At 33.0% G+C, this 72089-nt stretch overlaps 5 protein-coding genes and 2 long non-coding RNA genes across 9 annotated transcripts; 1 reads left to right on the forward strand and 6 right to left on the reverse strand.

Moving 5' to 3' along the window:
- Positions 1 to 18380: 18380 nt before the first annotated feature.
- Positions 18381 to 22301, reverse strand: LOC108838481 (U3 small nucleolar RNA-associated protein 14). 2 transcript variants are annotated; one of them, XM_056998943.1, is made up of 11 exons: positions 21970 to 22301; positions 21504 to 21633; positions 20941 to 21422; positions 20636 to 20854; positions 20238 to 20552; positions 19846 to 20151; positions 19686 to 19763; positions 19509 to 19589; positions 19026 to 19406; positions 18803 to 18934; positions 18381 to 18725 (listed from the first exon to the last, which is right to left on the reverse strand). In XM_056998943.1, exons 1-11 carry the CDS (start codon positions 22255 to 22257, stop codon positions 18573 to 18575), a joined length of 2565 nt encoding a protein of 854 aa, XP_056854923.1. In that variant the 5' UTR covers positions 22258 to 22301; the 3' UTR covers positions 18381 to 18572. The 2 variants fall into 2 exon arrangements, with proteins under 2 accessions (XP_056854923.1, XP_056854918.1); XM_056998938.1 differs by having other exon boundaries at positions 19686 to 19766.
- An 843-nt stretch (positions 22302 to 23144) lies between these two features.
- Positions 23145 to 26618, reverse strand: LOC108820008 (poly [ADP-ribose] polymerase 2). The gene is given in 17 exon segments (XM_056993181.1): positions 23145 to 23251; positions 23327 to 23432; positions 23539 to 23612; positions 23696 to 23838; positions 23921 to 23996; positions 24092 to 24202; positions 24291 to 24371; positions 24470 to 24532; positions 24611 to 24660; positions 24741 to 24787; positions 24904 to 24977; positions 25085 to 25140; positions 25306 to 25432; positions 25584 to 25819; positions 25903 to 25984; positions 26063 to 26401; positions 26467 to 26618. Coding segments are annotated over 17 exon segments (1839 nt in total). The 5' UTR covers positions 26551 to 26618; the 3' UTR covers positions 23145 to 23161.
- Positions 26619 to 34989: 8371 nt separating this feature from the next.
- On the forward strand, positions 34990 to 35851 carry LOC108820786 (protein SENESCENCE-ASSOCIATED GENE 21, mitochondrial). The gene is made up of 2 exons (XM_018593792.2): positions 34990 to 35283; positions 35397 to 35851. Exons 1-2 carry the CDS (start codon positions 35210 to 35212, stop codon positions 35602 to 35604), a joined length of 282 nt encoding a protein of 93 aa, XP_018449294.1. The 5' UTR covers positions 34990 to 35209; the 3' UTR covers positions 35605 to 35851.
- Positions 35852 to 37449: 1598 nt separating this feature from the next.
- LOC130504335 (uncharacterized) lies at positions 37450 to 38625 on the reverse strand. Its single transcript, XR_008941230.1, has 2 exons — positions 38329 to 38625; positions 37450 to 37986 (listed from the first exon to the last, which is right to left on the reverse strand). It is a non-coding gene; the product is annotated as an uncharacterized LOC130504335 (long non-coding RNA).
- Positions 38626 to 56649: 18024 nt separating this feature from the next.
- Positions 56650 to 58615, reverse strand: LOC130498588 (uncharacterized). Of its 2 annotated transcripts, none has more exons than XR_008937479.1 (5): positions 58343 to 58615; positions 57873 to 57932; positions 57741 to 57776; positions 57519 to 57647; positions 56650 to 57201 (listed from the first exon to the last, which is right to left on the reverse strand). It is a non-coding gene; the product is annotated as an uncharacterized LOC130498588 (long non-coding RNA). The 2 variants fall into 2 exon arrangements; XR_008937475.1 differs by having other exon boundaries at positions 57519 to 57655.
- Positions 58616 to 60222: 1607 nt separating this feature from the next.
- LOC130498351 (uncharacterized) lies at positions 60223 to 61256 on the reverse strand. The gene is made up of 2 exons (XM_056991655.1): positions 60651 to 61256; positions 60223 to 60373 (listed from the first exon to the last, which is right to left on the reverse strand). The coding sequence occupies exon 1, from the start codon at positions 61149 to 61151 to the stop codon at positions 60654 to 60656; it is 498 nt and encodes a 165-aa protein (XP_056847635.1). The 5' UTR covers positions 61152 to 61256; the 3' UTR covers positions 60223 to 60373; positions 60651 to 60653.
- Positions 61257 to 61635: 379 nt separating this feature from the next.
- Positions 61636 to 64301, reverse strand: LOC108838083 (exocyst complex component SEC15B). Its single transcript, XM_018611064.2, has one exon. It carries the CDS (start codon positions 64217 to 64219, stop codon positions 61829 to 61831), a length of 2391 nt encoding a protein of 796 aa, XP_018466566.2. The 5' UTR covers positions 64220 to 64301; the 3' UTR covers positions 61636 to 61828.
- Positions 64302 to 72089: the final 7788 nt, after the last annotated feature.

Below are 72089 nucleotides of genomic sequence, written 5' to 3' on the forward strand. Positions count from 1 at the left end.
AACAGCTGGTCATCAAAATTTCGTAATGGAGTCCGAAAAAAGATCCTCCTCAACTCGTTCTTGACAGCTATACCAAGACCGACTATTGTGGACCGTATACGCCAGCATAATCAACGTAGAGAGTATTATTTTTACAAAAAAATTCAACTAAACTTAAATATTTATCTTAAAAATGAAAGTTACACAACTAAGATAAGTATATGCATAAAATAACAAATACTAATGTAAAACATAAAATTTACAAAACAAGTATCCTATAAAAAATATATGCAAAATATAAGCAAAATATGACAAAAATAATTAAATAATTAAAAATTATCAAAGTTTTCTTTTGAAGTCCTCTTAAGATTGTGGGGTTCATATCTTTCTTTTACGAAAATGTATCCAACAATGTTTATTAGGTCTGGGCATTCGGATATCCGTTCGACCTTAGATCAAATATTTTGGATTTCAGGTATTTCGGTACAATAATTTAGAATTCGTTCGAGTATTTTTTTACATATCGGTTTGGATTCGCGTATTTTAGTTGAGATTTGATTATTTAGGATCAGGCTTGGACAATAATGCAAAAGATGACAAAGAAAAGGGTAAGAGTGACACCATTTAAATGATAATTCATGTGATGATTCAATACTGAAAAATATGATAAAGAAAATGTTAGAGTGCAACATATAGGTGAATCTATTGGATCTTGTCAAAAGTTTCTTCTTTGGGAATAGCTTTCTTTTTCCTTACTTCTTCTATTTTTCATTATTTGAATGCTAGATTCTGTATTAGAATCTAGGTTATGCTTTTCCTAACTATCATTTTCTCTCTTTATTCCAATTAAATAGAATAATCTTAAAAGTTAAGTATTCTGTCTGCATCTGAAAATTGAGACTGAAACAGATCCAAAATACAGGTTTGATTAGGGTTTGAGTATATGCTAAATTGTTGACTTATGGATCTGAGTTCGTGTCTTATCTAAGATTCAAATTATCCAAAGTTTTATATATATTAGGTGTTTTGGATATTTTAGATATGTTTTTGTTATTACAAATATTTTTAAATTTTTCATTTTGGGTTCTCGGATATAATTTTGAGTATTAGATAAAATTTGAATTTTTAAAGTTGTATTTTATTTTTTCGTACTTTTGAAGAATTTACAGGTATTCAAATATTTTTTAAAAAAATATTAGGTTTTTAGTATTTTTGAAAGTTGGGTATTTTCAGATGTTTGGGTAATTCCGGATACTTCAAATTGAATTCTATATATCTGAACTGAACTGAACCTGATACATAACCAAGATTTACCAATTATTTACAGTTTTCAGGTTTTGTGTGTTTGAACCGACCTGGATTTGGTTGGAATCTATTCTGAATCGGAAAAAGTTCAAATTATCTATATGGGTCATAATATATGAAACTACAAAAGTTGGACCAGATAGAACTAAAAGAACAGAACCAAAAGATCCTTTTAAATTGAAATTTATTGAAAAATTCTCAAAAAATAAATAAAAAATGAAATTCAGAATGCCAGGCATAATAATTACTTTACTTACACGAAAATGTTCAACTATCAATGTTACAAGATTTTCTGCTAAAGAAATTTTAATACAGTATTTCTTAAATGAAGTCTAAGCTGATTTTCGTTTCCTTAGCTATCTACGATAATTAACTAGTATGCAGATTTTGGAATTAATCCAAGAATCACCAGAAAGGTCGTTCACTCGTTTGAATCTCTGCAAGAACCTCTTTCCAAATATGGAAAAAAGTATCAAACAATCATTTATCTTGATCATTTCTCTCAAAGTAAAGATAAGCCACAGCACATCTTGGATCATTTTGCTATGCATGTGAGCACCAAGAAATTGGGGATATAAGGCATGGTGCATCTTGGATCATTCACGTTGTGCACATGTATAATCTTTCTTCTAGACATTGGTTGGGTATTGGTCTTTATAGATGTTAATGTTACTTTCATTTTCTACTACAGTAATTTAAGTGCCAAACAAAAATTAAAAGAATTTAAATCGTTGTGAAAATGTTCATTTTGTTTAGCCACCTACGATAATTGGATGCCTCCGGAAGCAAATTTGGAATTTAAGCAAGAACTAGAAATGTCACACGCATGTGAAATTTTCCAGAAGAATTGCCCGCATGATGAATTTGATTGTGTTTGTGAAATTATATATGTAATTATCACATTAATTTCTCTAATACATATTATGTATCTTCTTTGGTCTCTTCTTATTTTTCTCGTTATCATTTTGGTTTTTAAATTAAATTTTGCTGATGTTTTCCTTATTTTTTTTTCTCTTTTGTATATTTCTCTTCCAAAGTGTATTTTGCATCTTCACTTGAAATTTCTTCATCATTTAATAAAAATTTGTTTCTTTGATAGTTCCTCTCTGTTAATTGTCCCCATTTGGTGAACCAACTCAGACATAACTCTTGATTAATTATTGCTTAGCTTTAAGTCTATTTGCAATGTTGGTGAGTCTTGAAATAAAAGTATAAAATTTGAGATAGATACTATTCCGAACTAGTACGATTGCAAGGCAGGAACAATCCTTTATAATTAAGCACTAGAAAACTAAGTCATTTCGGTGCTTAATTATACCTTTATAGCATTTGCTTAGAATCGAGATGATGTACTGCTATTGTCATATGGTTCTTTTATGTAATTTTTAGATCTCCATCAGGTCACTGCGAATAACTTAGTTTTATTGTTTCTCTTTTTTGCAGATGGAAAACGAAGAAGAGATCTTGTTCGATTTGGAAGCTTTCGAACGGATGAAAAGGGTCTGGGTCCTATGACCAACCCAGTCCCCAAGAAGAAGGAGATGTTGTGGACTCAAGCTGAGGATTTTGTGGACGCTAGGCGTCGTGAGTATCACGACGGTTCTAGCGAAAACGCTTCCTAGACACCAGAAACCACCGCAGCACTAGGACCAGTACGTCAATGCCTTGAAAAGGCGTTGATGTTTTCAACGCGCAGAGATGTGAGTTTCCTATTTTTTGTTTTTTAAAAAAAAATTGTGTGTTTTATGATGGAATAAAGGCCGATTGGTTAGATTGTATTTGTAAAAAATTTACTGTAAAATTTAAACTGTAGAATTTTTTGATGTAGTTGTATCTAATGTAGCCGTAGAAATTAAATAAGAGAAATGATAAAAAATAAATATATTCCTACAGAAATATTTTAAAAAGGAAATAGTTTCCTACATCCATATTTTTTGCTTTAGAAAATAAGGTTTCTACAATCATTTTCTTATTTTATTGACTTTAGCTTTAAAAACTATTTAAAATACTATTGGTAACTTAAGTGGTTGTAAATAGAAATCAAAGTTAAAGTCACTACTTACAACCCAACCAATCACCCATATAGCTTAGAAGGTTGTAGAAAGAGGTGAAAAGAAGTGACATGTAAGTTTCAAGAATGTTATACAAAATGGTTAATGAGAAGTTACTGCTATCAAAACATGGGGGAAAGGTTCATCAAAGCCTCAGAATGCAAAGCATGTTCGGTTCAAGTTGTAGCTAGCAAAGTGATTGAGATTCTGGCGCGAAATGAGATAGAAACAATATTTTTCTCCTGCCGTGTAAGATGTGAGGCCGAGGCCATCTAGCCGGACCGGATACACCTTACAATTTTAGAGCCCAACACCAAATACGCAACCGAAGCCCATGATGGAAGAATTTAAATGAACGGGGCACTTTGCATAATAAGACATGTGACGATTCCAGAAGACTCGATTTTGTGACTTAAATCTGAGGTGACATCATATCATATGAGGGAAGAAATATATAAATATGGTAATGGTGGCAAAAGAGCCTGTTTTCGACGAATGATTGACAAATGTCCATACGTCATATTGAAAATACTTTAAATCAAATTGCAATGGTATCGATTAAAATGACACTAGTCTCTAAGAGCATTACTAACCAAGGGAGTTTAGAGGAGTGCTTAACCCCTTCGTCCCACAAAAAAATATAAAATCCCCTTCCAATAGCTCTAAAATAAGCAGCGCTTTAGGTTTTATATCCAAATCACTGCTGAATATATCTAGCAGTGATGCTTACATTGATTTTATATCCAAATCCCTTGTCTGGTTTAGTCTTCTTATCTTGATCTGAAAAGTTTAGTTTGCAACTTCATTTACAAGAATCAACATTCTTCATGTCTTGGTTTATTCTTTGAATGATACGTAATCTGAGCCAAGTAAAGAAGAACCATACTGCTTGGCTTTCTTTGTGTTGTTCCTGAGATTGACAAAAGTTCAATCGGTATATCTCTTATCATTAGAAGAGAATTACCAATCAGAATTGCCTCTTAATTTTCAAATTTATTTCACTTGCATGCCATTGAAAACTAAATAAAACTACATATTTGAATGTTTATCTTTTCCGGTTTCAATTATGAAATTTTCTTAAATAATTTGAACTAAATAATATTAAATCAAACAAAAATTACATCATTGTTACCATATTAAATTAAAGCTACCTGTGACTACTCCGATTGTTATCGTATGTCCAAATCAAAAGAATTATCATCCCCAGTCCTATCAATTCACAAAAAGTTTACACATTAAAATTTCTCGTGAATGTTATATGTGAAGTACTCTACATCTTTATTTCTATATAAGCCATGAAGATTAACGTGTAAAAATGAATGGAGATAAGTAATATTATTAACATATAACCGAGTATATACATATATATATATATATATTTCTTTATGTATAATTCAAACCACCTGTAGAAATCAATTTTTGCTAGGCTGTATCAACATACCAAGTCACAAAACTTTGAATCCAAACAGAATATCTTTATTAGTCTATCTAAACCTAAAATCAGTGTAGAATAATATTAAAAGAACAAAAAAGAAACTATTAAAACGATTATATTTCCTTAGGTATAAAATTCAAACAACCTATATAATTTGATTTTTGGTATAACGTATTGTTAAAAGCTAAAATATAGAAATTACTAAAAGGTATGTATTGAATCCAAAGATTCCACAGAATAACTTTTTTCCATCTATTAATTTTGGTATAACGTATTGTTAAAAGCTAAAATATAGAAATTACTAAAACGTATGTATTGAATCCAAAGATTCCACAGAATAACTTTTTTCCATCTATCTATACTATTAAAGTAGAATCCCTACTAGGATTCTGCCCTTAATTTTTAGAACTATTTACATGCTATGCCATTTCCTTATTTAAATTTTTAAAAAAAATAATTTCGACCAAAAATTAAACACACGTATTGTACCATTTAGAAATTTAGATATTTACCATATATACTATATTCTCTCATGTATTTAAGGAATATTCCAAAAGCAAAAAAAGTCAAACACTCTAATTATATCTCCTATTCAATCAGAATACAAATTATTCGTTGCTTAATATTTTCTTTTTGGTGAAATCGTTGATTAATATATATATTACTTGAAGTACTCATAGCTTATTAAATATATAATTAGTTGAAAAAATATTTAAGGGATCGACATCCTAATTCATGTTTTTTCCTACAATAATTAATAATATTATTTAAATCATTGATCATCTTTTTTTTAAAAGGTGATTATATTCCAATGAGTATATAAATTGTACACATAGTAATCATCAAATACATACCTATTTAAATCGACAAAAAAAATCATGTTAATAATAAGTCATACATCATTGATGATTATTCTTTAGTGAGTCATAAATGAGATGAATCTAATTTTATAAATATTATCTTTCAGATTAAAAATTATAATATTGTAACAATATATCGTTCTAAAACATTTGTTCACAAAAAGAAACAAAAAATCGAACTTCTTTTTCAAACCTTTAAAAAAAATTGTTATAAGCATCAAAAATAGTAACAAAATATTGAATTTAAACTAAATGATGATAATTTAAACTAAATGATGATAAATCTAGGTAGATGATAACATGCGCATATTAATATATAAAATACTTACAAAAAAAAACTATTGTTACCATCAATTGAAAAGTGGTAAACAAACATAGGTCATCTCATTTAATTGAATAATCTAAATTGAATTACAATAATTAAAAATTAATTATCCAAGCTCAAACATAGTTAAAATAATTTATTACACAATTAAAAAGACAAATATTCAATGGCCTCAAATTCTACACATGTTATCAGACGACATTCGAGACAAAGCATTTCTATTTCTTGCTCGCTATATTTTTCAAGTTGCAGTCTATGCTATTTGGCATGAGAGAAATACCATATGTCTGGGAGACTACCCAATGCTTTGGTCAGGTATGCGCAGTTTGTTGGATAAACAAATCAGAAACAAAATCTCTGCCATAAGATGTATTAAGGGAAACCAACATGAAAAATACATGGGAGTGTGGCTTGGATCCAGTCAGTGATACAGCAACATATTAATCTTTCAATCTTTGTTTCACTGGTCTCAAATGTAATCTAGAATTATTTATTTAGCATACACATGTATATATTATAAAAACATTTTTTCGATGAATAAATTTAACATTTATTCAAATAAAGAACCAAAATAATAGTTAATTTATAAGTATAAGGAAGTATAAAGTATAAACTTATATTAATATATATAGGTTATTTATAATAAATAAATTAGATTTCAAATTGAAAAATCCCGCGCTTTGAAAGCGCGGATCAAAATCTAGTTAATTTTATTAAAGGGACTAAACCCCACTATATATTACAACCATCTAACCAAAGTGGACAACCTAAAGAAAATAAATTGGTTATGAGTCCAACCCACAAACACAAACCGCCCCACTAGCGTTACACCGATCGCCACACAGGCCTTGAGATCCCCGCAGCACCGAGACACGCATTATCCACACTACAAGAAAATTGCGTTTTAATAGTAGGCCAGGATAGCGTTTTTTCGCTTTCTGCTATAGTTGACATATCCGTTAATTTTAGATAGCGTTTGTATTTTTAAAAACGCTATGTTATAGCGACATAATTGGAAACGCTATAGTAGCGTACATTTAATAGCAAACATAATTAATACGCTATATTTACCTTTTTGAATCCCTAAACACTAAACAAGTTTTAAACCTTAAATTTTTAAACACAAACTTTAAACTCTAACATTTTCATATTATAACTTCAAATCTTAAACATAAACTCAAAATTAGTTCTCTTTTATCTTAGTACATAACTTTCAAAACACAAACCCTTAAATCTCCAACCAAATTCTATACCCTAAATCTTAACTTCTAACTTTAAAGTTATAAACACTAAAATATAATTTTAAAATTTTAGTTATATAAATTTAATCATAATTACAAGAACATAAGCATTAACTGAGATTTAGAAACATGAAACATAATCATTTAAGTATAATTTATAAGTTTTAGATTGTGAAATTATAAATACATGTTTTTTATTGGTCAAAGTAAAAATACATGTATAATAACCAAAAACAACAAGAGTTTCTCGTTAAAAAGGAAACAACGAAGAGGTCTTCTTTTGTGTGTAATGAAGAGTTCTCATTGGCCAGAATTTTAAGCACAAGGATCAATTTTTTATCCGTTGGATGAGATTAAATCTAATGGTTCAGATTTGTTCCTCTTCTTTTTCAGACTTACGGATCTTTCGTCTTCTCTTCCTAAAAAATCGACCATCTCTCAATCTATCTCCTCCTTACCTTACGACAATCTCTGCGTCTATTCAATCCATTTTTTTTTTTGGTTTTAAGAAATTGATAAAGCTCATGTGTTGTTTTCTCATCAGTTTATTTTCTAATTTTGTTCGTGTGCTTGTTTCTTCTGTAGATAAAGGAAGCCGACGAAGTCAACAACGTCGACGGAGCCTGTCTTCTCTTCACGACACTAGATCTGAAGAAGAAGGTGGAACCGAGCAAGAAGAAGAAGAAGAGACGCGGAGAAGGAGAGAAGACAAAGAAGAGAGGGCTTGGGAGAGACGCCGGGTCTGAAGAAGCTGTTGTGTGAGATGGCAGAGGAAGCTCGTGGTGGAGGTGGAGGTGGATCCGGGAAAGAAGAAGAGAGACAGAGACGCTGAGGGTTTGGTCTACATAGAGAATGGAGGACAAGGAGGAGGACGACGAATTAAGGAGGAGGACGACGAATTAAGGAGGAGACGACGACGGGATGGACAGGGCAACGAGATGGTGGTCATGGTGAGCAGAGTAGTGGTCATGGGCTTGCGGCGATGAGGAAACGGAGAAGCTGGTGGTCACGAGTAGAGTGGTGGTCATGGTGAGCAGAGTAGTGGTCATGGGCTTGCGGCGAGGAGGCGACAGAGAAGCCGGTGGTCGTGTCGAACAGAGAAGGTGGGGAGGCGGCCAAGAATAGATTAGGTTTAGTAAGATTAGGTTTAGTTTGTAAAACACCTGGTTTAGTGACCTGGTTTAGTATAAACCGATTCTTATTTTTTATCCAATGTAATTTATAATATTTAATAAAAAATCATTATACTTTTATCTTTTATTTTAAATACTTAAACGCCAAAATAAATAGTTTTAAAATAATAATTTTAAATTAAATAAATTTAAATAAATAATTTTAATATAAATTAATTTAATATAAATTATAACAAAAAGAAAACGTCATTAAAAAATATTTAATTGCATTAGAAAAAACGCTATTGTATTGAACAATAAGATAGCATTACGAAAAACCGCTATTTAATGTGCCTGACCTACTATCACGGGCGATGATACAGCGTTCCTTAAACCGCTGTTAAATTGTTAAATAGCGTTTTTCATCCGCTAATAAAACTCATTTTTCTTGTAGTGTCAGTCACATCAACATGACCCAATCACCAAGACACCACCGGAGAAGACGAAACCGCCACTGGTTTTCGCCGCAACACACCGGAATGGTAGCCACCTCCACCAAATTTCCCGCCTGGACTCTTTCCAAGGAGAGCTTCATCGGGTCTATCCCGAGATCTCATCCCGAGCCACCAGAAACACCATTAACTACTCAAAACTACCGAACCGAGATCCCATCCGAAAATCAGGCCCTCTAGCGAGGACAAGGAGAGTCACACACCTATTGGAGCCGATTTAACATACAAAACCCGACCGCCCAAAACCGAAAGAGAAGGTAAAGGACGCTGGAGTCAAACCCGGACAACCGCCAAAAGCCCTTTCTTCGGAAGCTGGAGAAACGTCGGAATCATCGTCATCAGGAACACAAGACCCGACTGACATGGCGGCTAAGGAGCCCGCCGACGTCGGTCGGATTATCTAAACGCTGTCTGAATTCTAGAGAGAAGATGGAGCATTTCTCTCTCCGTCGTTTATCTAGCTATTTACCATGAATATACTCTACTTGATCCACAGAATAACTTTGTTAGTATATCCAAACTTATAATAAATGTAGAGTATTATTAAAAGAGAAAATATAGAAACTATTAAAACGTACACACACTATTTAAATATTAGATGGCGCTAAATGTTTCCGAATCGAATTTTTCCCATTCCCTTTTGAAACAGTTTATAATTAATAAACTAGGTAGTAATCCGTGCTATGCGCGAAATGAAATAGTTTATTAAATTATTTATTGTATATTTTATTAAAGGATTTATAAATTTTTTCTAGGCATGAACATTCATATATCCGTTCGGATTTAGTTATTCTATTCAAAGTTCAGATTTTTAAATTGTATTTGGATATTTAAATTTTTTTGTTTGGTTTTGGTTTGAATCATTGCGGGTTCAATTCGTATTTGAGTTTGAATATCTATTTAATTATGTAACTAAAAAAAATCTAAATATACTTAATATTAAAAGAAAATAATATAAAACATAAAAATTTGAATAATGTAAGACTAAATAGTTAAATTTACATAAATATTATGGCCCTAAATATTAGTTCAATTTAAATATTTGGATGGAGAACAAATAAATATTTTCAGTATTTTGACATTTTTTGTTAGTTTAAGATATTTTCATATTTTTGAATATCTAATAGATATAATTTTTTTTTAAAATTAACATATTTATATATATAATTTTGATTTAGATATTTTTTCCAAAATATTTTAGTTTGGATCAGATTAGATCTCGTTATCTGAATATTAAATTTTTAGATCTATTTGAGTACTTAATCAGTTTTAGTTTGTGTTTAGTATTGCTTTCAAATTTAGTTCAGTTCGGTTCTTTGGATCCAAATGTCTTACCCAAACTTAATTTCTTCTACTAATATAAAGCAAAATAAAATAAATGTAAAATGAATATTTAACATACATAATTATTGGACTATATTTTAAAAATACCAATAAAAATGGTTGAGTATCGTGTCATTGTTTTTGGGCATGTTGCAAAATTAACATAGTCTAAAACCAATAACCTGTATTTTCTTATGGACGTTCTTGGTAAATATAATAAAAAATGATACAATCGAGTGAAAAGTGTTAGAGCTGCGTGGAAAATAATGTGATTGCTTCACTTATCACCTAAATTATGTTATTCAATTGGTTTCACGAATTTTCTTTTCTTTTAAAACTTTTCTGATTTCTGATTTTTTCTTGCTATCTGATTATGTTTCTAATTTTTGGTCTGAAATGAAAACTCGGTAAAGACAATATTTTGCGTAAGTAAGATTCGACTTTTTGTGTGGTATTTTTCATCTCAATTTTCTTATTTTATAATAAATCACAATTATTTACTGTTTTTGTATACAAAAGCCTCAACCATGGCTAAGTTCGGCAAGATACGAAATTTCCAATTTCTAAAAGCATTTTTCTTCCAGTATTTTAGTTGATGTGAATCTTAATTTTTTTTTTCAAAATAATATTATTTAGTAGTTGTAAGAAGAGAATTTCAGTTCACTAATATAAAGATTTAAAATGTAATAACTAAAAATGAGCCGATTAATTTTTAAATAATTATAAGACCGACACGTCAGTATACTCAAACTGACATCGATGTGAGACTGTCGAATATATATATATATATATATAGAGGATAAGAGATGTAACTAAATAATAAAGAATTAAATAATAGTGTTTTTAATATATATATATATATATATATATATATATATATATATATATATATATAGAGAGGATAAGAGATATATGAATAAATATATCATTCAAAATATAGCCATGATTTTCGCTATCTATATTTAACTAAATAATAAAGAATATATATATTTTGTTTCCAAATAAGTTATTAATTGCTACACTTGCGGAATATTCAACAACTAAGTGTTTTGGGCATATTCGATTTATTAATATTATTAATATATATATTATGATTTAAAGATCATAATAATTTTTTTATTCTTAATAATTTTAGTTTTTTTCGATTTTATTGGGGTCTACGTCTCCTTAACATATAAGAAAATTATAAAAGTATGAGACCATAAGAGCATAGTTATATATCAAATATTCCACAAAATAAAGTAAAATAAGAATGTGAACTTTTGGTCTCTCTTAATTTACTTTGTACTTTTGAATCAGAAACATGTATTAAATTACCAAAAACACACTAAAACACACAAAATCTAAGTAAGAACAAAATAAATGAAAAGTAAATAAAAACTAAAATTTGATGATAATTTAGAATTTGTTTAAAAAAAATTGAGATAATGACAATATTTCATTGGTTTACTTGATCAATATATATATTGACTTATCTTAATATTTCATAAGTTTAATTTAAATAAAAGAAACAATAGATAATGATAGTTTTATTATTAAAGTTAATTTATGGTTAATTATATAATAATAAATTTAATTATTAATTAAAAATATATCTACCTTAGCCGTTTTAGAAACTAAACTATTTAACACATGTTCCTAACATGATTACATAGGCAACTGTCTAAACTTAATATCAAAGCATATTTTTTACAGATTAAACAATAATAAAACATACACATGAAATGACTACCGAAATAATTCAGAATACCTAATTAATAATTCCAAACTCCATTTAACAAAACTGATTTGCTCTTAATATTTCAAACTCAAAGAAAGAAGAAAAACATAGAACTCCAACAAAAAAAAACAAATATCAAATGTACATAAATATATATAGCAAAACCTATGATCGAGACAACATGGAATGAATAAGAAAAATGAAAATATAGAGTTTAAAACATCTTATATCATATGAAAATAAGAATTGGTCCTAACTTGTTTAAAATAATTATAATTGTAATTCCAATTAGAAATTTTGAAATAGTTATGTTATTTAAATTAATAAACTAATGATTTAAGCTAAAAACTAATAAGAATTTTATGAAAGTTAAAATAATTATAACCATAATTCCAATTAGAAGTTTCAAATATTTATATAATTTTATATTAATAAATTAATTAGAATCGGAATATTTTAATAAATTGATGATTTTAAAAAATTAATAAGAATATAACAAATAATTAAAATTAGCTAAAATCATGGAAACGATGACACATCATCAAAATCACTTCATAAATAATAGTATAATAATAGTAGATAAATGAAAGATTTTGTTACCATTAATTATTTTGAACAAAATTCAAGTTTAATTTCAATATTAAAAAATATTATGGATATTTCTAAAATATATGTTTAACATTTAATGTTAATTATTTTGAACAATAAATCTATATATGCTAAAATTTAAATATATTAAAATTACTTGTAGACAATATCAAATGTTTGTAACTGGATATTCTTTTTAATATAATAAATCTCGCCTAAGATTATATATTTTCAAAATTTTCAAAAATATAGGTTTAACCATTTCGTCTACTATTTATTCTCAACAGTAAAACCTAATACTAAAATATAAAATTTCTAACGTATTTAATTCACGCCAGGAGCGGATGTAAGGAGAGAGTAGTGGAGTCAGCTGAGCCCACCTCATTTTGAGAAATATATGTATTTTTTTAGATAAATAATATGTTGACTCCATGAAAGTATTCTTTTTGACCCCACAAAATTTCAAATACACTAAAACTAAATGATAAAGTTTAATTATCTAATTTTGACTCTGGTAAGAAATTTTTTTGGCTCCGACACTGATTTTTGCCATACGACTCATATCTGATTAAAATATTTAAATTATTATTACATTTGGAAAACAATTGCATACTCATAGAAATATTACTCAAACATATCAATAGGTCAATATTTATTGAAGGTTTAATATGCTGCATAGGTCACTATTTCTTACGGCACATAAATTGTTTACCGCAATCAAACATATCAATAGGTCAATATTTGTTGAATATTATTGTGTTCGTAAAAGTTTTAAAATATGATAAATATTTAAAATATTATCTGATAAACATTTAAATAATATTCATTTATATAAAAATGAAAACAAGTATCGTTTTAAAATTATTAAGAAAGTGCTTGTCGTTTTTATTACTTCGAACTCATCATCATCTACGGCTCAAGCTGAAAACGACACTACTACTTCAGTTGCTCAAGAAAGTGAAGTGGAACACGACAACAAGCCTAATCATTAATCAAGCTGACCCAGACTCATCCAACTCACTCCAACGGCTCTCCCACGTAAAGACAAAGGCAAAGAGATTCAGTCTGAAAACAGAGGAAAGCGTGTTGCAGTCTCTATAGTACGGTGAAGGAGTGTGGTCCCAAAATGTACAACTCCTTCTCAGCCCTTGATTCTCTACCAGCAACTGGATGATGCCAAGTGGAGATACAACTAGGGTTTTAGTCTCTTCTAGTCTATCTATTTAAGCAATGTAATCAATCGCTCAATGTTCAACTTCAAGAGAAGCAGTAATACTACATCTCCAACCTCCACCTTTCAGTTTTTCAGAATGGCAGGTCAGGTTCCGAGGGTTGTTCGTTGTTCGTGGAGTCCCAGTTCAACTCACGTGATTTACCATTGTGTTTGTCACTCTGAGATCGATGCTAGGGTTTTCCGGAGCGGGCAGAGCTACTTTCACATCAACGGCTCTTCCGTCAAGCCAGTGGTAGGAACTACTCTCGAGGGTGACAACTTCCACACCTCTGTCACACACTGCAACTTCGCCGTCAACATCACTTGCGATAGGTCTTCTGGACGTGTTTCTATTGCTCCTACCGAGATTCGTTCTTTGTTGTAAGGGTTTATTTTTTATTTATTTTGGGTGTTGTTTGACTTGGTAGAACTTCTAGCTTGAGCTTCGAGAATAAGAACTTAACAGCTTTCTATTGCTTGATCTTTTCTTTTTGTTTGTTTGTTTGTGATGGAAACATTTGCTGAAATGTTTTAAAATAAAATGATATTGTACTTGCAAAAGATATTAAAATATAAAAATTCTACAGAGGAAATAGTCATAAGACGATCATTGGTATGGTCAAGATTTGGTCCAGGTGGTACTCGATCTTAACTAATTGGGGTTTGCATGATTACTGCTCCTCGAAAATAACCAAGGCTTTGAGCTAGATGCGTACGTATTGTGTAAAGTGCAAAACTTTGGAAAATCTTTTGGAAACACATATGCTCCTTCTTGGAAGAAGAATAAGATGATAATGATGATGGTGAAGAGTTGTGATCTCTCACCAACAAGGTCAGATCAAGAACTTGGAAGCTGAGAAGTCATTGAAGAGAGAATCATTTCCAAAGAGCGTCCTTAACGCTGAATCTTCATTGACTCTTTTCCAATACAAAAGACGCCAAATAGACTATAATGGAAACTCCAACGACAGCTCAAGTCAAACTACTCATGACCATTCTTCTTCAGCTTTAACAATCATTGACAGTGCCAACAAGAATTTTCTAGTAAAGGATACAGGACAAGAAGCAGAACAAGTTGCTACGATGGTACCTGAAAGCTACAAGTTGCTACAATGGTACCTGAAATCTACAAATTGCTACAATGGTGCCTGAAAGCTCTTTCATCAACGATCTAGAGAAAGGGAAGGAGAAGATTAGTAAGGAGATAGAGAGACGTTCAAGGGTGAAACTTGAAAAGATCTTGATAAGCTTGTTTGAGAGGCCGATTGATAAGTTGCTTGAGGGGCAGGATAGAAAGGCAAGCCACTAGACGTTAGCTACAAGTAATTGCTGATAAATTTACTAATAAAGCTTTTGGACGACGACAATTTTATAATTTTCTTAGCAAGTTGAACGTTAGTATTAAAATTAAATGTTTGCATATTTTATCTATAGGATAAGTTTCTCCAATAGCTTCGGGATCATCAGGCTAAAATTTTCCTTGTACTATAAAGTATTGTATCTCATCTGATGATACAATCGAGGTGTTCAATCAATCTTGGATCTTGGCACAATTGCTAATACAAAGCTTCACGCTTCATAGCCGAAACTGCAATTGTATACTGCAGTGTATAAATCGTAAAAAATTCTAAGCATATATAATAAAACAAGTTGATTCAATGAGATAAACACAACAAACACATTAACGATTTAACATTTTGATAACGATAAACGTATGTTATCGTTATGATCGATTGGCCGTTCCGAGAAACACCAGTTTACTAATGCATTCATTGTAGAGGTGGTTAATATCAGAATGCTTGTGTGTCTTACATTACAAACTGTAGAAATGTACTATCTGCAGTTTTATACTTTGTTTTGATATTGTGCTTATGTTTTGATATTTCTTACATTACCAATTTAATCATGTTTCATCTTGTTCAATTTTATACTTTGTTTCGATATTGTGCTTATATTTTGTTTTTAAAATGGCTGGTTTAACCGTCCATGTTTTCGGTTTATTTAATTTTAATCTATGTTTTATTATTTATGTTTAGTTGTGATATTTCTATAACCATAAGTTATCATAGCATGGTGCAAAAAAACAAGTATATCATTAATCTAATTTGTTTAGGTGTATAACCTGTAAGATTATATAATACTAGATTTTGACCCGCGTTTTCAAAGCACGGAATTATTTCTTGTTAACATATTTATTAACTTGTTTGTTGGTTCACTAATATGTTTAGATATAGATGTTCGGTTTTTGATTTGGTTCCAATTTGTATTATTCTTTTTTTTGTTTTCATGTTGATTCTGGTTTGATTTTCGTTTTTCAGTTCAAAAAGATATAAGAGCCATTCAGTTATTTATGAATTTGAATTTGGTTTTGGTCTAGTTAATTTGGTTTTCGGTTTGGTTCGGATTATAATATTAGGAACCCGTTAAAATTTTGAGTTCAGTTCGGTTCTCGTCAGGTTCTTTTTTTGAATAATTTCGAATAATTGGATTGAAATTAAGATAAATTTAGATATTTTGGATAAAAATATTTGAATAATTATGTTCTAACGGAAAATTAAGATAATTTAAAATATTTTGGATAAAAAACTAGTAGGGTAATCTGTTTTTGGGTAGTTTGGTTTACAGGTGGCAGTTTTAGAATATTTTTAAATTTTAAATTAAATATAATTTGTAAGAATATAAACTGTATTTAAGATATTCAGATATCTATTGGGTTTCTAGTTTGGTTCCAATTTGATTTTAGTTTTTCTGTTCTTGAGATATAAAAACTGTTAACATATTTGTAAGTATTAAATCGCCGTTGGTTTTTTCTTTTGGTTTTGTCTTTTGATTTGAAAAAAACAATATTACTAAAAACATAATAATAAATTAAATTTATATTAAATTTTTGTAAATATTATATCAAATAAGTCTACAATTATAGTGATTATATTCATAAAAGTCTGTCTCGATTACTTATGCAATTAGGATTATACATTGAGAATATTTGATAACATATAATGTGAGGTGGACATTAAACACAATAATTTAACATGTTACAAAACTATAAATTTGATATGTCTGACTTTAACATTTTCTTGCGACCCGTAATTTTCCTATATCTCAGTTGGTTATTCGGACGTTGGTTTAATTCCATTTTTTATTTAAAACTAAAGATAAACGCATTCATGTACTTACTTCTCTAAATAAAATGGATGTTAAAAAACTGTTGTTTTAATTGTATTGATTTGTTATTATTTTCCTAAAAATATTTGAGTGTTGCCTATCTTACTTCGAAATCTGTTTAGTTATGTTTATAGATATTAGTACAAACTCTTAACTAAATATTTTTAAAGTTTTATAAAATAAATCGTTAATGATAATTGAAAGAGTAAATATAGTTAATTTTATTCTTATTTTCCTAAAGATAATAATCATTATTGTTTATGTTTTCTGTTTAGGGGTTTAGATTCATCTATTAAGAATTAGATATCAGTAAATCGTAATCAGGAAAACTTAAGTATGAAAGTTGGGAATAACGTCTGAAAACTATTCATTATGTTGCATAATTTTCTTGATGATTAGCTATGAGATATTCAATAACAAACAAAAGTATATGTGTATGTTTAGTGTAACAAACATTAATTCCACTGAAAACATACACACTTTGATGACATAAAAACGTGTATGTGAAATGTATCTTGGTAAACTTATTTATAAAGTATATATATACATGTTTATGTAACGTACGTGGCCTTTAAGTTTCGAAAAAGAAACAGTTAAAAAAGATTTAAAGAGAGATATTAGGAGTAAACATAGATTAATAAATGCTGCATTCTGATTTAGTATATTGGACAAAATTAATTAAAATTTTCAAAAAAGAAATGATATAATATTGTAAATAACTTAAAAATAAGGGTAAAAACCTATTAGGTATTTTACTTTAATAGTATAGATTACCAATAGATTTTTCATCCATAAAATATAAATATTATTTTACCGTCGAAACTCAATGTTAAAATTTCAAATAGAATAAATACATACTCTTTCCGTTCATTAAAGTTACATTTCTAAGACAAAAAAATTTGTTTGAAAAAAATCTATTTTTATATTTTTAATGTATATTTTATTAAATAATTGAAAACTTCAAAAAACTTAATTGTATTAGTTGAATTTTTATTGGCTTAAAATTATGGAAAAAAATATAAACACAAAATTATGTAAATTTAATGTGTTTTATTAAAACGCCTGAAAATCTAGAATATGTAACTTTAAGGAACAGATTAAAATATTATTTTAGGACATTTCCAATAATTTATAATATGGAATTAATTTAAAGCAACATATCCTAAATATTTAATTTAGCTCCTACGAAACATAATGAACTAAATAAAATATAACTAAGTTCTTTAGGTACAACCTCTGATTTCTATGTGCGAACATTTGCACATCCGAACGCTATTAACCCTTTTCAGTCGCGCTATTCAGTAAAACGTTTTAAAGCTTTGGTACCCGAGTTCAAAGCGATTCTATCAACGAAGAATTCGTACAAATATCACATTCCAAGCAACTTCTTTCTCTTACTTATCTTCTGACATTCTACCTTGAACCAAAATAGCTATGAAGAGATAGCTGCAGAGTTTAAAGCGTTACAATGCGTTCAAATGTTTCACCTCACAGCAGCTACCGTTTTCAGATGATCAAGTATTATCGTCTCTCAGGTGAGTTAAAGCTCAATCAGGTCTCAATAACTTTGTCTTTTTCTGCAAGCAACTAAAATCTTACAGATGGAAAAATGGAGACAAGAGTTTAAGAGTGTGGAACAAGATGGAAATGAACAAGAGTTTTGAGATAAACAACAGTGTCTATGGTTTATATAACTAAGGCAAAACCACTCCCATGGGATCAAAATCTTGTAGCTTTTGTCTTTTACTTGGACTTGACTTTGCCCTGGCGTTTACCAGTTTTCTTTTTAGATCTTTGTTTCTGATGGTTTCGAGGGTGTTCATCATCAACTTCATCGTTTGGATTTACTTCCTCGAACTTGACCGGTTTAATTATGACCCCAGTCTTCTTCACAACCTGCACACACAAATGGTCAAAACAAGTACAACATGGGTGCTAATGAGAGAGAGTTTGACAAAGTAATCAAGACGAACCTCTGGTCGGTTTAGTTCCGAAACAACAGTCGAGGGATTAAACTCGGGGCCTATAGGCATACGCATACTATGCTCGAAAGCTTCCTTGGATGTATGAGGGAAAGGTAGAGTCGTTGTATGAAGTTTCTCAGCCTGTCAAAAAAAAAAAAGATAATATGATGAGCATTACTGATCAAATTGTTACTCAACAAATTAAAGCTAGAGTGAGTGTGACACTACTGACCCTTTTATCGACTTTCTCTGATATGATAACGTGTTTAAGACGAGCGTCTTTCCTTGTTTTGAGTTTTTGCTTTCTCTCTTTCTCCTCAGCTTCGTGTTCCATAACCATCCGTTTAGATATACCTCTCTTTCTTTGGACGTTGCTCCAATCTCCCCAACCAGGAAGTAGAACCGGTTTTTCGGGTTTAGGAACTTCCTGATTTAGAACCTCTTCCTTATCCTTCTCAAATTCATCCAACACATCATCACCAGCAAAAGCCCGGTTTATAAGCTCTGCTTGAGAAGGAATCTCAAAGGTTTCCTTTGACGCAGATGCCAAAACTCCGTCCACCATTTCCTCTGCTTCACTCTCTGAATCCTCACTTTCTTCATCTCTTGACCCCTTTTCAAGATTTTAAACAAAAAAAATACATTACGGTAAGGAACTAGAACCGCCAAAAAGCTAATAGAGTATAGTTCAACTGAGACTTGCAGAAAGAAAAACCTTTTTATCTTGAGACTGTGAGATGGGTGCACGTGTCTTCTTTGATTCTTTTTTGGATTCTGTGTTTTTGCAGCTTGTCATCTGCATAACATACCAAAAAGGAGTTGAACAAAAGAATAACACACAAAAAAAAAAAAAAAAAAGACAAAGTCTGATATAAAAAATTCAAAAGTAAACCTTCTTCCAGGAGCCTGATGCAAACATGGCAACGTCGAATGTTGTCTTAGATGCTTGATTTCCAGCAGCATCATCAAACTTCTGTAGACAAAGAATAGATTCTTCTTAGAGATTTTTCAAAGGAAGAGAAGAAACAACCATTATGACAAAATAAAGATACCTCAGTTTCTGTAATGGTTCCAGTGTTTCTAGCAGGTGAGGCATTATCTCTTACATCCTCCATGTCGTTATCTTCTACGCCAGCCATATCATTGTCACTATCACTGTTGTCATAAAAGTTATCTGAATCCTTTTTAGACTCTTTTGGAGCTTCCACTTTAGCGGTTGCACCAAACACTCTTCTACCACTAACACTAACGGGTTTTTTAGAGTTTTCTCCACCAGAATTCTCCCACTCTTCGTACTCCTCTAGTGCACGTTTAGCTTCTTCATTAGCTTCCTCGTTTTTCTTTTTCATAGCACGGGCCTAACCAAGCAAAAGGGAAAAAGATAAGACAAGACATGACTGAAGAAAATGAAAATTGTTATGAGGGAGCAAAAAGTAAATATTACCATGAAAGGTAATGACATAAGACCAGCATTGGGCACTTCATCATCTTCCATAGTTTTCAATGTCTTCTCCTTTGCTTTTGCTATCAATCTGGAAGGAGTGTCCTCATCTGAACCATCATTCAAACCTTCCTCATCGTCGCTCTCATCACTGCTACTTCCATCTCCCATGGAGTGCATCTTTCTTGACAAATTAGCATTCATTTGAAGTTGTTCAGCTATAGCTGCCCGAGTTGCATCATATTTCGCATTCAGTCCAAGCCGAACCATGCGCTTCGCCCACTTCCCTGTGTTTCTGTGCTTTAACGTCAGACGTTCCTGCACAAACACAAACAAGACAACTTTTTAAACCTTTTTTTGCCAGTGTCTCGATGAAAAATACGAGGAAATTCCAGACTCACCTCTACTCGTTTAGCCTCTTGCCTCATAGCCTCTTCTTTAGCCATTTCTGGGTCCATTAATGCTCCCAGCGACGACTTCTTCAGGTCTTTGTTCTTGAGGCGATGATAAGTCTTAGACTTAATCTTCTTGATTCGTTTGCTTTTTGCCTCATGACGGAAGAGCAGGTTCCGAATCTTGGCAATGTGGTCACGCTTCTTTATGTGGTCTTCCATAGAAACCTGCACCCCAAAAGTTTAAATCCATAAACTGATGTTCAATCTCAGATCAATTTAATACAAAGTCAAGATAGATGACAGAAACTTGCCTCGTTCAATTCAAGCAGACGAGCGCCATCGTCTCTGTGAGCCTCAGAAACCTCACTATCATTGAGAAGAGAAGCCATCTTCTTCTCAAACTCAGTCCTGGGTTGAAACTCCGATGCAATTGCGCCAACAGTAGAGTAACCAAGATCGACTTCTTGGTTAAAGTAAACAGTCGGTGCCTCCCTGTTCTTCTTGACGAGATGCACCCACTTGCTAAACTCCCCATCAACTAATCCAATCACAGCTTTACGCTCCAGTCTTTCTCGCTGAGGCTTAGGCAGAGGAGCATGAACAACATGCTTAGTGTCCTTGCGCATACGAGCAATCTGCTTGCTTGTTTTATGATATCCAGGTTTTCCTTCAAGAGGCGCCAGAAAATCTTCCTCGGTGAGGACGTTCTTACCCTCCAGAACATCTCGGGTGGGGTTGAATTCGCCCTCTGGGTATGCTTCAGTAAAGAGCACAGGTTTGCTCTTACTCTCACCTGAAAAAAAAAAATAAAGAGAATAAGCAAAAACTGAGAGAAGAAGAAGAAAGTCTCTAAGTCTTTACTATCGAAATATACCTTGAAAAGCTGCACTTGGCATTCCAGTGAGAGACTGCAACATCCGTGTGTGTCTATCATCATCATCATCATCATCATTCTCGCTGTTACCACCATCAAAATCATCATCTTCTGACTCTACGTTTTCATCCTTCATTGTTGATAAAAGAGAATTAACCAGTAAGCAGAGCATATACCAACAAAGGACAGAACTAGATCTAAACTAGTAATTTCTAATACATGAGAAAATCAAAATAAAAACCCTAAACCCAATAATCAGAACTTTCAGACCAAACACGTCTTCTTCCCTATTGTAATAATAATATATTGCAATTCATACAGTGACAAGAGACAATCCAAACAAAAATCAAGAACTCGTCAACCTCCACCATTTAGAGAATCGTTTTGTGTTGTTTCGACCAAAACACGTCTCTACCACTATTGTAATAAAAAAGACAAAAATTGCAATTGAGAGAGCGAAAGGAACCTCGAAATCGTCGGGGAGCTCGTAGTCGTAGTTATCATGGCGGTCGTAACGGTTGTTCTTCCTGGATTCTTCTTCAGGGACACCTTCTTCGTACTCGTACAGATCGCCGCCGTGTTCATCATCGGAATCGATCTCGTCTTCTTCTTCTTCTTCGTCCGAGTTTAGAGGACGTTTCTGGTCCGCAATGACCTTGAGGATTGAGTTGGGCAAGTGAGGCCCTTTCTTCTTCTTCTTTGACTTAGCTACGCTTTTGGCACTCGATGATGATTTCCTCTTCAATCCTCCCATGGTTGTCTGTTTTTCTGTCGACGACTCGAGTGAGATTGAGAGAGAGAGAGAGAGAGAGAGGCACATTCGTAGGGTTTCTCGCTCTTTATATACTCAATCAAATTGACGATCTGATTGGTTTAGGGTTTAGGTTTGGTTTAATAGACGGTCTGATTGGTTTACTGTGTTAATCAAATTGACGGTCTGATTGGTTTATCAAACTGAGGTTTTCCAGATAGAGATAATTTATCATATAACTTGCGATTATTGCATTATCTTTATACAAATGCGAAGTTAACCAAGAAGAAAGATGAGTACATTTTGAAATAGAAAAATAAATTATTGGCAGGATTTTTAATTGCTAAAAAGTAAACCGGTTTACTAAATCTTGTTTGGGTGCTTGTACTCTTTGAGCTTTGATATCCATATTCTAATCTTCTTGGAGAGGTTATGACTTATGAATGTTGTAGTTGACATTTATTACAGCACTTGCTTGTTTAAACCAAACCCAGTGGTAGGTAACCCATAATTTTTTTCTTTACTAGTCATTACACATTTGTTATCTTCAGTCTCTGGAGGTGATGAAGCTAAACCCAATCTAGTGGCTCATAAACGCCATGTTGGTCTCGTAATATCCAACGAGATGGTACTTGTTGAGTGTTATAAGCTCCGTCTTAATACTAGTTGAAGTAAATAATTAGTGGGTGGGTTTGTAAAGATTCTTAATTTTGTATAAATTTTTAAATCAATTAAAATACACAAATGAAACTGTTATTTACGAAGTCAAATCCAAATTCAGATTAGCGAGAATGAAAGACTCGCAATACAAAAACTAAGTCCAATAAGCACCACATTCTTGAAAATGAAGTGGTTGGTTCTTGATCATTAGTTAAAGTAATGTCCAAAAATACTACTTCAGTGTTCACTACTTGTAGTTGAATTTGACTTGGATCACGTATCGCATCTTGATTTGTTCCGTATTATAGACAATATATTCGTTGTGCAATAACATCCCCTGCAAAAAAAAAAAATCAAATTATAAACTTGACTTTTTTGGGACACTGGTTTTGCAAAATGTGTTGAAATAAACCATGGTGCTTGAATGATCTACTGGTTTGCCAAGTGGGACAACAACACCGTCTTCTAGTGTCTTAGCCTCTGAAGGGTTTGGTGCTGTTTTCCCCACACCTTTTGTGCTGCAACCATCACTTACAAGTTACAAATCAAGTTTCACATAGTAGAAAACCCATTATTCATAAAGAACTTGTGTGAAATATGAATAATATGAGAGTATCTGTGTACCTTAGCTTTCCCGGGGGCAAATTATCCGCCTCATAATCCAGATATATAAGTTCATTTAGGTCTCCCAAAGCAACCTTGAGTAGTATAATTAGTATTGATCACTAGGAAACATAAAAAGGCAGCTTATGTTCAATGCTATAGAAAAAGAGAGTATTACCTTGCAGAGGAGTAGAACGCCGTCAGTGGAACCACTGTTAGCATAGCAGTAGTTTGCACTCTTGGAGAACATATCGGCAAAGTAAACCCCTTTTCCGAACCTGTAACCAGTTACAGGCGCTTCCGGAGGAGGTATCCGAGGACCTGTTTGGTTGTCTCATACTAGTTCACTTCACTATGCAATAAAAATGAAAGAGATAATAACAAAGACAGAGAAACATATTACCTTGAGATAAAATACCGACCCAGTTAGTGAGGCGTGACCCATGCCAGAGTAGCATCCTGTTCTTCGAACTTGAAAACTACCAAGAAAAATTAAGTTTTCAATGTGCCAAAATGACAAATCAGATTAATCATGGTAAGGGTCTAAGGACAAGCTTGAAACACAATAACATACTTGTTGGAATCTATCAGTTTCAACAGCTCTTGAAGCTCTAAATAGTTGAGCAATCTCAACTGTGTATCCTGAATGCGCTTTTGCATGAGTGTTCTCCATGTATTTGGCAACCTAGTTTAGGGATATGGAGAAGAAGACAATAAAAGATATAACAATAGACATATTTGAGAAACTCTAGTTCGCAAAACCAAAAATATACCATAGAGAACTCTTCTGAATCAGCTCCTACTGGTGTCAATCCACAGTTAAGTTGCTGGTACTGATAATATAAAGGATCATCCTATAGCCATTGCCAAAAAAAATGCAAAATATCATTAGAGAGAACTATACGTAAGATGGGATTTGTTGCTTTAAACCCACATAGACTGACTAACTTACCTGCAATCCCTGGTCGATGGACAACAATTTTGTCGCCCATTCGATTTCACCTAATGCCTCAACCTTACATTATAATGGAGCACCAGACTTAATTTATGAAGGCCAAAACTAGTCAAGTAGTAAATCTGTAGAAAGAATTACCATTTCTATTTTCTGTTTCAACTTTTAAGGAGTGTCTATAACAAACTGACCTGTTACAACTCACAATTCAGAAGTTTTAGTGAATGTCTAGTCAGTTTTTAGCACAGATGTAAAATGCATATGAACTTACTCATTTTATTGAAACCAAAATCATGGGGTATCACAGTATAGAACTCTCTGCATCAAAATAATGATACAAAGTCAGACTAGCGCAAAAACAAGTTTTTTTGTGGAAAATGGTTATATATTCCACTAAGCGTGACACTTGGTCTAGCAATTAACCAGATACATACCCACTCAGTTCCTCAAGCCTTGCTCTATCATACCGCTCAATCATCTCCGATATTCTCTGCAAAACTTTATAACCCTAAAGAGATCCAAGAGGAGTTATAATCAGATATCACAACAAAATATATAATGACTACACCAAGAAAACTTATAATGAGACCAAATAAACATTTACTACTTTATTACCTTTGATATTATGGACTTGCTTAGCTTCCCAAGTGGCAATTCCTTAGCGTTGTATCCTTCAAAGTTCAAATATCGAAAATATATTAGAGGCAGTATGACAATCAGCTAGAACTAAAAAAAAAAAACCAGGCATATGACTTAAAAATTATGTATCTGAACCACTGCTAGTTCTTGCCTATGGAGGCCCTCACTTTAATGAAGTAAGAAAGAAAGAGACAAACCTATCTCCATCATGTTCTGTGCCATCATGTGTACATTGCATATAAGAGAGATGAACTTGGCAACCTGGGGATCTAGTTTTGATTCCTCAGGTTTAACTTCAGAAGATGATTTGGGAATATCATTTGCCTGAGAGGAAAAATAAACATTGCAAACTTAGAGAAAGTGCATTTGAACAATTAGAAAGCTTTGCTTAAAAGAAAATAATCTTTAAAATTTCCATAAACCAAAGAAGTATCATAAAATATAAAGGCATCAGTCAGGAATTCGAAACACTCACAACTGAATCATTTTGGTTTTTGCCATAGTCCATTTCAAGCCATGCATAGGACTTGGGATGAAGGATAAACTCCTGTCTATCAGACCATTGATTCCTTGTCTTGTCATAGAACTTGTTGCTAAATAATTCTATTGCAATATCACATGAGTCATAAGGCCCATCTAGTTTACTCTGTCCTTTTACACCAACTCTTCCCCATCTGAAGTAGACCATATATGTTTTCTTATTATCTGACTCTGCACACAGAAAGATTCATGATATAGAAAGAGATAACAGGCGTGTCATCTTACTAATAATAATCTGGTCAAGAGGAACTGACCTAGCACTTGTAGGACAAAGAACTTGTTATTATTATCCCTGATATTTGTCTGGTTCAACATGGCATCATAAACATCATCACCCTACAACATTCAACACAAGAAAAATCAAGTCAAATGGGCATATTCATGAACAGAATAAGATGATAGAAAAGAACTTGCCCTTTGTAGAACATGGTACTCGCTCTTTACGTGATCAGGAATCCACTGATCCAATACCGCTGCTCCCTTCTTTGTTGATTTCTCTTCTTCAAATCCATTCATGTCATCTTCATCATTGCAGAGCCTCTCAAGAAGTTCCTTCTTTGTACCCTTTGTAGCTAAGCCTCTCTTACTAGCTTCCTCACGCAACTCCTTCACATTCATCTCACGAAACTCGCTGAGTGCAATCAACTTGTTCGAACCATCTGTACCATCTGTAGAGTCTCTGTTTCTTTTCCTCCTGCTCTTCGATTCTTGCTTCTTTGCGTCTTCTGCGATAGCCTCTTCAAGCCTCTCCACCTGAAAATCTGAATATTACCTAACTGAGAATAAGAGAACAAATGTGAAACTGGTTCAGTGAATACCAGAACGGGTTTGAGTCCGGTAGTAATAAGTCCACGCTCGGCGAGCTTTGCACGGAGTTCGTTGACTTTGAGCTTGTTCGCCATTTCTTCTTCTTTTTCGTGGCTGGAGAGGTTATTATTGGAAAAGGCTGGTTCTTTCAAGGTTGACTTGGGAAGAGAGTTCTTGCTAGCATTTGAAAGTTGTCATGTCTTCCCTATAAATTCAAAATTAATTTACAAGAATGATGATAGCGAATATTGCCCAAATAACTTTATAAATTCTAAAAGACCCCAAATATTAGGATATATTCTTAAACCACCCCTGACTTTCTTTAATGAATTCAATTCATCCGGTGTTTCTTTTTTTTTTTTTTTTTGATATCTCTGGTGTCTGGGCAGCCACTTTCCCAAATATCCCCCGAAGGGGTCCAGCGCCCCAGCAGTAAGGATGTTAAATCGCTGTGGCCGGGTTTCGAAGCTGGGTGGCGGGCACCTCAGCCGAGGTTCCATTACCACCAGACTACGAAGCCCGGTTTTCATCCGGTGGCGGGCACCTCAGCAGTAAGGTTTTCATCCGGTGTTTCTTTCTTTATTCCTACCATCTATACTATTTCTTACGAGTTTATTATATTATTAAAAAAGAATTTATATTAATAATATAGATTCTTTTTAAATAATATAATTCTTATATATTGTGTTTTTATCTTAAAATATTTTCTCTATTATAAAAGTAAAAAAAAACAAGATATAAAACAGTTTATAATTAAATATTAAACAAACAAAAACATTTGTATACAAATGTTTTCTAAAATATTTCTAATATTTGTTTACAAAATTTTAATACAATAATAAGCATATATATTTTAATGATAACTTTTCATATATAAATAAATTTATTTATTTAAACTTTTTGAAAATATAAATAATAATTTTGTGTTGTTATCTTAAAATAATTATTTATACATAAATTTAAAAATAAGATATAAAACAGTTTATATATATATATATATATATATCTATACTATTATTTGTGAATTTATTATATACTTAAAACGAATTTATATTAATAATATTAATTAGTAATATAAGTAATAAATCGTCAGGATGGTTTTTGAATTAATAAAACATAAACTAATAAAATTATGCCCGCATATGCGGGCAGGGCAACACACCTAATTGATTAATCAATGGCAAACAAAATAAAATCATGAAATATATTTTGTGAAAAGAGTTAGATAGATTTATTTTTTGTACACAAGAAAAGTATAAATTATTTGGGTCATATCTGCTAAAATTATCATTTTGTATTTAATTTAAAACATCATTTGTAAATTAAATTCGTGCAAGCATTTCATGATGTTGCTATTTGTAATTAACAAAAGACATTTTTAAAATAGTTAAAAAAATTTGGATTCAAAATGAAAATAAATTGATACAAATAGTTCTTTTGGTGGTTAAGGTTTGCCGCTACTCACTTTGCAAGGACCGAAGGACGTGCCTACATATTGCCGTCAAAGGATAAAATACTACTGAGTAGCTAACCATTTGATCACAATTCGTTTTTATTAAACACAGATTAATCAGATTGAAAAAAACTATTGATTTTTTTTTGAACTTATACAAAGCTGTTGTGTTTTTTTTTTATATAATTCAGTTTCAGAATTGTGTATAGGAAAATTGCATTGCATACACATAGCAACACAAAAAAAAGTTTATAACCATAACAACTTCTTGGTTATGATATTCTTTGTATAATATGTATAAAGACAAAAAATACCATTCATTCTACTATTTCATTTTCACTCTCACTTCCATCGTTCATCACTTCATCTTGTTCTTCTGAAACTATTTTTTTCCAGAATGATCTTTATTCACTTTCTTTTGTCTCATGATCATTTATAAGCTTTATGAAATTGTTAGAAAGTGATACTTCGTATGATGTGTAATCAACTGATCCAATAATTATGTTTGATCACGTTTTTTCATATATTTGTTTGGGCTTACATTTTTAATACTTCGATATATGTGGATTAAAAACAGAGGATGCGTAAGAACTAATAGAGAAGATGAACAGTAAATGTTGTGTTGTACTATTCCATTTAATAAATATAGAATAGTACAACACAATGTGCTATAACATCATCTCCACTCCTCCTCCTCCTTTTTTTCCTCTTCCTCTTACATCATCTCCACTCCTCCTCCTCCTCGTGCACGCAACTCTCACATAAGCTTTCCTTCGTGTCATAACACATACATTTATGGTGACATTCTCAAGTTGTTATGTTAACTTTGACCCTCTCAATTGGTTAGACACTGTGTACATATTAAAAATAAAAGTTTATGTGGTTGTGTCGAGTATTCCATATTCAAACTATCATATTAACTTTGACCCTCCCAATTGGTTAAACTGCTCTAATTTTCTTCATAATCTATATCCCCATATCATACGTCATATATTCCATACTATTTAAAATTACAATATAGTATGATAAATTTTATTTTCTCTTTTTTTTTGTAATTTATATCTCCTTCTCTGCCTCATAATTCTTCTTACTCACTACTTGATCAGTTACATTGTTTTGTTCTCTAACACTGTTGCCACTCATCATCTCTATCTCTAAAGAAACTTTAAAGAATTTCATATATACAAATTTTGTGGGTGTGTCGAGTATTCCATACCATAATATGTATAGTATAGTCACGTAATGGATAAAAGTTTGGGTTTAGGGTTTATGGTTTAAAATTAGGGTTTGGGTTTAGGGTATATGGTTTGGGTTTAGGGTATATGGTTTGGGTTTAGGGTACATGGTTTGGGTTTAAGGTTCACAGTTTGGATTTAGAGTTTATAGTTCAGGGTTTAGGTTTAGGGTATATGATTTGGGTTTAGAATTTTAGATTTGGGTTTAGGATATATGAATTTGTGTTTGTTTATTTGTTTTGCCTATACTATATGATTTGAGTGTAGGTTTAGGGTTTCTCTCTCTCTCTCTCTCAATTTATCATATTATACTCTATTTTAAATTACAGTATAGTATGATATGTTTCTTTTTCTCTTCTTTTGCACTTTGTATCTCCTTCTCTACCTTCTGATTCTTCTTACTCACTACTTGATCAGTTACATTATTTTGTTTTCCAACACCATTGCCACTCATCAGCTCTTTCTCTAAAGAAATTTTAGAGAATTTCATACATACAAAGTTTGTGGGTGTGTCGAGTTTTCCATACCATAGTATGTATAACATAGTCATGTAATGATAATGGTTTGAGTTTAGGGTTTAGTGTTTAGGATTAGGGTTATGGTTTAGGGTACATGGTTTGGGTATATGGTTTGGGTTTAGGGTTTTGGTTTGGGTTTAGTGTTCAGAATTTGGGTTTAGGGTTTATGGTTTAGTGTTTGGGCTTAGGGTATATGGTTTGGGTTTAGGGTTTAGATTTGGGTTTAAGATTTAGGATTTGGGTTTAGGGTTTAGAGTATATGGTTTGGGTTAGAGTTTAGGTTTGGGTTTAAGATTTAGGATTTGGGTTTACGGTTTAGGATTTACATTTTATGTTTGGAATAATCTATTCTATATCTATATTATATATAGAATAGTATATAATTCGAGCGTTTGATAATATCCAGATACGTTTTTCCATGTATGGCTATATTCTTAATTGTCATAATCTTTCGACTATACTATATGTTATATAGTATAGTATTACAAATTCAGTTTTAGAGCTTCAAAATCAAACACACGCGCCTAAAAGGAGAATTTGGTCAAGATTGTGTGCTAATTGTCCCATCCACCGTTTGCAACTGTAGAATAGCTATATACTTGGGTTTTTCCTCCCTTATGTACATCTCACAAATTCCCCCTTGTGTATAACCCCTGGCTTTAGCTTCTTCTTTTAAACAGCCTATCCAGCCTAAGTTCTTCTTCTTCAAAAAAAAAAACAGTTTACCTTGTTTGAAAGGTTTGTTAATGGCACGAGACAAAGAATAAAGTAGAAGGAAACAACAATAAAAATATTACACCAAAAAACAACAATAAATAGTTTTTTTCTACAACGAAAAGCTATTCTACTACTCAAACTTAAGGTGGTCTGGGTAACCAAACCGGAATAGAAAAACCAACAAAATGAAGCTCTCTATGAAAAGATTTTGCCGTCCTACCTAGAGAATCTGAAATCCGATTGTCTGCTCGTAGAATATGAGAAATCTTGAAATCCGGGAAACATATCTGCAAAGTCTCAATCTTCTCCAACTCTGTAGTATAACTTGACCAAGCATGTGGATCCTTAATCATTGCAATCAAGTCTTTGCAGTCCATTCTAAAGCTTTGACATGTTGAGTATTGTAGCATGCTCTCCATCACCCATCTTATTGCTTCTACTTCTGAGTGCAAAGCAGACTCTCGTCGAATAAAGTTCCGTGTCCCGATAAGTTGAACTTTTTCCAAGTTGTCCATCCAAGCCCATCCACATCAGCTGAACTGTGCTGTAGATGTCCAAGACCCATCTATCATGGAGATATTACCCAAGCTAAAACTTGAAGCTCTTCTCCCTTTATGCTCTTGTGGGGTTAATGGCACCATTTCATTTGCGTTGAACCAGGCTTGACATTCACTCTCTGCATAGCAAACTAGCTCCAAGGGATTTCGATCTATCCCCCGAAAGAGTTTATCATTTCTTGCCTTCCAAATGCACCAAATTATCCAGAGATAAAGATCCATATCTAAATCTGGCTCAACAATATTGTTCTTCCTCGAGAAAAGATAATCCATATTATCATAGATGCTTGAGGCATAAAAGATATCTGGAGTCGTTGGCGTCGATGATAAGGCCCAAACTTGTAGAGATGGTGGGCATTCAAAAATTGCATGTGTTACAGATTCTTCTGATTCTCCACATCGTGGGCAGTAATTATTGCATCTCATGTTACACCTTATCAAATTTCTCGTTACTGCCACATGCCCTGTGATCAATTGCCACACAAGACACAAATCTTCTGTGGGGCTTTAATCTTCCAAGCAAAGGTTTGAAGTTTTGTTTAACTGGGTTGTAGAATCTCCTTCTCTTCCTCGGGCTTCAATAGATTAGATGCCACCCAGTAACCTGATTTGACCATGTACTGGTCATTCTTTATGTAGTTCCAACAGAAAGTGTCACGGCGATGAGCTTAGCTAATGGCCAAACTCCTTATGAGAGTTATATCTTCAGGGTCCACATAATTCCTCATTAGATTTACATTCCATTTCTTTGATTCTTGAATGATAAAATCACTAACTCGCATATTTGGATATAAGACAAGAGCTCAGGGACGAGCCGGTCTAGCTGGTGATGTGGGGAGCCAAGTATCTTCCCATACTTTAACCTCATATTCAGAGTGTATCTTTTGTCTAATTCCTAGTAGTAATAGCTTCCTCGCTGCAGAGATATTTTTCCACACATATGAAGGACTACTTACAGCGTGTGTTCGTAAAGGCTAACTCATTCTATAATATCTTCCCCTCAAAACTCCAGCCACCAAATAATCAGGGTATTGAACTAGTCTCCATAGTTGTTTTGATAATAAGGCCAGGTTAAACTCATGGATCGAAAACCAATCACACCCTTTTGACGTGGCAAACATACCTTCTCTCACTTTACCCAATGAGTTCCTCTTTTTGGGGGATTTGAACTCCACCAAAAATGTGCAATGGCACTTGCTAGGTTTTTACATATCTCCAAAAGGAGTAGAAAAGTAGTCATAACATATGCCGGGAGAGCTAGCAGAATATATTTAATCAGCACTACCTTTCCACCCTTCGAGAGCCATCTGCCCGTCCATCCATTAACCCTATGCATTAACTTTTTCTTCAAGAAAGCAAACAACTTGCATTTGGAGCCGCTGATATCTTCTGGGATTACAAGATAAGTTTCCATCCCACCTTCATTTTGGATACCAAGAGTATCTTTTATCTGCTGTCTTACATTTTGGTTAATTCTCTTACCAAAGAGTAGAGAAGATTTCTAAAAATTAATACATTGTTCAGATGCTTGTCCGTATTTTCTGACCACTTTCATCACTTCTTCACATTCACGGGGTTCCGCCTTACAGAAGAAAAAGCTATCATCAGCAAAAAGAGAATGTGGGATACCAAAGGACACGTGCACGTAACGCGCATCCATGTTATCTTCTTTTGGTTCTTTGCATGATTAAGAAGGCTAACGAACGATTCCGTGCATAGAGTAAAGATGAAAGGAGACAAAGAATCTCCTTGACGTAGACCTCTCTCGGGAATAATATTTTCCCTTGGTTACCCATTCATGAGCACCTCATTATCCAAGTAATCCAGATTTAAGAAAATCCCATTTTGAGCTAGCTGCTTCAATGAATGACCATTCCATTCTATCATATGCTTTGCTCATATCCGTCTTGATTGCCATCCTTTTATTTCTTTCACTTGGTTTAGTTCGCAGGACATGGAACATCTCTTGTGCGATCATAATATTATCAGAAATCTGTCTCCCAGCCATAAAGGCAGACTGAGTTTCAGAGATTCTGTGTGAAAGAACTTTCTTTAGTCTCTGGCATAAGACCTTAGAGATTATCTTGTAACTCACGTTGCACAGGTTAGTGGGTCGGAATTGTGACATCTGATTGGGCTTAGTTGTCTTTGGGATTAGGCATATGTTTGTATCATTCAGCCCATTCGCCATCTCTCCATGTAAGAGGAATTGATTAACCATATGAGTTAAATCCTCCTTTACAATATCTTAGAATTTCTGATAAACTAGAGGTGTCATCCCAGCTGGTCCATAAGCTTTCTCCGGATGCATAGAAAAAAGTGCTAACTTAACTTCTCATTCTGTGACCAGAGCTGTAAGATCTTCATTTACTGAAACAGTAGTCGTTGTAGATATTTCAGATAGCGCTTCTTCTATAGCTTCTGGGTTGGAAGATTCAAAGATTTGCCTAAAATAACTGGTAGCAATGGCTACTAGTCATTTCTCATCTTCTACAATATTCTCATTTGCATCTAAAAGCTGAGTAATTTTATTTCTCGCCCTCCGCTGCTTTATCAATGCATGGAAATTTTTTGTATTTTTATCGCCTTCTCTTAGCCAGAATACTCTGTTTTTTTTGCTTCCAGAACATTTCTTCTGCCTTATGAATTCTCTTGATTTAATAAAAAGTTAAGAATATAAAAAATTTCATAAATTTAGGAATGTACTTTTATGCCTAATATTCTTTGGATTTTTTATGATTGATGTGATTTTTCTGGTTACTTTTTTTTAGATAAAATCAAAACATTTTTTTTGTTTTTGAGATTTTGAATTTTTTTTTGAAAATGATGCACTTGTAAGAAAATAATATTTTGCGATCGATTCTGATTTGATAACATTTTTTTTGTCAAGATTTGATAACATTTAAAACCTCTTAGAAATGAAACTATACAATTATAAATAATACATCAAATATTTACAAATTTTAAATTTTATGAATTATTTTTCAGAAGTTTTAGAATCCTTATAAATAGTTTCATAAATCTTTATAAATAGTTTCATAAATTCTAATAAATGGTTTTATAACTCAAGAAAATAATTTGTTATCAATGATCAATAATTTAACTTTAAATAATTTTATAAAGATTTTATAAATATTTTGTAAACTCCTATAAATAATTTTATAAAGATTTTTAAAACTTCTGTGATGATTTAAAACCTATTAACCATCATAAATATTTTGTAAACTTCTATAAATAACGAAAAAATCTTCTTTATAAATAGTTTATAAATATTTATAACATTTTGTATAGATCTTTATATATTGATTTGTAAGCTCTTATTAACGATATAATAATCATTATTGATGATTTAAACCTTAAAATGATTACCAAATATTTATATAATTATATACTATTTATATCTGGTATAAATCATTACTAATGAATGAAAATAATATTTATATAATTATATACTATTTATATCTGGTATATATCATTACATATTCATAATGTACTCTAACCTACTTTGCCCTACTTGACACATGCTTCTTATCGACTAGGTCAATCAACTAAAAATTATAACACAGCTTTTCTATTATTATTAGGATATATAATTGGATTGTTTCGTAATATAGTTATAACAGTAATAAATCTGATTTTTTTTTCTATAAGCTAAACATAATTTTCTATCTGTATTCTGATTTACATGTTTTACCAGTTAAACAATTTGTCACTAAGACTATTTTTCAATGTCAAATTACTTTTTTTATTTTCGAGTTTATATATAGCTTTGGTTAAAATTGAAAAACTAAGTGGAATTTTTAAACTAAATCTCATGAAATTCCAACCAATAGTTAAACACTACTTTAAATAGCATATATCACACGTTTAAAATCTTATTAAAGATGTTTATTAAATTTACAATGCTAATTTTGACTTAATAAACCAAAAAAGCAAAAGCTAATTATGGGTCAACGGCCATAATTGACGTAGTCGTTTTTGGAGAGTGAAGACAATTTCGAAGTTGCTTCTTTTCTCTCACCCTTCGCCCTTCTATATAAACCTTCCTCTCCTCATCCTCTTTTCTCATCTCCTCAAGCCATTTCGAAATCAATCTAGTTTGAGAGAGATAACACAGACGAAACAAAGCTTCTTCCATCTCGTTGCCGCAGATCAAACTTTCCTATTCCTCGGATAAACCTCTCCTTCTGCGGCGGCGAAACAGAGGAACAAACCTCACAAACCAACAAAAGTTTCAACCTTTATATTGTCTGTTCTATCTCTCTCTTCCAAAAATGGCTCGTTCTCTCTCTAACGTTAAGTTCCTATCTGCTTTCGTCTCTCAAGAACTCTCCAATGCAATCTTCCGGTAAAGTTCGCTGTTTTATCCGTTTGTTCTCTGTTCTTCTCTGTTTATGCTCTGTTATGCTCTGTTTTCTCGTTACACTCTGTTTTCTAAACGGTGTCGTTTTCTGTTGACAGGCGTGGTTATGCGGCCACGGCGGCGCAGTCGAGCAGTGGAAAAGGTAGAGCGGTTGTTTCCGCGGTGACGAAGAAGGGAGTGGAAGAATCGAACAAGAAGATTTCTTGGATTCCTGATCCCAAAACCGGTTATTACAGACCAGACACCGGTTCCAACGAGATTGACCCAGCGGAATTACGAGCAGCTCTCTTAAACAAAAAGCAGTGATTGATTAATTTAAAAAGATTGTCTTTTTGATTGATTATTTGATGCTTATTTTAATGTCTTGAGAGGAGATTAGAGGAAAATGGTAATTAGTTGATGCAGTGAATCCTATTTTCATCTGCTACTTGCGATTCTGTAATAAATGTATAGAGAAGCCTTTTGGGTTCTCTATGTTGGAACATATGGATCGTTGGATTTATGTATGTAATGTATCCAGTATAGTTTTCTAAAATCATCTTTTTTTTTTGAATTACTTAATCTAACTTAACATAAAAATGCATCACTTCTTTTCACAGACTTATACGTAAGCGTATCGAATTATCAGGTAAGCCAAAAAAAACATATCGAATTCATGTAAGCCAAAAAAAGAAGAATTATAATGTAAGCAAAACATAAAAATAGAGTCGGGAAAATTGTCGAAACAGAAAAAAAAAACACTAAAGTTGTCCCTATAGTATAAATCTAACTTTGTCCATTTTTTTCCTCTTTTATCCTTTCCATTTCTGAAATTTAATGAAAAAATAGTTTTATGAATTAAAAAAATTATTAAAAAAATATAAACACATAATAAAACATCAATATACACAGCCACATATTTTTTTTTATTGAAAAACTTGATAAATCAAAATTTTAATTTACATTCTACTAAAAGTAGAATTCGTATTTTAGAAAAAATGGGTTAGTAGAAAACGAAATCTAGAATAAACAATGTCGTCTACTATTTTTAGAAGGAGTAATCTACATATTAAAGTTCTAAAAACGTAGAAAGCGAGTTCTAGAAATTGTACAAAAGATACTTTTTCCAGAATATAGTTTCTACGTTTATAAAGTATTCTAAGTTTTCCAGAAAATGAAATCTGAACTTAACACGAACGTCTACAAAAAGTAGAAATTGCATTCAGTATATCTTTCATGGTTCTACACATGTAGAAGGCACCTTCTACTATTTCAAAAAACTGTTCTTCCGAAAATTAAGGAATTTTTAGTTAAGAAAATATTTTAAAAATATTCTTATTTCCTAAAACTGATTCTGGTCGATTTTCTGTGTCAAATATCAAAAAATCGATTTTGCCTTTCTTCTTCATCAATCTATGCTTTTTTCTTCATAATTTTTCTTGTGAATTCCACAAACTCTTGTTCTATGATGCATATCTATACAATATGTGGTGTATGGGAATTTGGTGGAAGCACATGATGGTTTTTTCGGCTGATGATCAAGGGGGTAGGCTGCTGTTATTGGAATCAAGTTTTACCTTAGAGGATGTCAAAAGAGTGGTTATGGAGGATTTTGATATGGATGAAGATAGCTTACCCAATTTGGCATTGAGTTATCTACCTACTGAGTTGATCAAGACATCAACATGTCCACCTGTGATCATTACAAATGATCGACAACTTCAGAATTTTATTGGTTTTGCTAAAAACAGTGTTTCAACACGATTGTGTGTTACATATAGAGCCAAGGATGAGAATCTGAATGAAGCAGACTTTGATAGTAACAAATCGCCAGCTGATTCAAGTACTGATGAAGAAGAGGGAAACTCGTTTGACAGTGGGGACGAATCAGCTCCTGTGTTTGTTGAGAGGTAGAGCGAGAAGAAGAAAAAAAAAGGAGTCGAAGTTGATGAGGACATCTCTGCCAAAGAGAACAAACTTAAAATGCCAAAGTATTCTTTGCTCCATGTTGTTAAGAAGGGGCAGTTGTTTGAGAGCAAAACATTGCTCAAGGCGGCTTTCGAGATATGTGCAATGAAGCATAACTTTCACTACCAGGTTATCAAAACGGATAGACATCTTTGGTATGTCAGATGTGGGGATAATGCATGCAATTGGTGTGTTCGTGCAGAGTGTTTGAAAGATTCTACATATTTCATTATCAAAAAGTATGTTGGTGAACATACATGTGCACCTTCAAGCAAAACCAAAGCCGGTAGGATTGGTTCAGCCAAAACTATAGGCAGTCTGATTATGCAAAAGTATGAAGGCGTTAAGGAAAGGCCGAAATGCAATGATATAATACAGATTATGCGTATGGATCATGGATGTGAGATCTCAAAATCTTTAGCATGGGATGCTCGTGAATATGCGTATGGATCATGGATGTGAGAGGCGTCCTCACAAAAACAAACCACTTCTCATGCATCTTCAAGGTAATAAGCTGCTTACACAAGAAACTATCCACCAATATGGCCGAAAACTTGAGTTTGTTTTCCGCAATAGCCATGATATGCTTGAAAACAGGATCTCTCTTCACGTCTTTATACTCTTGAGGCATAGCTTTCTTCAGATTCCTGATAAGTTGCATCTTGCAGCAATTGTTAATCTTATCAACCTGAGGTTCCAAACCCAAACCAAACAGTCGCTTAGGTAGGTCTAACTCCATATCTACACAAGACAAAAAAATGATTTTAGTTAAGGCAAGTTATGAAACTGAGACAAACACAATCGGTTCATATCAATTCTCAAAATTAAAAAAAATCAAATCAAGGCATAAAATATTGATTTAAGTAAAAGAACCAAATTTCACAGTGAAACAGAGACAAACACAAGAGAAAAATCAAACAAAATCTAAAGTCAGAAACACAAAGATTATCAGTTAACCAAATCGTTTAGAAAATTAATCAATTGACCAATCTCTAAATGAAGAACACTGACACATACAGACATGCCAAAAATAACCAGGGCCAGGAACATGAAATGAAGAAATATAAAGTTTGGAGATAATACCTTAGGTGAACACGATGTCAGAGAAAGAGAGTGGCGGAGAGGTGGAGAGAAGTGGAGAAAGAGAGAGGCGGAGAGGTGGAGGAAGCATAGAGGCAGAGAAAGGGGGGAGAAAAGCGAAGTGGTGGAGAGAAGCAGAGACGCAGAGAGGCAGAGAGAAGCGGAGAGGCAGAGAAGAGCTCGATTTCACCGGAGAAGACAGAGGATTTCCATCCTGTTCGTCGAGAGAGAGAGAGAGGTCGCGAGAGATAGAGAGGCGATCCAAATTAGGTATTAGTTCCTTTTCTTTGTGTTTCTTTTTTATTTTATTTTTTTTCCTTCCTTCAACGTTTCCTTTTTTTTAACTAAACTTTTTAAAATTTATGGGATTATTATGATTAATTATTGAAATAATATGATTAATTAAGGTTAGTTTTGGGATTATAGAAAAGATTATACCATTGGGACAACTTCAAGTTAGATTTATACTATAGGGACAACTTTAGTGTTTTTTTATTCCGTTTTGGCAATAACTATAGAGTCAATTGGTTGAATACTTATAAAGAATTCCGAAATTAGACTCTACTACAGGAAAAATATATACAAAATTACCTAGGAAACCTCACCATGGTTTGCTCATTTTTGAAAGTGTAGGATACTAAGGGCCTGACTGGTTTAACTGCATCGGTTGCGTTTGCGGTTGCGGGAGTTTACGGGTGCGGGTGATTGCGGTTTTAAGCGTTTTCTAGAGATTTGTACGACTGGTACAGCGGTTAGTAATTGTTGCGTTTGCGGGACTCTTGTGACTGGTAAACTACCAAACGCAACATCTGTTAAATAATAAATTAACAATATTTATATTTTATATAATTATAAAAATATTAAAAATTATAAAGATATAATAAATATAAAATTTATATTTATAAAATTATATTATTAAATTTAAAAACTTATAGAAAATATTTTGATTTGAAATTTTTATAATATAAATTAAAATATAATATGTATACATTTTACAATTTCTATTATTCAATTTAAAAAATTTATTGGATATTTTTAGTATTATTTTTATTTATTTTGTTTTTTAAAGAAAAAAAATTTATCCTCCCGCAACCGTCTGCAACCGCATACGGTAGCTGGAACCAGCTTTTGATTTTAAGAGGTTCGGAGCGGTTTGAAGCGATTTGTAGCGTTTTCTGTGATTGTTTCGAAACGCCAACAACCGCTGCGAACCGCAAAAGCCGCATTTGCGGGTAGTAGCGGGAAAACCAGTCATGCCCTAAGTGAATCAATTGCTCCTCTCCGAAAAAAGAACAAATGGCTTTCTTGCCCCTATATATCCGACTGCGATCTTCCAAGCCCCCCTTCTAATTATATTTACCACATCAATTATTTTTAATTCAGAAAATATGCAATTTTACGTAATTACCATGAACCCTAATTAATTTTTATTCATTCTTTTTATTACTATGGCCGACAGACAAATCAACTTCTCTTTTCTCTCTTTCTCTCTCGCGGTAGACTTCTCTTTTCTCTCTTTCTCTCTCGCGATTCTTTCTTCTTTTCTTCTCTTCCTTTCTGTTTTTCTTCTGCGATTCTTCTAACTTTTCTCATCTTCTCTTTCTCTTTATTCTCGAAATCTGTGGTGTTGAAGTGGTTTCAATGGTGATTTCTTTCCTTTCACGCTTCAGACCTGTTCAGATTCGGCGAAATGGATTTTGATACGGCGGAGAGCAGTGGAAGAATATCAACATGAAGAGCGAAATTTGAGGAAATTTTTTGATCTAGGGTTTCTGTTTGTTCTGGATCTGTTCGATTTAAGATTGTTTGTTTTAGGGTTTTTGTTGTTCTGGATGATTTTTCGATTAAGGATTCTGGGTTCTTTTGATATATATTTGATGGTTGACGATTTTTCTGATTTAGCATTGTTAAAGAATATTCTGGAAATTTCACAGAGTTAGGGTTCTTCGTGTTCTTCGTTTTTAGTAGTAACTCAGTTGTACTTAGTGTTACTCAATAAAACTAGTCGTAATAGTACTCAGTAGAACTAGTATTCAATAGTGCTCGGTAGAACTGGTAGAACAGGTAGAACTAATAGAACTAGTAGTACTCAGTATAACTAGTATTCAGGTAGAACTGGTACAAATGGTAGAACTAATAAAACTGGTAAAACTCAGTATAATCAGTAGAGCTAGTAGAACTAGTGAAACTAGTAGAACTGGTAGCACTGGTAGAACTCGTAGAACTAGTAAAACTCAGTATAATCAATTGAACTCAGTATCTATCTATACTAATAAAGTTGAGTTTTTTTATTTCCTTGGAGGGAAAATTACCATGTGGCATTCTATTTTTAATAATTAAAATCTTTTCTCAATTTTATTTAATATTTTTGGTGTTAATTGTGATTAGGTGTTAGTTTATTTTTGTTATTGACAATTTATTATAATGATGTTTTAATTTTGGATCGGAAGTTTAATTTATTAGATTTCGTAACTCTTAAGTTACATATTTTTTTAAATACTTTAAACTATTTCTTAATATTTTGTATGTCAAATAAAAATACAAAAATGGAAACTAAAGTTAAGTATTTTCAAATTTTTTTAAACATAAAATAGATACATATCCAAACTATTACTTTATGTTTGAAAACATTTAAAATATTAACTTTAGTTTTTATATATTTATTTTCATAACTAATATATTATTATATAATAAAACTAATACATTTACTAAACTGCGGTTCATCCACGGTTGACCCAATGATCCAGAGACCCGGTAAATCGTCCGGTTCAATGTCTCGGTAGGGTGTCAAAACACTGATTTATAGGGTTTCTTTGTATTTGATGTTGACAATGGAGAACGAAGCCTCTACACTTCTCCTTCTTTAACGCAATCAACGTAACTGTCATATAATCAATCTAGAAATTCCACTCATCCCACTCTAATAATGTTTAGTAATTGATGGCGATTCAAGTCCAAAAGACTAACATATGGTCTATTGGTATTGACACATAAACCCTATGGTATCTTTCCATGTTACACTGTGCAAGAAAACCAATAACTTCCCTGATGCATGCTATCCGTGTTTACATTTTAAAAACCGTAAACATGATTAATATATTCTTAAAACTTAACTAGAAAAAAGAATCATTACTTCTAATCTGAGAGAAATTTAAAAACATTGCTTGGTTGCTAAAGTTATTTAAAATTCATGTAAACCACACACCACTCTCACCATTAATCATTTGCACCACATTAACCATTTATTGTCAAAACTATTACTAAATGCAACAAGTAAGCAAGCTCGAATGTCACAGATAGTTAGAAATTGCTTTCTCATGATCGTTATTGATGCTAACATCTCATTTACTAATTAACAAATTGAAATTTTACTAGGAAGATTTGGTGAAGTTGTACAATTCCGGTTAAAATAGAAGTTGTCCATTAAGGGTCTGACTGGTGTAACCGCAGCGGTTGCTGTTGCGGGTGCGAATGGTTGCGGTTTTAAGCGTTTTCTAGAGATTTGTACGACTGGTACATCTGTTAGAAATTGTTGCGTTTGCGGGACTCTTATGACTGGTAAACTACCAAACGCAACATCTGTTAAATAATAATTTAACAATATTTACATTTTATGTAATTATAAAAAATATTAAAAATCATAATAATATGATAAATATAAAATTTATATTTATAAAATAATATTATTCAATTTTAAAAATTTATAGAAAATATTTTAGTTTTGAATTTTTATAATATAAATTGAAATATAATATGAATACATTTTACAATTTCTATTATTTCAATTGAAATTTTTATTGGATATTTTAGTATTATTTTTATTTATTCTGTTTTTTTTTAAAAAAAAATTATCCTCCCGCAACCGCCTGCAACCGCAAACGCTAGTTGGAACCAGCTTTTGATTTTAAGAGGTTCGGAGCGGTTTGAAGCGATTTATAGTGTTTTCTGTGATTGTTTCGAAACGCCAACAACCGCTATGAACCGCAAAAGCTGCGTTTGCGGGTGGTAGCGGGAAAACCAGTCAGCCCCTAAATAGAGGAGTTTAGGAACCATTTATAGTTTTTAGATGAAAAAACATATTTATATTCATATTAAGATTCGTTGATATTCTAAATAAGGGTGGATAAACAAGAATTTCGTTATGAACACACACGAAATCTTCCATTATTACAAAACTAATATAGAAAATAATTATATGTTTCTTATTTTAAGATACATCTTTTTGAGAGACCTTAAAACCAAAGTAACACATACAACTCGCACCTCTATATTTTAAAAGTCAACATGGTAATTTTAAAAATATATATTAGATACTCACCAATTATTTTACCAAAAATTGACACTTCACCCTTATTTTTTAATCAAATTTATAAATTTGAAATGTATTCCATCTTTCTATTATTTGAACTAAATATATTAGTAAAAATTTTATAGTTCATATATAGTTATTTTAATAATTAATAATATAAGTATGTTCTCTATATAAAACATCAACTTTGTTTTATGTTTAAATTCCAATTAAATTAATTTTGTTATGACTATCGGTTTTTTATTTTATTTTTATTAAATCGATTAGTAACAACCACTTATACTATTACACTTTGAATTAAACAACTTCAAACAAAACAATGCACTATGGTCACTAACCACTATAAAAAGATCAGAAAATATCTTTTTAAAAATATTTTTATTTTTATAATTAACATATTTTATTTGTTAAGACCATATAATAATTTATAAATTTATGTAAAAGTATAACATATGAACCCGGCGCATAGCGCTGGAAAATCACTAGTAACTAAATATAACTTAGTAAAACTCAGTACAATTTGGTAGAACTTGATACAACTAAACTCTGTAATACTCAGTCACACTCTGTATAACTATCTCACCGAGTATAATTCAGTACAACACAATAAAACTATGACCATCAATAACTATAATTTAAAATCTGAAAATTTTAAGTTTCGAAAATTTGAAATTTTGAATTTTAAAATTTGAATTTTTGAATTTGGAAAATTGAAAATTCCCGCATTAAATATAATAATTACAGAAAAATAGAAAAGGGTAAAATCAGATTTTTCAAGTTTCATTAATAAAAAAGGGCATATGCGATTAAAGAAGGGCATAGGCGATTGTGTCTTGAGATATAGGGGTATTGAAGCTCATGGTCCAAAAAAAATCTGTGAACTTCTGCCCGAAACAATAATTAAATAAATATTTATTTAAATCAGAAAATTATGAAAAGAATACGGAACCAACAGAAAGTTGCATAATTACAACTCAACTATGGCCATTTCGCTGAGCATCTAGACCCGGCCCATAAAATTCAGATCTCTTTCTCTATAACTTCCAGAAACTTTGTAATACTTGGTGTAATCATAAATCTTGGTGTAACTGTACATCGTAATAAATATTCAACTAATATAAACACTGTATAATTACAAAGTAATTTAAGTTGAACAAAGTCGCACTTTTATATTTGCAATTATTTATTATGTTATTGTTTGAACATAGATGCTATTATTGATATATTTATTGAAGTTAAAATAAAATATTAGTTTATAGATATGACTAGAGAAATCACATAATATGAAGAGTAATTTACAGAAATTTAGTAAAAGTAAGTAAAACTTCTAGGTCATAAACGAGATCGTCATAAACACACAATTAATCTTCAATTGGCAATGCACGCGCAGTCAAATGTATGTCACTGCAGAAGTCCCAAGCTGCACGATACCAAAAACAATGATCGCATTTCCACCGTGATCTTGATCCATCTAGGAAAACTTCAAACATTGGTGGTATTATTGTGGAGCACCAGCAATCATATGACACATTAGGATCTATTCTTTCAAATACAGATAGAAACATCCCATGTTTATCGTAATCCCAACAGCCTATGAGGTTCCAACTATTGATGATTTGAGAAATGATCAACATGTTGACGAGTAAAAGTAGGGTAGTTGTGAACCAGTCCTCTATCATCAAAGCTAAAGGCTAAGTTCATCATAACATCTACAAATTTGGCCAACAAGCATCATCTCTCACCAGCAAGATGTATATTTGCCCTTCCTTCATCAACTAAATGGAGGATGAAGAACTCATACATACTTCTCAAGTAGATGGCCTCTGGATTACCGAAACGGTAACAGATAAGCCTGAATGTTCTAACAGCATTGACCTCATCTATCCAACCATTCATGAAAATGAGATTGGCAGATCTATAGAAGTAATCTTCTCATCCAATTTCATTGAACCCGGGAAAAGCAACCCTTGCACAACCAATCCAGATACTGGTTGTTACTACCTTGGAAAGAATCTTATGAAGCATTGAAGGAAGGAGAAAGTCCAAGTTCGAGTTCTCCATGTCTAACTCTGATAAAAGAACAGTTATTTTGAGAGAGAAATCACATTAATTATTTGTTATTCGTAGAAGTGATAAGCCCTTGAAATTTAATGATCCACTCACCCAACTTCAAGCAGTAGCGTGTCCATTTAAGGGTGATTTGATGGACTCTTCGAGAAGACACGACTTGTCACACACGCCTCTGACTGCAACAGTCGCATATGTTGGATTTGGAACTTTGTATAAATTTAATTTATAAAGATATATAACTATGTATAAGTAAGTGAAATAAGTGATTTAGATTGTCTAAATTTATGAAACTAAGAAAAACGTAACAATTTAGATTGTATAAATTTATGAAACTATGTAAAAATTAACGAAATTTAGATATTATATTGTTATATTTTGCAAGAAATGATAGCAACTAGTAGTATACGAGATAATAAATGAAAATGGTAATATTTAGTTTGAGAAAATCATGTAATTTTATGATTAAAGCAGTAGCGTGTCCATTTAAGGGTGACTTGATGGACTCCCTGAGAAAGCACGACTTCTCTCACACGCCCTTCTGACTGCAACAGTCGCATCTCTTGATTTTGGAACTTTGTATAACTTTAATTTATTAAGATATATAACTATGAAAAATAAGTGAAACTAAGTGATTTAGATTGTCTAAATATATGAAACTAAGCAAAACGTAACAATTTAGAGTGTATAAATATATGAAACTATGTAAAACTAAATTTTTATATTTTGCGAGAAATTATCAGTAAAGATAATAAATGAAAAAGATATTAATAAGTTTGAGAAAAATCCTATAATTTAGTAATTTATTATCCCAACTTCAAGTTGTAGCTCCTCAATTTATGGGTGACTTGATGGACTCCTCGAAAGAACACGGGTTCTCTCATGAAAAGTCTCTTATAATAATCACTAGGGGTTTGACCCGCCCTTCGGGCGGGTAAGTTTATATTAAAATTGTATTATATTAAAATGTGTTTTTTTACATTTGAATTTCGCTTTAAATTGAATATAATAAATATACTTTATTTTCTAATTAGACTATGTATATTTATTTTGTTAACATTTGAAATTTGTTTATAATTTTTACGTGTTTAGCCTTTTATTTGTTATCAACTATATTTTATAACATTGTACTATTTATTTTCAGTATTCATTCAGTTATATTAAGAAGGTAAAAATATAAGAAAATTTATTAAATTATGGCATGTGTCTAAATTTGGCATAATCTTTGATGAGTTGATTCTCATAAGAGATAGTTGATGAGATGAGTGATTCAAACTTAAGAATGTGGATAGAATGAGTGATTCAAAATTTTGGTTGAACTGAGAATAGAGTACTAATTATAAATTATTTATGGGGTTAAATTTATCATAAATATAGTAGTCAATTAAATTTATTGCTTAATTTACTATTAAAAAACTATTCTAAAACCATTATGCTGTAATTTTGTGATATGATTTGAAAAAGATAAAGTCATTTGTTGTACTATTTTCAAATTGATGCTCATAATTCTTTTTAGGCGTCTAGGAAGGTATTTGTACAGTATGTTTGGTCTGGTAATTTTTTTGGCTTATTATTGTGTCCAATATTCATATTCTTGTATTAATGGAATTGAGTTTTTGGGTTATATGTGTATATCCTTCTACAAACTAAAAACTCAAACAGGGCAGACAATAATCAAGAATGCTTTAGAACTATTTGCATAATAGAAATACAGACAAATAGCAGAAAACTGAGAAAATAAATGTATAAAACTGTAGCTGTAAACAGAGCTGTCACATTTTCTGCAGGAGAAAATAATTGGTTAACGGGATAGAACAAAAATGGAAGCACGTGACGTTGGTAATTTTCTTTAAAAACAAACTGATGCTGGCTAGGGACACAGTAATTGTCTAAGTAAAAGTGTGGCCCAAAGTAGCATTGAGAAAAAGGCGACTTCAGAGTAAAAAGAAAAACCTCAACTTGTAAGATGATGTGTAGCAGAGTTTATTTACAAACCAGTTTGAAGAAAATGTTTACCATTGATGTTGTCGCCAGAATTATCTTTAGCTCCACACCAGAGGCAGCTAATTTGTTATTGAGGAGGTTGGCTAGTAAGTCAAAAACACTCAGACACACGGTTGTTTCCCTGTTGAGTAAAGAAGATTAACAGAATTGTAAACTTCCAGAACTAACAAACAATATCCCCATAAACATCACCAATGGTTTTAAATTATTAATACCTCTGAACAATTACACGTTTCGTGTTCTGTGTTTAGTCGTTCAAAGTTTTCGTTATGCCCCTAACTTTACCAACGAAATATGCATCAAAACAGGAGGAGAATAACATTCAAATGGAGGCATCTAAGGTATCCAATGACCCTTTAGTTCTCAAAAATTGAAGCGACTCACCTGGTAGACCATTGACATCTCTGTGGAATATGGCAGACATTGCTGGTGCATAAATAAAACTTTGCTTGATGAATCTAATACAAACCGGTGCCTCCAACATTGTGAAGTTTTGATTGCTACAGTGTCAGAAAATCTTAAATGTTATTATATAAAGAGAGACACACATTCACCTAATATTGTAGTATGTTTCTGATAAAATCTCATTCTTTTATCTATAAATAATATTTGAAAAACAAAACATTCAAAATTTTAGAGGAGACATGGTAGATGGATTGCTCGGAGTTGCCTCACTGCAATTGAAGTGGTTAGGAAGTCTCTAGTTTCTCTCTAAGTTCCATCCCCAGAAACCCAACCACAAGAGTTTTTAGTTTTGTGCTTACAATACAACACTTGAGTGATGCAGAGAGGTGATAACAAAACTTTCTTCACCTTTCAGCAGCTTCCCTTTTCAACGAATCGATTTGTGTCTCAAGCACAATACACGCAGACTGGATCTTCATATTCTTCACACAGAGCTGTCTCCATTCTTGAGTGTTGAGCTTGTACGCTGTGGTTTGCTGATATGGCCACAGAGCAAATCTTAAGATTAACAAAAGAGAAGACTGCAGCAAGGAAAGATTATATAAAGAAAAAACTACCAATAGCATTATCTTTGATGATACTTCCTTTCAAGATTATGCCTGCGCTCATAAATTGAGGAGTTCGAGCCATCTCGGAAGGTGTCAAGACTATGCAAGCTAATAGAGTCATGAATCAGGATAGCATGCGATCAAAACAAAGCAAACAAAGCAATTATATGCCTTCTTCTTATTTAGCTCCATCACCACCGGATCCAATCGTCGTTGTATCCACCTCCGGCCTGATCTCCTCCAACTGATTCACCACCTGAACCGCTTCAGGCCTCGCCGCAGGCGACGGATAAACACAATGCAACGCCAATTTCAACGTATTCAGAGTCTCGTCGCCAACGGTTTGCGTCTCCCTCATAAGCTCTAGATCGAACACTTCGTTGGTCCACTCTTCCTTCACGATCGATGCCACCCACTGAGGAAAATCCATCTCGTTCGTCGGCTCTCCCGGAGACTTCCCCGTCAAGAGCTCCAGTATGATGATCCCCAAGCTGTACACGTCCATTTTCATAACAGAGAATGAGACCTAAACGATTGGAAAAGTGTAGAAGCAAAGTTCGAGGCAAATGAAAGATTAACTCGAAGAACTCTATATATCGAAGGCTTGAAAAGGCGTTACGGGAGGTGGAAGCGTTTCGCCGTCATAGGACTTGCTTCATAAAGATCTAGCAAAACAAATGACATCGCCGGAAGAGGAAGATCTGGAAGAAAGCGACGCTACGTTTGCCTAAAGGAAGAGAAGTGTGGGGCCCATATGCGTTTTAGTTAGAAGTCCAGAAAAGAAAAACAAAAAAGCCCAGACTTTTAAAAAATGCTGACGTGGCAGCAAGGGAGAGCCTCAAGTGCCTCATTATATTATAGATTACGCTTGCATTTATTAAATACCACAACACTATACCAACTACAATCATCATCACCCTTGCATTTAAACTCCACCATAGTAAGTTAAATCGTCTCCTTTAATTAACATTTCTCTGAGAAATTCACCAAAAATCAAAGAAATGATTCATCATCTCTCAACAAACAATATGACACACTACAATAAGCTTGGCGTTTCAGAGTCAAAATACACAGAATCCACCCTTTCTATTCCTATGTTACCAGCAGTGGACCTTTCTATACATATGTCCTAGCAGATGAAGAGGTAAGTGTTAAATCATTATCTTTCAAGTTTCTAATAACATGTAACAGTGAAAAATAAAAACTTGATCCTTGCACTTTATTTGTGTAGGGAACAAAGATGGAGATGACCATTTATGGAGGATATGATGATAGGTTTAGAGGCCTAGAGAAGCAAGAGGGAAACTGGGTGGAAATCTTTCGGGTATAAGTTCACCGTCCCTATCCAGGTTTCTAGGCAACACACTCTCGGTTCGCACTAACTGCAACGCGCCATACGCAAGTCCACATCATCGATGCTCTAAACAATCGGCTTTTCATGGACTTCAAGAACATCCATGTAATCCCTCACATGGACCACAAGGAACGAAACTATCCCATAGGTATGAATGTTAACTACTAAAATTAAAATATATTTAAGATATTTAGATGTAAGTAACAGAAGCGAAAAAAATTATCTGGTAAATACAATGGGAGTGATCTTCAATACAGAAGCCCGTTTAGATGACCCAAGAAGGTCAAAGATGGTGTTTTACAGTAGGGTCAACATGTAAGTAGAAAGTAACATATGATTAAAGAAAAATTTATACATTAGTGTAATTGAGACACCTTATTTTAATTCATCTCAGTGACAGTCGGATAAAATGAGTGGCAACTGGCGATCATGCTTATGTATTCCGGGATGGTCTTGAAAACATGAGACGTCGTGGACAGGTGATTGTGGTCCTTAAGATGTGGAGGGTCTGGAATTTTATGAGTAAGTGTAGTTTATGTGTTTAGTTTAAATGTGATAGTTGAGTAAAACGTTTACTAAACTCATTTATACAAATTATTTTGGTCCTCCTGATATATGGCTTGAGACTGATGGTGGATTATCTAACTTCAGGTTCAATCCGCTTTTGTTGGAGGTTGAGGAGCTCATGCAGTCTCTAGGGCCTTTGTAAATCTTGTTGTTTTCGATGTTCTCCATCTTTGTACTTATCTTAAACTTGGTGAAACTTTGTTAAATATTGGTTAAACTATTTCAAATGTTGGTGAAACTTTGTGCTTTTACCTTTTTCAATTTACCAACTTCGAAAAAATAGATAAACTAGAAGTTCATGTTCGTATAAACTGGTCAAAATTTGTATTTTTCACTTAATCAATTGTCCAACTTTGTAAAAATTAGACAAAGTTGAAATTTGTTTTCGTATAAATAAGTCAGACTTTGTATTAGTTTCACTTTCTCAATTGTCTAACATCTTAAAAATTATAGAAACTTTTTCGATTTATCAAACTTCATAATTGTCCAACTTCGCATAATTTATGAGAAACTTACCAAATAACTTAGAAAAAAACAAAAAGTAAAACTTTGTCATAGTTTAGGAATTACTTCTTATACATCAAAATTCCTAGAACTATAAGGACATTAAGAATAACACAACCTCCTGATATCTTCATCTTGGACATTATTTTGGGACTTTTACTGAGTTCATCTTCACTCCTTATTGTTGTTTTTAGAAATTGAACTTCTTCTTCTAGCATTTGAACTTGATAGTCCAACTGTTGTATCTCATCGGTGAAAGCTTTATCAACCCATTTGAAGACGTGATTGTCGTTCTCAAAGTACAACATGAATTTTTTTTTCAAAAAAAAATTAAACGTACCACTTAAAAGAAAGAGTAAGCCTTCTATAAGTGAATTCCCTCAATAAGTAAAGCTAAACAGATGTACCCTTAGTGAAGCCGCATAGAGACACCGATAATACCGACGATATGGGTTTTGAGTGGTTTTGGAGATGAGCTTGGTGATGCTCACCCAGCACCAACACTTACTAGGTATTCCAAGAGCTCTTACTCCTCTCCGACCACCAGTCCTGGAAGATGAATCAGACATTATTTCTCTCTCGGGGTTGGGAGGAGTTAGTTCGAGGAAAGAGAGGTCAATGAGGGGAAAGAGAGAGAAAAGGGAAGATAGCGAATGGAGAAAACCAAAAAAGGTCTATAATATTTCGATTAAACGATTTTGGGGTTTTAACAAATTGGGAAGAGGGAAATTAGAAATTCGAAAAGCTGGGCGGGAAAATTTATCCAAGGATTTTCGTGGTAGAAGTTTCACCAAGTTTTCAGTTTTACAGAAAATATCAAAGTTGTACTTTTTAATTATTTCCATTTATCTTAGTTTTACTCTACTTGAATGACTGATTTTATGGTTATACCAATTATATTATGTTTCTTTTGTTCATTTCTAATATGATCATGTACACATAAACTTGATTTCGTGCCATAAAGAGTTTTCAAAAGTAACGAGGTGAGTATTAACGAAAAAACTATGAGAACCCACTGTATTTCCTATATGATTGCTAATGAGCAATGGGATGGAAATTTTAATAATTCTGATTAATTCATAATTAACATAACATAAATAATAAATAATCGTCTTATTACTTCCATGACTTATTAACAAGTTTAGAATTTACAATCATATTACTCAGTTTACCTATCATAGTTATACCAGCAAAGAAAAATTTTCACTTAGTTGTTCAACAGACAAATACAAATTTCACCTCACAACGTTCCCATACGATAAATACATCAAAACGAAAGCCAAAGGCTTACAACCTACTCCACATAAAAACTGAAAAGCAAAAGTTTACAACCTACTCCTCTTCTATTTCTTGTGGGGATGTTCACTGTGTTCCAAACCAGTGCCCACATTCTCTTCTTCTCCATATCCACTCTCACGCTCACTATAGTTCTTACTACAAGAGCTTTCTACAACTCTTGATAGTTGCTCGGTTATTTGAATTATTTGCAATTCTTGGATGTCCTCCACATGCAAAATACTTCTACTTTGTTCTCTATCCACTGATGTTAGATAAGCAAACACATTTTCATCATCCAAAATATATGATTGCCATAGGTTCCATTACCAATGGAATGTAACCCAAATTCAGCCTCTTCTGAAACGGATCTATTCCCATCTTCCTGCATATCCCATCTTCATTCCCGATATTCGATCATACAGTAGTTGTTTATCCAATTGAGTAATAGACAGACCATCCACACTTTCCAATCCTTGATTAGTTCATACACAAATATGAAAATTTCCATTACAACTACATATTGAGTCTTCAATTCAAAACCAAATTGTAATCAGCATTGATTCATGACATTCAATTATTGTTGTTGATTATCCAATTCCCTAATAAACAGACCAATCAAACTTTACGATCCTCGATTAGTTCATACACAAATATTAAAACTTCTATCTAATAGGGAGATATCTCATTACAACAACGAATCTTGTAAATCGGAATTCCTGTGAATAAATCGTCTATGGTGAATTCTAAACATCGTTCTTAACGACGATTTGAGATACTTACCGTGTAAAACGGAATCAATAGCTCAATGATTCAGCATCCAAGCAATCTCCGAAACCGAGTTAGCTTAATTCGATGATAGCGAGGAAGAACACCACAAAGGAATGAGATTCGAGAGAGAAGGACTCTATTATTTTGGATTATTTTACTCATTAAATCGGCCAGGGGCACTTTCAACATTAAGCACACTCCTAGAGAGTATCATAATATACAAGAGTACGTGAGAATTCGTAAGAGTATGGCAGAATACTATTTTTCCTTCATTAAGAGCATCTGGGATTGTTTCCCATATTAGGTGTAGGATAGGGGCATCCGAGTCATTAAACTCTTAACAGAGTAGTTCCTAATAGTATTAAATGGTAAATCTCTAAATAGACAATATTGTTTGGATATACAACGCAAATACTCATAATTACATCATATCTTCTTTTTTTTGAGAAAATATATCATATCTATGAGTAAATATTTATAACATGTTTTCATGAGTAAATATTAACAAAATTAGAAATGCTTTATTGTTCAATGACTTCTTTTAAAAGAGATTTAGGTGAATATCCTTATTAGAGGATCAAATTAGAGAACTGAACATGACTTGACCCAAAGATATATTTCCACTGCAGTTTTGGTTACGGTTGGACATTTTTGTCCCTCCTGTACTCTCTTTTTCTGCTTTACTTTGAAAAAATTTCTCTGTAGTTTTTTCTTCGTGCGACACTTTCTCTTTTTTAACCTTGTTATTTTTCTTCTATTTTTTCTTTCTTGCTTTACATGTTGTTTTTTCTATTTTTTTTAACATACAATTTTTCCATTCTAAGAAAACACTTCATTTTTTTTGCTTATTCATATACAAATTTGATTTTTAAATTTATTCAGTTTGAGGAAGAAATCAAAACTTCCATATAAATTTTCATTATTTTCTTCTTTGCATTTATTCTGAAATCTTAACTTCTTTAATGGTCTTGTCTGCTTCTTTATCTCGATTTCAATATTTAAAATCAGTACATTAATTATAGATTGTGATTGCTTGATGTATCTTAACATATGTAAATGTATGTTAACAAATATTGTAAAGGTAAAAATTGGTAGTAGCATCTAAATAATAAACCATGCTAGATTTATATAAGATATGGACTTGTTATTGCAGAAAGTGTTAGCTGTTTATATTATGTTAGAAGAATAGCATTCAACTTTAATAATGGATTTTTATTGGTACTAGGGGTTGGCCCGCTCTACGGGCGGGTAAGTATACAACAAAAAAAGTTTATATTAAAAATATTTTGATTTTATAAAAATTTGAATATTACTTTAATCGAATATAATAAATATTTTTTTCTAATGCCATTTATAAATTTATTATTTTTGAAGATTAATTTATTTTGTTTTTTTTTTTCGGCAAAGATTAATTGATTTTGTTACCATTTGATCTTTGTTTATAATTTTTACGTGTTTGGATTTTTACTTGTTATCAACTATATTTTATCACATTATATTATTTTATTTTCAGTATTCATTTCAGTTATATTTTAATAAAAATACGATCTCTTTTTGAATTTGTATGAGATTACATGTGTAGTATTTTAATATATTTTCTTAATGGTGCGTTAAAGTTTTATGCTTGATTATTGTATATCTGAATGTATACTATCCATGTTTATGAGAGTGTCTCTAATCACATTGTTTTTGGCTAACAATATTTTATTCAAAACTTTCCTTAATTAAATACTAAAATCACATTATTTTGGCTAATCTAGCATATTTTATCTTTTCGAGTTTTTTTGTTTAATGTTAATTAGAAAAATCAATCAACATATTTTACTAAATAACTCTTATAATCCAAACCAAAATCCACTTATTTTAAGACTAAAGAATTTCTAAGTTTAACTCGGTACAAATTAACCTAAACCATTCTAAAATTAAACGATCATATTTATTTATTAGCCTAAAAACCGTTATCTATAATTTTTTAAATATTTTTACATAATATTATTTTTGAAGTTTGACTTAGATTTTCTATATATATATATAGCTCTTAGTGGTGATAAAGGCTTAAAACTTCATAAGATATCCCAATGTTTGTTATTTATTAATTTATATGTGTTTTGGTTATATTTTAAAATTTTGCTTCTAAACTAATTTCGATTGATTAAAACGTATCAACATAACTAAATTTGATTTAATTTGATCAATATTTTTTCTGTAGAATATTAAATGTTTGGTTTTCTCTTGAAATGGTTAAGCTCAGCTTGATATTTACAGCCTAATTATATACACACTTAACCATCAATATTGTATTTTGAAATACATACAATTTTTCAATAGATTTACTGAAGGCCAAACAATTAAAATATTTTTGAAATCTTGTGGACCTATTATTCATAAATAAATTTAATTTATACTGAATATATTTTTTAATTAAGTTGATGAAGAAAAAAATTAATTAAGTTTTATACTAAACCTAAGTGTATCATTAATGAGATGAAACATAATTTTGTATATAAATTGGATTAGTTTTTCTTATTTCAAAAGCATTTAGATATTTTTCTCTTTTGATAAGATTTTTTTTAGGGGTCATATTGTGAATGGATTTTTTTTTTTTTGCTTCGTTCAGAAAAAGCTAAATCTGGAATCTGCCCCCATCTCAAGACATGATCTTCCTGAATAGAGAAATGGCTTCATAATGATTTAGTGAATTCCATGTGATCCGTCAAAGCTTTCGTCATTTTGAAAAATTAACTACATTTTTTGTTACTTGAAATCCTCAAATCATATCAATAGGTTTCTTCCTTATTTTATAACTCGTTAGTATAGAATCTGTGTTTCTATCGGACACTTCTCCGGAGCCATTAGAATTTTTTTTTTTTGGAGAAAGGGTTAAGCCATTAGAATTGTCGCTGTCTTCTTTCTAATTAAATGGTTTGATGGGGACTGAGTATGAGTAGATGAACTTTTAGTTCATTTCAGTTCGAATAAAAAGATGTTTTTGGTAAATAATTAAAGGATTTAATAGCCGCCAAAAGAGTCAAGACCTCTACATAACAAAACAAATATTGTCTCTATGTGAAGAGCTAATGCATATATAAGGTGAAGGCAAAAAACAAACACAAACAAAGAGGCAGCAGATGAAACTTCGTGATGTTTTAATAAAACACACGGTATGATGTCTTCCAGGGTACATCACCACGTAAAATCACAGCCTGAAGATCCCTACAGTGCCACAACCAAGAAAAACAGTCGGCACTCTCAGAGCTGGAGAAGCTTTATGAAGAAATCAACAGTTTTGTACTCTATGTCCACCAGCTGCAGTGTTGCTTTCTTACTTCCCTCCCACACTTTTTGCAACAACTCCATCGCCACACTTGTCACCTTGCACATGCTGAATATGTCTATAACAATGGATCAAAGTCAATTAGACCTTGGAGCTAGTATATATATTACTAACAGAAGGGAGAACATACCACTGTATCAATCCCAGACTTGTCCATATCCTTCAAGAAGATAGCATGAGCCTGTAAATATTAGAACCACTGTCAAAAAAGGGGAGATGGTTATTTCATATTTTTGAAGGGTACTAATTCATTTGTGAGATGTTAGGAGATGGCACAATGTCAACAGATGCACCCTGATCAGGAGCAATCAAGTGAGAATGAATTGTCGTCGACTGATATAGTTGTTTCTTCAATTGAAAGTTGTATTGAAAAAAAACAGGTAGACTATATATCCATAAGAACCAACTAAGTGTAATGGATCAGAGTGTGACAATTCTTTTTGGTTATTCATGGTCTTCTTGGTTTCCAGCGTCACGCAGATTTATTTTAACATACGTTGTGATCTATTTGTTTTTGTTTTTCTTCATCTCCTTGTTCAACAAAGATGAGCAGTGAAGCTACTACAATAAAAAAATATAGTACATAACTTTTTTTTTCCATTACAAAATTTAAATTCACTTCTTTCTTGTTGACAAAAAAAAAATTCACTTCTTCCTTTATTCATTTTTATTATTTCCGGCGAACTACGCACTCGATTGCAAGTTCTCCAATTTGCACCTATAATTTGATAGGGAATAAATTTAGATAATGGTTAGTCGTACTTCATGTAGTGACTAAACAAACATAGTTAAAATTAATATGTATAGACTTTAGAAAAATATACTACTTTGTAATTAGATATCATGTCGCAGGGGCAGTTAATCTTCTTTGGCTCTACCTCATCTATCCTAGATCAGACTCATAATTCTCGTGCTTCTACAAAGATATGAAAGAATATAGTATGTAAAAGTACTAATGAGAGACGAAGATACCACAAGGAAGAAAGTGAAAAACTGTAGCAATAATTTCTTAAGTTGTGAGATGTGACGAACATATGACATCTTAGTAAGACTAAGGTACAATGAGTAAAAGAAACATCACTTTCCATGGCCTTTACATACGCGCAGGGAGTTACGGACTTGTGTTTTCTTTTTTTAATAACTGGATATTATATTTTTAAAAGAAAATTGGTTATATGAGCTTCAAAAGCAGAGTAATTCTATGGCCAAAAAAAAAAACCAGTGAGAAGCTAAGAGTTTGGAACAACAAATTTTAGCTAACGTTAGCTATACTTGAACCACAAGTAGAGTAAGTGTGTACACGTCTTGCTAGGAGAATACTTCCGTGACCCTCTCGAACTTTTTTGAAGATAGCTAGAAAAGTTGTTGAAGATCTTCCATTTTTCCTGTCATTTCTTTCTGTCCATATGTGATAATAGACTGTAGCTTGACACACAATTAAAGTGAGAAGCCTTCTCCTTGATGACCATATCTGCTGGGGAAGCCACCTTATCATCGCGTGCCAAGAGTTAAGCGTGAACGTGGGTATCCCAGCCTCTGTTTCACACGCTCTCAGATCTCCACTGCAAACCTGCACTACATGAGCAAGTGATCCCTTGTTTCCTCATCAGTGGAGCAAAATGCACAGGTTCCAGCATCCAACAAACACCATTGGGACAGTCGCTCATTCATCGGCAGCCTATATCAAGGTTAGCCACCCAGAAGTGAAAAGCATGTTTAGGAACCATGTTTTTGAAGCAAACCGCATTTGACCAATCATTAGCTTCAACATCAAATATATGAGACTAAGTGCATAATCTATCCACAGAGATTGATCTTGTCATGTAAATAATCTTCATACATACACCACCACAAAGTCACTAATGTATCTAAACTTCCAAACTGATCACACTAAGATATTTACACTATTTGTTCAAGACTTAAAATGAGAGAGATGAGACATGTGGAAGGGTATTAACTTCAAAAAAAAAAAAAAAAAAATTTGTATTATCTCACCTTCAGCCATGTGGGGGAAAATATAGGAACTAAGGTTACTTCTAAGTTCTAATCAGGATCGCTCTCCTTATTAAGCTAACACCATTCCCAGATAAATGCAGTAGCATGTACGTTGCTTTCAACATATTTCTGGAAAGCTAAAACAAATTCAAATTACATGTTTGATCTAAAGGGTTAATAACACTTTTAAGCCCAATAGTAGGAGAAGGTGATGCATCAGACCTTAGAACGTCCTTGATCTAAGATCTTATGGCACAACTGAAATCAAGAAGTAATCTCATGTAATTAGAAAGACAAATAGGCATTTTAAAAAAATTGAGAAACACCAAAAACATTAACAAACTTGTGACGGACCTGGCATGATTTAATACTGGAGCAGAATAACGGAGCAGTGTTTAGTTGACTCGTACACAGCTGTAAAGACAGAGGCAAAGAAGATCAGATTATAAGACAGAGGCAAAGACATGGTTTGCCTAATAGTGCCAATGTTAAAATTTTGTTGCTTGATTAAGTCTCTGGCGACTCACTCTCAAGCAATGCTTTTGTATTTGAACCGACAGAGTGGGTTTGCTTATTATTGATCAAATATCAGTGTCAAATATGAGACAGTGAATTAGCATGAAATTAAACATTTCTTGGGTTATAAGAGTCAGAAACATGGCTCATATCAGGTTAAGAGTTGTATCCTTCGCTTGATGAGCAAATGAGTATTGATTAGCAAAAACTCATAAAAGAAATCAAACATGACGGAGAAGAGGAAAAAAAAACGAATTGCAGAGAATGATAACAGTTTTTAAAATCCACAAGGGAATTAGCTAATTAACCTGTTTATCCGTGAGAAGCTAGTAAAACTGGGTTCGAGATTAATAGCAACTGGGGTGTAGAAAAGTAAGAACAGCAGAGTACTTGGTTTGGGTAATGATGGTTTGTGTGTATAGCCCTAAATTTATAGCAACTGGTTGATAGAATCATGGAACGTCTGGTTTTGGAAAATAAAGAATCATCGGGAGGTCGAATGAAAAGGAGAAAGTAAAGAACATCATTGATTATTGAAGTAACGGTTGCGGTGATTACAGAGGAAAAGATTGGTGGAGAAGAAGTTCAACGACACTATAGGGTTTAAGGCTTATTGTGTTTGAACTGGGCCATTAACAAAATTTTAAAGCCCACACGAAAATTCAATTTAACTTTTCCAGTCAAAGCAATGGTGACATGGCGAAAGAAACCTATTTCATTGGCTGATTTTTAAGTGTGACGTGGATAGTCTCATGGAGCTTGATATTTGCCTTTTAGTAGTGTTATAGATTATAAAAAAATATTTTCATAATTGAGAAATATTTTCTACTTCTATATATGTCATATAGGTTGATAATAAAGAAGATTGTATATTCAATTATTTCAGATTATAATTTATGTATCGAACTAAAAATATATTAATAAGTAGTACAATTCAATAAGAATGTGAAATGTATAAAAAATCACTATATGCATAAAAACAAACTACTATTTGTATAAAAACAAATCACTGTATATTAATGATGAATAAGAAGTTTAAACAATAAGTTATAGAGTTATACAATATATAATACTAAATATAAATCATATATTTAAATTTTTTATAATAATATCAAAGTTATATACTTACAGAAATATCTGCATGAATGTGCGGGTCAAACTCTAGTTATTAAATCAAAAGAGATTTGTCCAACATGATAAAATAAAGTTACAAAATATTCATATTATATTTTAGAGTGTATTCTTATAAAAATCCTTAGCATCTCTTTTTTACCTCTTTCTTTTTGGTAAGAAAAATCCTTAGCATCTCTGTACACTGAAAAACATCCCAACAATTTGTAATATATATTAGTAACTTATGGAATTTCTGAAAAGAAAAAAACTCATACAAGTCGGATCAAATCATGTCACTAGTGCAGAGATCCACCCGACATCTTCGCAAACACACCGTCGAACACGAGGTATCTCCCACGACGGTGGTGAGAACAACAGTCTACCGGAGAGAGAAGTCGTATAAGAACAATTATCCTTTATGACTATTTGACAAAATCAATTTAGACTTTCAAATTTGCGCACTTCAATAAATAAGAAAAGAACAATCTGGCTCCAAACTTTTGATATGAAGTTGGAGAATTTCTAAAGGGCAAAGTAACATGAGACGTGTCATGTCTTCTTTTGAAGAGTCGAGATGAGAACGACTTATTGAGAGAGAGAACTTGGTACACCGAATCTATCAGCATTGAATCTTCACTTATTTTATTTGAGTATTAAAAAATTGAGTCACCTCTTTTGTTGCATGTTCTTTTATTCTTTCGAGTTGTTTGCTAATTCGCATCCAATCATTTCATTTTAATGTAGTCATATACGACTGCATGATTTGGATGTTTAAAAATTATTATAGTTCAGCAAAAGTATACACGATCATATAGTAATACTAAAAGTTGATATGACTAACTATTATTCAGCAAAATTATTATTATGTACCATTTTTCAAAAAAAAAAAATTATTATGTACCAAACATTTTTCTGAAACTTTTCTTCTTTTTGTCGTCTACAACTCGCACACGTTCTCAGATTTGAACTGTGTAATGACACAACAGTAATTTTAGTACAAACCAAAACCAGTAGGCTGTAACATAAGCCTTTGTCTAAATCTCCCCGGTTTTGGGAAGAAAGGGCATTTGAACATATTCCCTACTATTAGACTCTGCAGTAATACAATTAACTCAGTGGTAATGATGCATTTAACTCATTGATCTTCAACATAATGGTGTGATGTAGTAAAGAAACCAATGCAAGTCTCTGAAGAACCATGTCCTGATTCATCCCCAACCAGTTACCTACCAAAGCAAACTATCTTTCAACTAGATTCGATTCAAACAATCATATTAACTTGATGGATCCTTTCTAAAAACTGCATCTCAATTGTAACTCTCAGCTCATTCAAAACCAAACCACCAAAGAATACAAACAAAGGAGCATATATATGAGTTTTGATTCCTCGACCAGTGGCAATAAGAGATATACATTAGAAAAAACTATGATCTTATTGGACAAGAGAGCGGAAACATATATATAAAGACACGGTTTTTTTCAAAAGGCAGCCATCAAAAGTACCTTTCAAGAAGAAGAAACAGAAGGTAAACTTGTGTCATACGTCTCTTTCTTCGATTCCTTGCACTCGAAGCCACAGCCACACTGAGGCGACGCCAAGAACTCCTTGATCCCGAAATTCGCCGACGTGATCCCGACGGAAAACTCCATCTCGTCCCCGTTCCTGATAACCTCGACGATGTTGAGCCACAAGAACAGAACTTTCACCTTGATACCAGTCAGTTTCGTGAGCTTGTTCTCGGAGATGTAACCGCTGATCGTCGATTTGTAGTTCAGCTGGTAAGAACCCACGAGCGAGAAGCTGCATGAGTCTTTGAAATACGCGTGGAATTTGCCTGTCGATGTGTCTAAATCGTAGGCGACGACTCCTTTCGGAAGGATTCCGACGGGGAAGTTGTAGCTCTGGAGGAGAGAATACGCCGTCGGCGAATCTGATTCGGCGAGTGGAGAAGGTAGGTGGTAGAGAAAGAGACAAGCAGCGATGAAAATCGGGAGACGAGACATTGGTTTGATTTTGATTTCGTTTTGCCGTCGGAGAGCCTTTTGTATCGGTCGTTAGGATGGCGTTTTGAGAAGACAACTGGACACGTGAGTAACAGGCTGTTTCGTTTTAATGATAAGTCTAATTATTCTGGAAAGGTATATCTACTTGATTAAGTTTAAATAATTTGCAGTAAGACGTTTGTCAACAAAAAGACAAAAGAATTGCACATGATTAATAAAAAAAGAATTATGTACAAATTACCTTACAAATTACCAATTTTCTCTTCTCTTTTTTTTTTTCTTTCTTTTATATGTACACTGTCTGGCCAAAAAACTTAATGATATGTTGAACAGTGTAGGAAGTGGTTAGTTGTATGCAGGGAATGTCTTGCCTGTTACAGCAGTCCGAGAACTCTTGAGACATATATTCCCCTATGTCCGTTCTCAGATTATTTCAGCTATCGACATTTTTATTGAAAAATGATTAAAACATACTCCAACGAACTCATGTTCCAAAGGTGCTAATGGAAAACGATACAAATCTTGGGGTGAAAACGATACGAATCATCAACAATGAAATAGTATAAAGCAAATCATATAATTAACAAACAAAACGGTAAAAGACAAACAAAGGAGAGAAACAATCATATACTTAGGCATCCATCGCGCGTGTTGTGCTCAAATCATCATCATCATCATCAGCTCACATCCTTCAGTCTCTTTATTAACGTGTCCAACGATTTGTTCTTTGGGTTTTGCCTTGACCCTCTTGTTCCAAACGTCCCGAAGATACTATCTGATGGATCTCTGAGTTTCTCAGAAACAGCCGCAACTTTCCTGTAATCCAAAGCGTTGTAGCTTCTTTCTCTGATCACAGGGTTCACGAAATTCTCAGGGTGGCTACTCAGAAGCAAGTTAATCAACTGTCTTATCTCGACAAAAGCTGTTTTCATCTCTTTCGCTTCTTTGTCCGCCAGCAATGGCTTTAGTTGTTCTGTAAAAGATTCCAGCAACTGAACATCCACATCAACTCCTTTGATTGCAGCCATGCTCAGTCTTTTCACTACATCCCCACATAACGTTCCAACGATTCTCTCAGAGATGTGAGCAAGGACATCGCGCAAAACCCTTTTAAGGACTTTAGCAGGTAATATCTGTTGCGCGGTGGAGACCAAAGTCTCTACGTAGATTATTACTTCGTTCATGTACTCATTCCCGCCTTGTGGAACATCGTCGCTTGTCCAGTTCACATTCTCTATCAACGTCATGAACCCGTCTATCTTCTTCTTAAGCAGACCCGAGAGAGTATCTTCCGCAGCGTTTTGGGATTTGGTTAATGGGAAATGTCTTCTACCTCTCTCAGCCATTCTCAACGGAACTCCCGAAAGTTGTGCAGCGTGTCGGAAGAAGAAATCGCAAGCACGCTCAAACACAGCCATGTTTGCTGCGACCTGCATTGCCTGAGAAACTCCATGAACCGATGTGTTGATCAGCTTCAACAGAGCCTCATCAAGAACCTCCCCTAGAAGCCTATCAAGATACTTCTTGACAACATCATAGAAATCAAGCTGACCTCCATGAGACATGAAACTAACGGAATCCTCGATGAAAGACCTCACAATCCGGCAACAATCCGGCACGGTGGTTGAAAACGGAGCAATGTAAGGGAAAGCCGGCGCAATATCCGATGTTTGTAACTGGAAAGACAGCACATTCATGGAATATTCATACTCTTTCTTCATCAACATCTGCTCAAACTTATCCGCAGACAAGGCTTCAATCATCTGTTTACGACAATCAGACAACAAGAGCTCGTGATACTTGTCCCTATGCTTGCTCAACACTTCGAGAAGGGCGTCAACAGTGTACCCATACCTACGCAGACTGACCCCTAACAAGCTCACATAATCCTTAATCAACAAGAGATGATTAGCCGTCTGCATCCTAGAGAACTGATCCTCCAACACAGCACACATATTACCAACAGCAAGATCCCACAAAAACTCAACTTCATTCTTAGAAATCAACCCTCCTCCCGTCCTCAAAACCCTATCCTCCACAATGAAAAACCCAGCAATCTGGGCGAAAAACGTCTGGTGAGACTCGAGAAACGGAGTCATAGAAGATACCTGAGAATCAGACTTAAGCTGAAGCTCCCTGTTATCAAAGTAGTAACGCTTGAACCTGTCTTCAAGGGAGAGCGTTTGATGGATGTGGTAAGCTCTATAGAGCGGAGTCAAATCAAAGGCATCACTACCTTCAAGGCCAGACTCATACTCATCACCATCATCATCTTCTTCTTCCTTTAGCGCGTAGACGCAGTCGCGTAAACTAAGCCTGCTCTGCTCCTCCGCTTCCTTCTGCTTCATCCTAAGCTCCTCCTCTCGCTGCCTCGCAGCAGAAGCTTCACCTATCGCTAACTGACCAAGATTCCGACTCACCACACGAATCTCCACAAGCCAATCACCTAACTCCTTACTCACCTTCCTCTCCACATAACCTCTAATCTCAGGAATCCTCTTCTCCAACATCCTTTTCAAAGTAGACGACTGAGTCTTCTCCAACAAATCGCTCTCAACCGAGTCAACGCACTTCAACGCCATGTAGAAACTCCCGCTCTGGAGATGCTGATTAGCGCGGGAGACGAGATCCATCACGCGGACGCAGTGCGCCACGGCTCTAACCGCCAGATCCACGTTCCTCGACACGGTCTGCGCCTCGACGAGCGAATCGAGGGACGCGAGAAGCGGCGCCGCGATGGATTGGAGCTTGGAGTTGGAATCGGAGAGCGCGGATTTGAGCGATTCGACGTCGGAGAGGAGAGACTTGAGGTCGTCGACGGCGTTGATGAAGTCTTGGTAGTGAGCTTTGCAGACCTCTTCGATCTCTGATTCTTTGGATCGAGCGAAGAGCTTGAGATGGTGGAGGAGAGTCTCTGGTTTCCCCGTCGCGAACGTTTTGCGAACGAACGGTCCTAAGTCCTCGCCGTTACAGATCGCGGAAGATATCAGGAGCTCGTCGAGCTTCTCCGCCGAATCGGCTCCGGCGGTCGTGGGACCCGGTTTGCGCCGTGGTTTCGGGGACTGCATTATTGCTTGCGTGTACAGCGAAGGAGGAGAGGAGAGGAGAGGGGAGGAGTTTTGGAGTTGGACAACGAATTGATTTGGTGTGGGGGATGTGGTTTGACTAAAATGGCATCGCTGTTGAAGCGGCGCGACTGAAGAAGATGGGGGTGTTTTTCGTCTTTTTCATGTCCGAGAGTTTTACGCGTCTTCCAAGTGCGTGATATCACGCACACGCGGTCAAGAACTCAAGATTGTATAATTAATAAATGAAAGTTTTAATATGATAATGTATAAACTAGATTTCGATCTGCACAACCGTGCGGATTTTATTTTTCAGTTTTATATGCATATATATTTATTTAGATCATTAGTAGTATACATTTTTAATTTTTATTTTTAATTATATATTTAAATATTTATAAATCTATTTCAAATAAAATAGTGTATAATTTGCATGTTGTAAATAATCAATTGTTTAAACTATCGTAAGTATTTTTTTGCTTTTTATTATATATTTATTTTATTATATTTGCATTTAGTTATTAAACATATTAATATGTGCATAAAAACATACTTGACACTTATTTTTTATTTAGTTTATGTTAAATTTTTACCCGCCTTTCAAAACTGGATTTCATTTTAGCAGTATTTTCTATGTTTATTCATTTTACACAATATATTATTATATTTACAAAATTAAAAGATATGTTAATTTATACATGTAGTATATAGACTGCTAATGTTAAGCCTCTCTGTCATCATATTATATTTTTAAGATAAATATTATATTTTTATGAAAATAAAATTTAAAAATTTATCAATTTAATATAATTTTATCATATTAAGTTCAATATGATAAAATTAACATGATTGATTGTGATTATATAATAGATACAAATAAAATATAATATTTTATTTTTTCATTTTTATAAAAGACAACATAATATATTAATGAATAATAATATTTCAAAACTAATTACGGAATTAGTTAAAATAATTTACATATAATTTTGAAAATAAAGATCTTGTTAAGATCTTCTTAATAGATTTTTTGAAATTTAAAATATATATTTAAATTTTAAATGAAAAGATATCAATATGAGTACGTTAACTAATCCTGATTTTAGGATTAATAGATTAGAATTGATATATTATTGAACTATATGTTTAGTAATTAATGAATGGTAAGTTATTTATACTTAAGGGTCTATTTTTAAAAATATCACACATGAATCAAAGTTGTGACTTCTGTTTTAATATAATAGATGTCCTACGAGATTTATGTTATACTTGAGGCGACTTTTTTTTGTCGACTATACTTAAGGCGTCTTATTCTGTAAAATATTGATCCGTCCAACATCACAGATAAATTTTAAATTTTTAGTTTTGCTAACCGAAATTGATCCAAACCTAACCAAAGTCTATTATCAAATAGTTCGGTTTAGTATTTTTCCAATCCGAACCAACCGAATCGAAACCGATCTGAATCGAACCAAATTAAATTGAACCGATATACCAATGTATTTTTGTTATTATTTGAATTAAATATACTAATAGTATTCAATATACTAAAATCTAATACTAAAGTCACTATTAACTTTATTAACGATGTTGGTTTTATAAATTTTCTATTTATTTTAGTTGAATTTGGTTTAATTGTGTTCTTATAATTTTTGTGTGATCTTAAAGTTTTTGGTTTTAGTTTTATATTAGATTTAATTTACATAGTTTATTTTTAAAAGGCATTATTAACTACATTTTTTAATTTTTATTTACTTTAGTTAACTTTGATTTGATTATTTTTATATCAATTTTTGTGTGTTTTTAGAGTTTTTGTTTCAGTTTTATATTGGAATTAGTTTAGATAATTTGTTTTTCATAGTCACATGATTTCCTGACCATGCGTTTATGTTTTAAAATATGATTTCTCTTGAAAAACTAAATTCGAAAAACCCAACTAAACCAAACCGAAATACAAACCAAACCGAATATAAACCGAACTGAAACTGATCCAAACCAAACTAATTATGTTTTATTTCAGTTGGAAAAATTCTAGAACCGAATTACCCAAACCGAACTGAACCATACCGAATCGATAAAATAACTGAAGTGTCCACCCCTACTCAAAGCTTCATTGATTAGTAACCATGGACATGTACATTGTTGGGAACAAACTTATGATTCTAAACCGACAGGAGATAACCTCCTTCAGAGTCATTAGCCGGCGTTCTCTGGAGACAAGTACTAAAACATTACAATCAAGGTCTAAAGATCAAACATAGATCAAACAAATAATTAAACTCAAGCGAGACGAACCACCATGCAGTCATGATGTTTGTGTGTAAATGACGCGTAGTTTGTCTAAGAACAGCACAAAGTTTACCTGTTCGCCCAATGATAAGAACAAGTCAAACATGAAAATCTTGCAGAGAAAGTTTGTCAACTCTCCACTCTCGAGAATTCCGAGATATCTTCGCTAACGTGCTCTGCCAGTCAAGCAAAGTGAACACTCATTTCCTCTTAAATACTCATTTCCTCCTCCTTCATTACTTAATACTTTCACACTGAAAACCAACAGAGAAAATTCTTTAGCGTAAGTTAATAGTTCGAGAGTGTTTCGTAGAATAAATAGTTCGTTAGAACATTCAGGAGTGAAGAGTGAATCGTCTGCCATGGTTGTATTCTGGGACTCGGTATATCGCACAGTCCTGTCTCACTATGGAGCAAATATTTAGAGTTAAGGAAAGAGATTGTATCTCGATTTCATGTTCGTTTATGAAACAGTTTCATATCGGTTTTTTGTTTCGTCTTTCGATTTTTTTTCCTTAATGTCGCTTATATATTTTTGTTTCTATCAATTCATTTTTTGGCTTCTACAGCCTTAACCTAAATAACTTTTGTTCTAAAGCTTTTGATCAGATTGAAAAACGGGTCTATAAAACGGTTTTCACAAGGATTTGCGAACGTTTTCTGGTTTTATTATAACGGTGTTTACGATTTTTAATTTGCATATCCGTGAAACGTTTCTTTTTTTGTTGAAACGGGTTTGTGATTCACTTTGGCGTAGTCCGCAAAACGTTTATGATACATTATTTTAAATGTTCTATATTTGATTCGTTTCCATGAACGCTTTCTACAACGAGTTTGTGAAACAATCTTATGTCTACACAAATGTTTTCTGTGAACGCTTTCAAGCAAGTTTTAAAATGTTTTCAGACTATTATTATGGATATGATTTGGTGATTTGTTCCGCTTTTGGGATCTTCTAAAAACACCAAAAATGGCAATCGATTTTAGACTATTATTTTAATCATAAATATTATGTTATTTATTGAATGGAGTACTAATCCACTTTCATGTTTTCTCAACAGAAAAATAACTGATCTTAACAACCCCATTACACCACCATTGATTAGAAAAATCCACTCAACATTTCTCAGACTGATGCAACTGTGACAAATGGAGGAACAATCGCTGTGACAACATAAACTACTGTTCTAGTGAGTAATGTTGCTGATGAAACCACATGTCATAGCCTGTTCGATTCTGTTAATTATCAAACGGATTTTGTTTTAGGAACCACAAGTGCTCCGGTTGCAGTTCCAACTTCTCCGGCTATACCTGGCATGATCACTCAAGGATTGATGCTAAAAAGTTTTATGGAAAATGCTCCAAAACATAACAGAAGAAGATATTGTTCTTCCTCACAACAATGAAGTTGGAAAAATTCATCCAGGATTAAAAAGCGCATTATCTCTTACGGGATTGATGATATGCACACTCTCACAAGTGTTGACATATGGGTACCTTCCGACTTCATCTGCAAAGGATACATTTTCGTTTGCCTTATCTTATTGACCGATTGTACCGAGTCAACTGTGAGATTTCCACAACTAAAGAGCAATGGAGATCATTGGACATGAAGTAAAGAGGTGAGGACACTGGCTGCCAGAAGTATGTGGTTGCGAAATTCGATGACTTCAAAATAGTGGATTCAAAACCCATCATGGATCAGGTTGAAGCGTGCAGCTCATTTTCCATGCAATCGCTAATGAAGGAATGTCCATTTGTGAGATATTCACAACTCTCAGCTTCATTCAAAAGCTTCCGCATGAAGATTTCAAGAACTACCTAAAGAACAAAAAGTAGAAGATGGGTCTCGAGAAACTTATCAGGAGGCTTTAGATGGAATCCAGAAATCAAATTGTTGATAAGGTCAATGCTAAGGAGCATAGTAACATGGCTGAGCACAAAGACAAAGGAAAGGAACACACCCACTCTCCTGTTAAGTCTTCCAAAACAGTTGCAGTTGCATGAGGATTTCAAGAACTACCTACAGTGCTCCAACTAAAAAACTATTTTATCATCTTAATTTTAAATAAATCCATAAATAACTTTAGCTACACAGAGTAGATTTCTAAATAAAATAAAATAGCATGTATTTGTATTAATTTTTCTTGTTTGAATTGCAGAGGAAACTAAAACATAAAGACATGTTTAACAGACTAAAATTAAAAACTAATGGTATATATATATCATTATTAAATAAATTATCATAGCTTTGACGTTTTCAAATATATTAAAACAACTATCATTTGATTCAAATTTTAATACTAGTAAACATTGGGTAAAATAATAATTTATATAAATATTTTTTATATTTTGGTACCGATTAATTTAAACTAATTATAAACTCTAGTTATAATTTTTAACTCCAAACCAGTTTTAATTTTTCAGCAGTAGTAAATAAATTTAAATTTTAAAAATCATATATAATGATAATCCAAAATTATTATTTTATATATTTTTAGGTTAGTATTTTTAATATAGAAATTGACCCCAGTTGAAAAAAATTCTGGCTCTGCCACTGATATAGTTCGTTAAGCATTCTAGAGTAAAGCATAAATCGTCTGCCATGATTGTATCATGGGACTTGATATTTCTCACAGTCATATCTCAATACAGGTCGAATATATAGTTAAAGAAAAAGATTTTATCTCGACTCCATGTTCGTCTATGAAAACGTTTCCGTATCGTTTTTTCATTTCGTCTTTCGATTTGTTTTTCCTTAACATTGTTTTTCTATTTTCGTTTCTATCAATTTGGTATTTCGGCTTTTACATAAATGTCATATCAGATTTGTTATACTTGAGACAGATTATTCTACAAATTAAATACACACATTATCATTCAAAACCCATTAGAAATGGGCTCAGACCAAGTAAGAAAATGCGCTTGAGCAAAACTCAAATCTAAGCATGCAGTTAGTGTGAGCTTGCCGTTCTACAGTAGGCTCATCCATCTTAATGTATGTATTCCTCTATTTTGAACAACTACGTATATATGTATTCCTTTGTTCCAGGTATATTGTTATTATGCATTGTCTAGATCCCCTCAAAATGTATTTCACAGGAACATTCTTAGCAAAATATATTATTTCGAAAGGAGAGAGAAACTTTTTTTCTCTACCTTCTCTCTAATAAACAGAAACCCTAAGCGCCCCTAAAGAGATCTCCTTCGCCTCTCCGCCGTCATCTCTGACGGTGTGAGAGGCACTTCGCCTCCATCCCTTTTGCTCCCCTTTCGTGCTTCATCTGTGGATCGGTGGCCCTCTCAACTTCTCTTAATTTCTTTTTGTCATGTGGTGTTGGTGTGGCGACGTTCGAGCAGAGGCGAGGTTCGATGGCTCTCCGGTGGCTTGAGGACGGCTCTGGTGGGTCTCCTCCTCTTCTCTTCTTTTCCTGTCGCATCTGTTTTCTGGATCTGGTGTTTGATGCTTCGTGTAGCGGTGTTGCGGTGGCCCTGAAGTCGCGCGCGTGGGACGGTGGCGTGTGGGCTGTGGTGGAAGCTCGCCGGATGTCGTCTCTGAGTCGTCGATCTGCTTGGGGACGGTGGATCTGGTACTCCGAGAAGTTTTTCCGGCGTTCTCTCTTCCTCCGTTGGTCCTCTGTCCCTTGACCTTCGTCTTCACCCGTGTGGAGTAAGTTTGATCTCTTCTTCTTCTGCCGTGGTCGATTTCTCCGGTATCTAGTATTCAGATCTGGTGTGGTGGTTTGTTTGGCGGTTCTCTGTGCCGACGCGGCGACTTTTCACACTTCGGTCCCTTCTCATGGTTTCGGGGTCGAAGAGATGGTCGGTATCACTTCGGTTTTGGGTGGTTTCTTCCTCCCGAAATTTTCTTGCAGCGGACATCCTTTTCCCCGAAGACGGCGGTAGCATGCTTGTTTTAGGGTTAGGGTTTTCTGGGCCGTTTTTTGCCTATTGGGCCATGCTGTGATTGTTGGGTCTGGTTTGGGACTTTAAGATTTAGGTTTGGTTGTTGGGCCATGTATTCAAGCCAATTCTGGGATTTTGTAAGGGTTAAGTTTTTGTGTTTCTAGATTTTGCTGTGTTTTTATTTTTGTATTTTGGTGTTGTGTAGTTGTCTTTATTTTTCTGCTACTTGTTTTCATTGTAACTTCTGTCAAAAATTAAAATGGTATAAAATTTAACATTCATACCAAAAAAATACTCCCTTTGTTTTTTAAAGATACATATTCTAGACTTTTCACATATATTAAGAAATCACATTAAAAATGCATTGATTTTTGTGAATAACAATTTTCCATAATCTTTAACCAATAAAAATCCAATAAACACAATTAATTTTCTTGAAGTTAACAGATTTTCATTAAATAATATATTAAAAAGTAAAAAATGTATCTTTTTAAAACAATTTTTTTTCTTAAAACATGGATCTTTAAAAAACAGAGAGAGTATATATATATATATATATATATTATTTCCTAACATTTTTGGGCTCACGTCCATGTAGACACCGCTATTTCTTGTGGGTTGTATGCTGACACCAAATTATCTCTTCGAGCCCAAATAAAATTCAACCTGAAAATAGTTCTCTCTCCACAACTGATAAAAATGATTTCATTCAACTACTCCTTATATTAATAGTTACTACCCGTGTTCGAAAACGCGCTCTCGGCGGTCGGTTAAACGCCGGTGAGACGCTGGGAGGCGGTTGCCCGTAGCGATTACGTCCTGTTCGGCCATAAAATCGGCAACACCATTTTTTTTGTTGTTTTTTGAGTTGTGAATGTCCAAAACGATATATTGGATGATATATCTATGAGATTAAAGCATACAAGATGAAATTTTGATGAATTTGGTGAAAACAAAAACGATAGCCGCCATGGAAACGCAGCAGAGATCGTAAGATCTAGAAAAAAAAATTAGGGAAGACGAAAGCATATTTACGATTTTACCCTTTACTAAAAGAAAAGGTTTAAAAATGGAGAAAAATGAGGGCATTACAAGTTGAACCCGGGTTTCGTACAAAGAATTAAAGTGCAGAACCGCTAGACTATCTTAAATCATTGTACATTCTCACGGATATCATCATAATAACCTAGATATTATTAGATAATTTTTAAAATATTAAAAACTAATCCCCGATTAGTCTCCGATTAATCTCCGATTATTTGTCAACTCGCTAGGCCCAGACCAGCCGCCCGACTCACGCCTAACGCGATTTCGAACATGGGTTACTACTATGCTTTTCTCTTTCCCTTTTTTACATAGAAAAAATATTACATATCTTTTTATTATATTCATTCTAGCATTACTGTAAGATAAGAATATCTATTGAGAAATACTTAGATTCACCCCTAGAGTGAACCTTTAGGTTCACCCAACCAATATGATTTCATTATTTCATATTCATTATCTTTTAAAAACGGAAACAAAATATTGTCATATTTTATTATGTTTTTAAAATAAAAAATATATAGAAAATTATAGTTGTGACAAAAAGAAAATTTATATTTAAAATACTGTCACCAAAACACTAAACCTTAAACCCTAAATCATAAACCCTAAATCCTTGATAAACCTAAACCCT

This window comes from Raphanus sativus, chromosome 2 (assembly GCF_000801105.2).
Source record: "Raphanus sativus cultivar WK10039 chromosome 2, ASM80110v3, whole genome shotgun sequence".
Lineage (NCBI taxonomy): Eukaryota > Viridiplantae > Streptophyta > Magnoliopsida > Brassicales > Brassicaceae > Raphanus > Raphanus sativus.

Bases quoted from the DNA above. Each gene is read 5' to 3' on its own strand.
- LOC108838481 (XM_056998938.1), bottom strand. From the start codon at position 22,257: ATGGGAGGATTGAAGAGGAAATCATCATCGAGTGCCAAAAGCGTAGCT. The intron at 20,553-20,635 runs GTGAGTCTGGAA...GTGTTTGTGCAG, and splicing joins AAGAGGCTAAACGAGTAGAG to GAACGTCTGACGTTAAAGCA. The intron at 18,726-18,802 runs GTTCGTCTTGAT...TTGTGTGTGCAG, and splicing joins CGGAACTAAACCGACCAGAG to GTTGTGAAGAAGACTGGGGT.
- LOC108820786 (XM_018593792.2), top strand. From the start codon at position 35,210: ATGGCTCGTTCTCTCTCTAACGTTAAGTTCCTATCTGCTTTCGTCTCT. The intron at 35,284-35,396 runs GTAAAGTTCGCT...TTCTGTTGACAG, and splicing joins CTCTCCAATGCAATCTTCCG to GCGTGGTTATGCGGCCACGG.
- LOC130498351 (XM_056991655.1), bottom strand. From the start codon at position 61,151: ATGTCTCGTCTCCCGATTTTCATCGCTGCTTGTCTCTTTCTCTACCAC.
- LOC108838083 (XM_018611064.2), bottom strand. From the start codon at position 64,219: ATGCAGTCCCCGAAACCACGGCGCAAACCGGGTCCCACGACCGCCGGA.